The sequence below is a fragment of the Eubalaena glacialis genome, chromosome 1 (assembly GCF_028564815.1).
Source record: "Eubalaena glacialis isolate mEubGla1 chromosome 1, mEubGla1.1.hap2.+ XY, whole genome shotgun sequence".
In the NCBI taxonomy this organism is placed as follows: domain Eukaryota; kingdom Metazoa; phylum Chordata; class Mammalia; order Artiodactyla; family Balaenidae; genus Eubalaena; species Eubalaena glacialis.
Genome location: NC_083716.1, coordinates 225171452 through 225243540, shown reverse-complemented (window position 1 = coordinate 225243540; position 72089 = coordinate 225171452). Strand labels below are relative to the sequence as shown.

General features: G+C 40.7%; 2 protein-coding genes and 1 pseudogene across 2 annotated transcripts; all 3 read right to left on the bottom strand.

Annotated features, from left to right (window-relative positions):
- Window positions 1-38713: 38713 nt before the first annotated feature.
- Window positions 38714-67052, bottom strand: MOGAT1 (monoacylglycerol O-acyltransferase 1). Its single transcript, XM_061205356.1, has 6 exons — window positions 66851-67052; window positions 50159-50337; window positions 49600-49804; window positions 46910-47084; window positions 46154-46353; window positions 38714-38967 (listed from the first exon to the last, which is right to left on the bottom strand). Exons 1-6 carry the CDS (start codon window positions 66942-66944, stop codon window positions 38813-38815), a joined length of 1008 nt encoding a protein of 335 aa, XP_061061339.1. The 5' UTR covers window positions 66945-67052; the 3' UTR covers window positions 38714-38812.
- On the bottom strand, window positions 53723-54306 carry LOC133100866 (oligosaccharyltransferase complex subunit OSTC-like; annotated as a pseudogene).
- Window positions 67053-68565: 1513 nt separating the features above from the next.
- LOC133100848 (glycerol kinase-like) lies at window positions 68566-70221 on the bottom strand. Its single transcript, XM_061205343.1, has one exon. The coding sequence runs from the start codon at window positions 70219-70221 to the stop codon at window positions 68566-68568; it is 1656 nt and encodes a 551-aa protein (XP_061061326.1).
- Between the last annotated feature and the right edge of the window lie 1868 nt (window positions 70222-72089).

The following is a 72089-nucleotide window of genomic DNA, read 5'->3' as shown; positions in this document are numbered from 1 at the left end:
GAACAATCCCCGGGTGATTCTAATGTACACAGCAAGCATCTTGAGAGCCCTGAACTGGGTTATCTGTGAAGTTCTGTCCCACTCCTACCACCTGCGGGTTTAGGGCCGACCCTGTCACTATGTTAAGTGATCTCAGCCAGCCCAGCCTTTCTGGGCCTCGGTGTCTCCAGCTGCTGGATGTGGGGAATTGACCTGGATTTATCTATCCTCTTTCGTATTATCATTATGCTATGACATGGTTAGATTGTTTGCTTATTTAACCACAGGGCTGAAATCCCATCTCGGGCCAGTCATCTTTTTCCCAGTCGGAGGAGGTAATGTGATATTCCCTGCAGGGTTTCTTTCTGTCTCTTAGCCTCTCCAAAGCAAATGGACTTTTCCATCCCTTTCAACTGTAGCGCGAAAAGAGGACTACAGCCATTATAGGCATTTCCTTTATAAGCAGAGGCAAACAATAAATAGCTCTCAGCTTGCTATCCAGGTAAACTCAAGACAAATTTAGAAACATCAAACTTGGACCCATCATTTGACAAAACAGAGTGAGAATGTTTGTTCTGTTCCTGGATGATTTCATTTTCCCCATCCTTTTTTAAATTCTGTAAGATCTAATCCAAAAAGATAGGTAGTGTTTGCAAAGGCCAAAGCTCACTAAAGGGCTTAACTCCTTTAATGACCGAGGCCGCTGAATTCCAGCTCAAGCAGATTAGCCAAGTTAAGTCTTTGGCATTAGGGTCTCCTCTAACACCCAGGCGTGCTGAGAAGCTGTCAGCCCTCCTTCTCACAAATCCTCCCTAAACTCCCAATAATAGCAACTTAATCTATGAAGAAGGCAACAAAGGAAGAGATCTAAGTACAGCCTGTGCTGCTGAGTTGTCCTCTAGAAATAGAATGTGATCCACATGGGTAATTTTAAACTCTCTAGTAGCCATATTAAACCAGTAAAAAGAAAGAGATGGCATTAACTTGAATTAATATTTTATTTTACCCCATAATATTATTTCACCACATGATCGGTATACAAACTTTATTAACAAGATGTTTTACATTATCTTTTTCTTAGCAAATCTTCAAACTCCCATGTGTATTTTATAGCACATCACAGTTCAAACCAGATATATTTCAAATGTCAGTAGGCCAAATGGGGTTAGTCACCGGGGCCTCAGAGGACCTTGTTTGTTTTTGCAGTGCTGGCTGCACGAGGGGAAATAGAGCAGGTTGGTGTAGCGGAGAGGGGTGGGACCCAATAACATTCCTTTAAACAAATATGAAGCAGTGTGATCCTACCTAGGAAAACATGTTGACAAAGTTCTTTCTTTGTTAAAGCGGTGGTGCGGTGAGCTGGAATGGAAAATAGGCTCCGGCATCAAATAGATGTAGGTCAAATAGATTTAGGTTCAAATCTTGCTTGTTTAAGTCACATGATTTTAGGCCAGCTGCACACCTTTCCTCACCTGTAAAATGGCGAAAACTTCTCTTCATCTTACTCCTATGAGAACTAAATGGGGAAACATTCAAAACATTCATCGGAGCACTGATCACGGGCTTGTCACTGAGGAAATACAGGCATCCTTTCTGATGTGTGTGTCCCTGCACATGGCAGGTAACCAGCAAAGGTTTGTTGAGTTCGTTATAAAATTGTGGCATAAACAAAAGCAGCAGTTGCAGACCTGACTCTTATTAATAGACGTTCAAGAGCCTTAAACCATATGTGTTGAAATAAATCCAAAGGCTGTAAACTTCTGTGTGTTTTCCTCTAACTTCTCTGACTTTTACACAGGAACTGCTATTTGGAGCAAGTTGCCACATCAATTGTTAACACGGCTCCAAGATTTAATGAAAACTTTAATTCTTCTTGAACTAAATTTTACTTTAACATTCTTCGAGATGAGTTGTCTTTATTAAAATAGAAGACTGTCATTTTCTTTTCTCTCAGACTTCCATTGTTTGATGAAAATCAACCTTCCTTCATTCTCTGCTTTGGAAAAGTCCCCTCCCTGATAAGGACGAGCCCCAGTGTATATGAACCCAAGCAGAACCCTGCAGGGCCTTCCCTGGTACAAAAATCCTTCTGTGTCCCCCATTTGTTGTTTGTAGAGAAAAGGCTTTAGTCTCCTAGGCCTTCGAGTTCCAAAGAGCAGATTCAAGCAGTTAATGATTAGAACAATAGAGTCACAGGACTCCTAGTTCCTCCTGGAGGGATATAGATAACAATCTGATGCATATCTTTGAGCTGTTCTGCAGAAACTAAGACCCCCCACCTGGTGTAGGGTGACAACCACGTACTGACCACAAGCCTGTAGACCCCAGACTGGTTGGAAGCATAAGGCTGGTTGAGATTCCTGAAACTTCGCCCTATTACCTCACCTCCAGCCACTCAGAGGAAGGTCCATAAACTGATCAGGCATCCTACAACCCTCTCCCCTAATGCTGTCTTTGAAAACCCTTGCCTAAAAGCCAGTAGGGAATGCAAGTCTTTTGAGCATGAGCTGCCCTTGCTTGGCACCCTGTAAATAAACCCTTACTTTGCTGCAAACACCCACTGTCAGAGTTTGGCTTTCTGTACCATGGGCACATGAGCCCTTGCCTGGTAACACAGGGTCCTGTGAATCTTTCTGCCTGCCTTCGCAAGAAGAGTATGGACTGAGAATGGAAAGACGTGAAGAAAAAGATCAAAGACAGAGCTGGCAGTGTCCGTAAATCACCAGATCACTACTTTCAAAATCTATATGATGTTAGACATTTTTTAACTTTCAAAAAGACAAAAAATAACTAACTTAAAAACAGTTTGGGGTTGATAGTGGAGGAGGCCACACATGAATGGAGGGCAGGGGACATGGGAACTCTCTGTACTTGCTACTCAATTTTGCTGTGAACCTAAAACTGCTCTAAAAATAGTCTATTTAAAAGGGGAAAAAAAGTTTTGGTTCAGGTAAAGAAGGCAAATTATAAACACAGAATAATACAATGGCCACTATGTTAGTGTGTGCAATTTAGTTCTTTTTCTTTTTTCTTTTTTTTTTTTTAGCTATAATGAGACCTAGTAAGAAAGGGGTTTCCAAGAAATCCAGCTGCTTAAACTAAATGGACATAGAAGCAAAGCTCAAATTAAGAATTGCAATTAGCAAGTCAATAACATTGGTATGTCAGACTTAGAGCGGACAGAACCAAAAACAGGCACAAGTTCTTGTGTGTGTGTGTATGTGTGTTTGTGTGGGTCTTTGTCTATGCAAACCAATCTGCGTATGATTTCAAATGGATTCTAATATTCTGTATCTAATAAGACTGAAAAGACACCAGAGTTAAACTTGTACTAGTGTCCTAGTTTAGGTTCCGTCAAAGCAGACCCTGAGACAACTCAGGTCAAGTTTTGGGGGGAGGTGACCTCAGTAAGTGCTAGTGAAGGAGCAGGAAAGTGAGAAGGGGTAGAGACAAAGCCCAATAAATAAATGGTACATAAATGAGCAGTCTTCCCCTCCAGGCATCTGGGGCTCAGCCTCCTTAGGGACCCTCTGAGGAGCCACGTAGAAGCTTCTCAGGATGGCCCCACCGAGAGGGGAAGCTGAGCTCTTTATCCACAGACTCTGTTCCCTCATTGGCAGAGTGTTGCCTGAGGTTATTAAGTTCCTAAGTCTTCCAGGCTTCCTTGATCTACACAAATAGAACAGACACCAAAAATCTTTTGAATTAGAAAAAAATTCCGGACAGAAAAGCAGAGGGTGCCTGCTCCTTTTTTTATTTTAATTTTTTATTTTTATTGAGGTAACACTGATTTATAACATTATATAAGTTTCAAGTGTACAACTAATTCAGAAAGATATGTGCACCCCTATGTTCATCACAGTGTGACTTACAATTGCCAAGATATGAAAACAACCTAACTGCCCATCAACAGAGGAATGGACAAAGAAGATGTAGTGTATATGCACAATGGAATATCACTCAGCCATAAAAAATGTTCCCACTCCTTGAGCTGGGAACTCCGAGAGGGGGGCAGAGGAGACTGGAAGGGGACGGGCCGGGAGGGAGAAGAAAGTTGGTCTCTAGCAGCTCTGTTTAGAAAAAAACTTATCAATAGATGCATTTTGTTAATTCATAATGTTGTCCTGACATTTTCGTTGTAGTTTGGTTCCTTCCTCCCTCCCTCCCTCCCTCCTTTTCTTCCTTCCTTCCTTTTCTTCTTTTCTTTCTTTTTTGAAGTTAAAAAAAAACTGCTTAAGCTTTGTCAGTCCCTCACACTTCCCCTGGAAGGGAGCCCGTGCATCCAAACTGGCTCACCACCACCTGGTGGCAGGTCCTGGGATTGCAGGCAAAGAGCTTTGGTCAATGACATCCTGGGTATAATCAAGTTCAATCTGATTTATTTCCTTGGAGAAAAAGGCCACTGAAATGTAAAATGAAAATAAAGATGTTACGGGATGATACTCTGTGTAGTTCCGGGGATTCTTCTATCCTTTTAATAGCCTCGGTTTTCTAATATGTATAGTGATACCACACGGGAAGGTAAAAGAATTGAATAATTGCCACATGTTTAAAAAAAAAAATCGCATATCAATGAAGATTAATTTTGATGACACTGAAGTGATGCTGCTGAAGTGAAATGAAATATTTCATGAATTCAGAGCAAGTGCCACAGCAGCACATATGATATTAACCAGTGAGAATATTGAAAAAGATTTTTCCTTTATTATGGGATTTCTTGAAGCTTTTACACTATGGATGTTACTGGGAATTTCCACAAAGAGGTTTTAGTTTGCAGCTTTCCAACAATGAACAGTGGCATCAGTCTACAACTCCTTAAACCAGTGTTCACTATTTGGAAGTACCTGCCCTACAGAATGCCCAAAATACATTTGAAGCAAATACTGTCTTTGCTTTATATAAAGATTAAAAAGATTTAAAGTTTAACATATGCATTCAATCTTATTTCTGCTTTTATTTTTAAGAAAGTAATAATTTTTAAAGTAAATAAAGAATATATTTACTCAAATTTTACCATTGCTCTACATGTTTTTTTTTCATTCTTAATGATTTTTAGAAAGCATACAAATAAGAAAAATAGACTGAAACTAATAAACTAGTAGTTGATAAACAGTTTTGATACAGCTTCTTCACTCAAGTTTAATGAGCACTTTTTATCTCACCAAATCTTAGTATCTAATTATTTCTACATAATCTAAGCACCTCATTTTGGATTTGAAAAGAGAAGGATAACTGAATTTCTATTTCTTAAAAACAGTGGAATATAGACTTAGCCATGTGCTCCCTTCTTTAATATCCGAGACTTTGGGGGGAAAGATTTGGGACCTGGATAGTTGGTGACATAGATTGCATCCCCATTTACATATGTGAAAAGAGACACAAATGAATTTGTCCTTCTCACCTTCATCCATCGATTTTTTTAATTAGCAAAACAAGTTTTTTAAAAAAATAAATAAATTAGACCTCTGAACTTCACACTTAAAAATAGTTAAAATGGAAACTTTTGTTATGTATATTTTACCCAATAAAGAGTTTAAATGAGGGTGATAATAAGGACAGAAATTTTTAAACATTTAATAAGTCACTAGAAGCTATAAACTATCCAAATGTATCAAATTCCCTTTACTATTGTAATAGTAACATCTTAAAGGGGTTCCCTTTTCCCTCTTTCCTCAGAGAAGGATGTTCTAATAATTTCTTAGGCCAAATCAGGACTGTCAAATTACTAGATTCCTGGTAGACAAATACTTTGTAAACATGCTGACTAATTAGTATTTCAGTCTATCTATCATGCCTTGAGTATTCACTTTTAAAATGCCAAGCGGTTCTTAATCATTCTGTCAATTACGGATCAAGGGGAATGAAGCTTGGTTTGATGTCTGTGTCTAAAAGCAGGTCCACTGACAGAGCAATAACTTATTTTAATGTCCAGAATCCATGGCCATGAGTTTGACTAATTTATCAGATTGGCTGGAGAAAATGAAAGTCCTGTTTCAGGAAATATCCAGCCTGGCCTAATTTCCCTGTGGAGATGGGAGCCGGGAGCTGGGAGCTGTGAGAATCTGCTTGGTACCATGCACTAGTGTTGCGCTAGGGACATTCAAGGGCCCAGAGATTACCTAGAGGTACAGAAAGAGAACTCAAGGAGCCCAATTCAAATACACTGAATGGCCTACATCTAACATCACTAAGATATCCTTAATGATCCAGAAAGAAAGTACCAGAGTTGAAGATCAAACTAAACCCTGGAGACCTTTTGTTTCAGTCATTCAGGTAGCTACTTAACTGTCTGAATAATAGTTATTCTTATTAACCATCGTTTAAACAAAAAAAAAAAGGAAACTTTCCACCAATCCTCAGCATACACATTCAGATTTGCATGGTCCTAAGCTAAATGGAGCTTAAACAGCCCCTTGTGGTTTCCCTCTGAGCCCTGGTCCTGCTTTTGAGCAATGACTAATTGCAAAGAGGAGTTTGCCATCCACGTCAGGAGCCATCAGACTTTTACTCCATATGTGTTTGATGTACTTTCTTTTCAACACGTATCTCCCCCTTTCAATTTCTATTCAGAAAGACCTACTGATTTTGCATTTGAGTGATGCAGCTCTTCTTGTCAAGCAAACCAATAAATTCAACTTTGTTTCAGACTGCTGTATGGCTATCTTTGTTTCTTTCTTTCTACACCATAAAATATGAGGATACCTAATAGGAAATCAAAGACCAATTATTGTAAACATCTTAGGGGCACTTATACCAGGGACTGAGAATCCATATACCTTCAGGGGCCAGGTCAGAATACAGACAAGAGAAGGGGCTGGAGCAATACCAAGAAGATGTAAACTGGTAAGAATGTAGCCCTTCTAAAGCAGAAGCTGATTCTCAGCTCCAGGAATTGTGGATTCCTGGCAATGTGACAATGCTAGTTTACTGTTGAACCATCCTCTAATTCTTTTAGAAAAGTTATAAATTTACATTTTAATGTGAACATTCTAATGTTTAAAAGAGTTAAATAAAACATAACCACAGGCCAAGTAAGGACTGTGGACTGCCAGTCTGTGACTTCAGGATTAGAATATTTTAGACATTGTGTTGAGCAGTGGTGCTAATAAAAGAGCCTGCAGTCTAGAAAGGAAACAGATATGTGGGTATTGAGGTATTAGGTAAAATGCTATAATCAAAAGCTTCAAGGTTGACAAGGGGCACAGAGAAACTAGGAACCCTCCTAAGATCTAACTCGGTCTCAGATTGCCTTTGCAATATGTATCAGACTGTATATTAGGAATTTGAATGTGTGCAGGCCATGTCTCAGGTCTACAATGTTAGTACAGGAATCCAGGGTCCCAGTAAAGTAAGCCTGTTTCCTATTATGAGAACATTCATCTTAGTAGCTGGCTGTTGACCTCCCCCCTCTCCCCTCACCGAGCCCAAGAAAGTAGCCTTGACTAAAGATACACACAGCGTTTCTCTACCAGTGGTGATTTTGCTACCCAGAGAACGTTTGGCAATGTCTGGAGACATTTTTGGTCGCCACGACTGGTGGAAGGGGGAAGATGCTGCCGGCATCTAGTGGTTAGAGGCCAGGCATGCTGCTAACCATCCTCCAGTGCACAGGGCAGCCCCATCAACAAAGAATTCTCTGGCCTAAAATGTCAAAAGGGCCGAGGGTGAGAAACCTTGGCCTCGAGTTTATAATCATACATCCTGCAGCAAATATTCGAAATTTCATTTCTATCTGCTTTGATATACTGTGGATGAAAATATGTTACCTGCCGTATCAGTAAACAAAGGATATTGCAGCTATCAAGACATCAGCTACTGCAGCTGCCCCCAATGGTGCACCCTGAGGGGATTCAGGATGGAGAAAAGCAGGATACTGACCCTAGATAGTTAAGGTGCATATCAAAAGAATGATTTCAATGAGCCCAGACTCTTGCATTTTCCCGTAGAAAAACACTAAAGTCATTAACTTGAGATATCTGTTTTTCTTTAATTAACAGTAATTTTTTGATGTTCCCACCTCCAGGTTTTTTTAGCAAAAACTCCTCTATATCCTGGTTCCTCCCTTTACATCTTCAAAGCAGTCCCTCAGAGCTATCAGAGAGGCTGCCTCCCGGGCTCAAGTCTTCAGCAAGTCCGCCAAATAAAACATAATTCTCAACTTTTAGGTTATGTTTTTTTTTGTTTTTTTTTTTTTCAGTCAACAATACCATGGCTGAGAATTTTTTTTCTCTCTCTCCTTCCTCCGACATTGCCCAGCCTAGCTGGGTCTTCTCTCTCTCTATTATGCAGAGAAATTCTGCTTGCCTCTTGTTTCTACTCCCAAACTGGCACATATAAAACCAATTCATAGCTCAGCTAAACAAATAGCCTCCTGTTAACAGGATTCAGGCTCCACAAAAGGCCGTTTACTATTATTATTGTGATTTCTACTTAATCATATCCTTGGGATCCCACCTTCCTAACCCAAGTTGCTTATCAAAATATTTCTTTCCAATAAATAAAGTGCTTTCCCAAGAGGAATCTGATGAATTAAGTTTTCTTTAAATTTTTACTTGTTGTTTCAACTGATTGTTGTGAACTTTGAAGTGATATTTAACACAAAATCTAGCTCATTCTTGTGGACCTTTGTCATACATTGTATGAAATTCTGATTGTATTAAGGTGTAGGGATTTTTAATACATAAAATATATTGTAAGAATTGAAACAACCCATGCGACTACACATCAGATTAAAGCTAACAAGCGTGCCGTTTATTCCTGTGTCCCAAAACAGTGCGGAGTGTTGTGAAGCTGGCCTAGTTTTTCTCACTGCTCTTTGTCAATTTTTGACTAAATGGAGGTTGTGTTAAAGGAGACGTGGGGAGAAAAGAGAAACCGTATGTGTATGTGTGCTAGTTTGAGGAAAGGAGGTGAGACCAGTTACCTCCATGGCTCACAAGACTGAGAACGTCAGGAAACCTCCTCCTGAACATACAGTTTATGTAACATTAAAACAAAATATTCAAAAGTTAGAATTCAGGCAAAGAGTCCAGAAATTGACTTGATCTAGATTCAGAGAACTGGCCTGAGGGGCTACAATCCCCATCTGACTGCTCATTCCAGCTCTGTCATTGCTGGTTCTAACATCTCTCCTTTTCCTGCTGTCGCTCCCACTCAGTGACTATGTGATATTAAAGTAAAGGTAAGGTTCTTCCTTCCTCACCTATGAGAACAGAAACCAGCATAATTCTTGTGCCTGTGTTAAACAGTGCTGAAATGGGGCATATTGTCCTTACATTAAACAAGAAGCAAAAGTGTCTTATCTGCTTGCTCCAGGAAATAAATACTTGCTCCTGGGAGAGAAGACTATGAGTCAACCAAAAGAGCTTACTTATCAAGACTAACAACTTGCTCATCAAGATTGGCTTCAGGACCCTTGCTCCACTGTGCCCACTAATGCAAAGCTATTGTGTGGTAACCCCTGCCCAGTGCCAACCAGTAACTCAGCTTCCAAGACCTGCCTTAATGTCACACAACCAGGCCTAAAACCCTATAAGCATCCTCCCCTGACTTCCCCCTTCTGACACACTAATACAACCTTTAAAGACATGGTCTTCCTTCCTGTAACAGGTGTAGTAAACTCGGCTTTGCTTGGCCAACAGGTTTTCTGGTGGTTTGAAGAGCCAACAGTTGACAAGTACTTCTTAAGAAAAATGGGGATGAACAAGGAAATAAATGACTCTCTCCTAAAATGGAAATAAGTAGTTGTTTAAAGTCTAGAGGTGGGAATGTAAAATGCAGCCACTATGGAAAACCGTTCATGGTTCCTTAAAAAGGAATTCTAAACTTAGAATTACCATATGATCCAGCAATTCCACTCCTACATACAGACCTAAAGAAATTGAAAGGGACTGACGTTTTAGAACACCTATGTTCATAGCAGCATTAGTCACAATAGCCAAAAGGTGGAAGCAACCCAAGTGTCCATTGATGGAGGAATGGATAAACAAAATGTGCTATGTACACATTTATGAATAGAAGGATCCAGAGTAGAGAGTTAATACTTACTTTACTGTGTGGTTGGTTGCTCCCAGAGAAAGCCCTTTTACATGTGTGGTCTCAGTTGCTACAGAGGTCTGGGAATTAGAACTTATTGTAATAGGGAAGAACAAATTACTTGAACCTTTGTATTTTATTGTTTTTGCGACAAGTTAATCACTAAAGGGATGTTGCCTATAAGCTTATATTATACATAATGGCCTATCTCTGAGAACCCTGCCTCCTACGTAATAAGCATTGAGCTAAAATATCTTTGTTTAGGTCACAGGAAACATCCTGACCAGGCCCACCTGTGAATGACTGCAGGAAGGAAGAAATGAACACATCCCCTCTGGAGGCTGACCAGAACCAGGAAATGTTTGACTTTACTCCCTCCCCTTTTAGTATAAAAAAAACCTGAATTCTAACTCGGGGAAGATGATTCTTTGGGACACTAGTCCACTGTCTTCCGTCTGCCGGGTTTCCGAATAAAGTCGCTATTCCTTGCCCCAACACCTTCTCTCTCAATTTACTGGCCTGTTGTGTGGTGACCAGTACGAGCTTGGACTCTGTAACATTATTATCTTCATTTTGCAGATAGAGAGGGAGAAGCTTGGAGGGGTTCCCTTTACGTGCTTCGTGGGTGAGCAATGAAGACACCAAGTCCGGGCTTCCCTGGTGGCGCAGTGGTTGAGAATCTGCTTGCCAATGCAGGGGACACGAGTTCAAGTCCTGGTCTGGGAAGATCCCACATGCCGCCGAGCAACTAGGCCCGTGAGCCACAACTACTGAGCCTGCACGTCTGGAGCCTGTGCTCCGCAACAAGAGAGGCCGCGATAGTGAGAGGCCCGCGCACCGCGATGAAGAGTGGCCCCCGCTTGCCGCAACTAGAGAAAGCCCTCGCACAGAAACGAAGACCCAACACAGCCACAAATAAAAATAAATAAATAAATAAATAAATAAAAGAAGACACCAAGTCCATGCACTTTCTGCCACGTCCCCTGGTGTATGTCTAAGAGCAGGAGAGAAAAAAAGTCTGAGGATGAGGAAAGAGCCAAGGAAGCACCATGCTTGGTTGGAAGCCAGCAGAGTGCCACCAACCAGTGCTTTCAAAGTCTAAATGGCAAAGGAATCTTGACTTTCTCCTGTATTATAATTCTTGGCCCCTATAAGTACTCTGCCATCAGCTCAGCTTCCCTATGAGGAAGCTGATACACAAATCTCGAGTTAATCCTTTAGCTTCTCTGAGCCCAAAGATTTCCATCCACGCAAAAGGTAGGCATTCCTTAACGATCTACTGTTCATGGATGCTACAAGGATTAAAAAGAACATCAGTGATCCCTGGAGGAAAGACCTGCAAGTGTTGTTACAATTTGACAGAGAAATCTTGGGCTGGGTCGCTATGAATTAAACACACTAAGCAAACCAGTGTGGAAAGAGGGTGCTAAACTGGAATCCACAACTGTTCTCATGTTCACAGCTTTGTTTCACATTTCTTTAACATGTGCAACCTTGGCATGTGTTATTATAACCTCCTAGCCTCTGAGTCCAAAGAGATGGTAAAGACAGGAAAAACTCAGCCAAAAAAGGAAATAGACTTTCCCCTAAACTGTCTGTTCCTTGATGATCTGAGCTATTTTTTTCCCATGCCAGCCTGCACAGCGACTCATGCTGCAAATGCAGCTGCAAATTCCATGCTGTCTGGTTATTTTAAATTCAGCCAATAGCAAACTCATCTCCCAAGTGCTTTATTGCTGGCAGTTGGAGGAGCAATTGCAACAGATAGTTTATCCAGTGGGCCCATTTTGAGAGGCGGCCTTCCAGGATTAAAGGAAGTGATGTGATGAGAATGCGGAGGAACTGTTATCCAAAAAAATAAATAAAGGAAATGATTCCAGTCCCTTCTGCATCGCAGTGGGGGAGAGTTGTGTGAAAAGATGTGGGCTGTGTTTTCCACTAGAGAATCTATCCTTTGTGCCTTACTGATTGAGGAAAGAAATACTTTCCTGGGCATGGTCTGGAAGACTATTACATTAAGAAATGAATAAAAATGAAAACATGCCATATAACAAAGTAACAGATAATCCTGGAAATAAACCATTTATGAGGCTTTAGAACTTAGCAAAATGGGAGCTGGGAAACATATCTGGGGGAAAATGTATCAGTAACAAAATAATTTTTAAAAAGAGAGGGGGGGTACTTTGACACCTGGAGGAGCCATAGTAGTAAAGGAAAGGCCCAGTGTCTATATTTTGAGGGCCTGGACAGTGGAGATGCGATGCCTGCCCCTCTTACACAAATTCTTTTTGTATAAAAGTAAGACGTTCCTTACGCTAAGTAATAGGTGGTTAGGGTGTTATTTCTACTTTCAGCGAATTCATAGAGAAAAGTCAATTGAGGTGATCAGAAAGTGACAGAAATGTCAGATAGATGTTAAATCTGGGAGTAAATATCACACTCTTTCTTAGAACAGTCCTTGAAGAAGTGCTCCAGCAAAATGAAGGGATAAACAAAGAAAGCATAGAATCCAAAAAATAGCGGGTCTATCTAAGAAAAGTGGTGAAAGGTGGCTTTAGAAGGAGAGCTGTGCCGCTGGCTGATTAGTCCTGATGGGAACAGAAGGATGGAGGGAAGGAGACGCTTCAGGGGAAAAGGGGAGGGACACCCCAAACAGAATACCTAATTGGCGAAAAAGTATGGGGAAAAACTGTGATTGTGATTAAGGCAAACAGTGCAGGAATAGAAGAAAGAAAGAATAAAATAGAGACCATTAGAAACTCCAGGAAAGATGAAAAGGTGGATGAAAGAAAAGGCAATCAGAGCAATAAGCTGATTCTGCAGTGAACAATTTTTACATAGACATCACCATTTGAAACATACTGACTGATTTTCAGCTTTTAGAAACAACCTATAGACAATATATGGAGAACTAAGTTACGGTTACAGAAGAAAATATAAATGGTATTGACCTTGGCAGTGTAAAAGGAAAATGACAGAAGACGGAAGGAGAGAGGACAACTAAAGGAAAGGTTAGGGGTGTCAATATCTTCTTTTGATAATTAGGGGATCACAAGATCTGGCTGTAGTCTAGAAGAAATAATGGTGCTTAAATATTATTCAAACCATAAGTGTAACTTGTTGAGACCATAGTGATATCATTTTATATGTTGAGAGAATGAAGGAATGGAGAATAAAAGGACCAGAGCCCAACAGATAGTGACTAAAACTGAGTCAAAACAGCAGAATCCTATTATTTAGCAGTTTTAGACGTATCTACCAGAAGAAATGACTAAGAGAGGAAAAAGTGATTGCCTCTGGGAAGCAGGCTAAGGAGGTGCAGGGGATAGATCAAAAGGCTATTATTTTTCACCATAAATATTTCACTTCTACTAGATTTGAAAAATAAAACTGTATGCCCAGATGACTTAGATTTAAAAATCATATTTTAAAAATCTGTCGTATGAGTGAGGCCAAAAAGAATGCTTCCTTATTGTCACATCCCTTGTTTTCATAAAATTCACTTCAAAATATAATAAAGCTTTCTATGAGTATGCTACCAGTTGTGTAAAAGTTGTAGTGTGTGTGTGTGTGTGTGTGTGTGTGTGTGTGTTGTGATGGTTAATTTTGTGTGTAAACTTAACTGGTATATATAGATATAGATATACCAGTATATCTATATATACTTATAATGCATAAAATATCTCTGGAAAAGCACAAAACATTGCTTGCAAGGAGAGGAACTGGGTAGATTTGTAGCTGAAAGTGGAGATAAAGTTCTCACTCCATATCCTTTAATATTTAAAAATTTTAAATGTTAGAAATACACCACCTGCACATGATATAAAATAAAATAAATATGTAAATTCAATAAGATTTGCTATGTTTGGTTTTTAGCTAATATTTTTAATTAGGATCCCATAAAGAATGTATTGCTAAAACATACATTTCTGGAAATTAAAAAAAAACTAAAAACTGGAGCCAAAGTTTTTTTCTTTTTTCTTTTTTAACATTTTATTTTGAGATAATTTTAGACTTACGGAAAAGTTACCAAAAAAATGACAGAATTCCCATATATCATTCACCCAGCTTCCCCTTACATTAACATTGTACATAAATATAGTATAATTACCAACAGCAGGAAATCAACATTGGTACAATATCACTAACTAAACTAAACAGAACTTGTAGCCAAAGTATTAACCTTGATGCCCATACAAGCATTTAGAAATTTCTTGCTGACTGCAAGAAAAATAATGTTGGTACTGGATTGATATGTTGCTCCAAGAGGAATTCACCTGCAATATGGGAGTCCTATAGGCAGCATGATACACTGGGACAGTGTTGATGGGGGAGGGGCAGGGAATTAAGGAAACCTGAGTGTCTCTAGAACTGTCACTAACAAGTTTGGTGACCTTGGTCAAGTCACTCAACTGCTCTAGGTTTTCATTTTCCAGTAAAATAAGAGGATGAGGCTAGATGCACATTTATTAATATTTTTGGCATTAAAGATATCTTTGAAAATCTGATGAAATAAATCTAGAGATCCATACTTTCAGAAAAATTCACATTGTGCCTAAATATTTTTGTGTAGTTGAAAGGGACAAAAATATGAAATTATAGGAGATCACAGACTTTCCTCTTCATTTCACATCCTAAAGAAGATACTGTATCAGTTCTACTTTCTTCAGGGCCTTTGTTATACAGTTCAGGGTGATGCGTAGAAAGGAGAATCAGAGGTAACAAGAGAAGCTAGATTGATTTACCTAAGGGTCAGGGCACTAATGTAGAAGGTGAGTAAGAATAGATCTAGGGTAGATAAAGTGTACTTAATCAAAATTAAAAACCTTCGGGCTTCCAATGGCATCATCAAGAAAGTGAAAAACAACACACAGAATGGGAGAAAATATTTGCAAATCATATATCCAGTAAGGGACTTATATCCAGAATGTATGAAGAACTCTTACAATTCAACAATAAAATGATAATCCAATTTTTATTTTTTTTTAATTTATGGCTGCGTTAGGTCTTTGTTGCTGCGCATGGGCCTTTCTCTAGTTGCGTCGAGCGGGGGCTACCCCTGGCTGCGGTGCGCAGGCCTCTCATTGCAGTGGCCTCTCCCGCTGCAGAGCACAGGCTCTAGGCGCCAGGCCTCAGCAGTTGTGGCTCACGGGCTTAGTTGCTCCATGGCACGTGGGATCTTCCTAGATCAGGGCTCGAACCCGTGTCCCCTGCATTGGCAGGCGGACTCTCAACCACTGCGCCACCAGGGAAGCCCTGATAATCCAATTTTAAAATGGGCAAAAGACTTGAATAGACATATCCCCAATGAAGGTATACAAATTGCCAATAATATCATGAAAAGATGTTCAATATCATTAGTCTCATTAGTCATTAAGGAGATGCAAGTCAAAACCACAATGAGATGCTACTTCGCACTCACTAGGATGGCTATAGTGAAAAAAAAAAAAAGGACAATACCAACTGTTGGTGAGGTTGTGGAAAAATTGGAAGCCGCATACCTTTCTGGTAAAAGTGTGTAAAACAATTTGGAAATTCCTCAAGAAGTTAAATATAGGGACTTCCCTGGTGGCACAGTGGTTAAGAATCCACCTGCCAATACAGGGCACACAGGTTCGAGCCCTGGTCCAGGAAGATCCCACATGCTGCAAAGCAACTAAGCCCGTGTGCCACAATTACTGAGCCTGCGCTCTAGAGCCTGCGAGCCACAACTATTGAGCCCGTGTGCCGCAACTACTGAAGCCCATGTGCCTAGAGCCCATGCTCTGCAACAAGAGAAGCCACTGCAATGAGAAGCTTGCAACGAAGAGTAGCCCCTGCTCACTGCAACTAGAGAAAGCCTGCGTGCAGCAAGGAAGACCCAACGCAACCAAAAATAAATTAATTAATTTAAAAAAAAAGTTAAACATAAAGTTATCATATGACCAGCAATTCTACTCTTAGGTTTATATCCAAGAGAACAGAAAACTCATGTTCACAGAAAAACTTGTGCATGAATAATCATAGCAACATTATTCATAATAGCCAAAAAGTAGAAAAAACCCAAATGTCCATTAATAGATAAACAAAAAGTGGTATATCCACACAGTCAGATATATTCAGCCATAAAAAGGAATGAGGTATTGATGCATACTACAACATGGATGAACCTTGAAAACATTATGCTAAGTGAAAGAAGCCAGACCAAAAAAAGGCCACATATTGTATAATTCCACTTGTGTAAAACGTCCAGAATAGGCAAATCCACAGGCAGTAGATTAGTGGTTGCCAGGGGACGGGGGAAGGAATAACGGTAAGTGACTGCTAGTGGGTGCCAGTTTATTTACGGGGTGATGAAAATATTCTGACATTAGTGGTAATGGTTTCATAACCTTGTGAAGACACTAAAGCTCACTGATTTGTAAAATAAAAGATCTGGGGGCAGAGGGGGAGAGAACAATGAGAAAGGGAGCCAGCATGGGTGGGAATTTGGGGAAGAAAAAGAGAAGAAAGTTTAAAGCACCTGCCTTATATGAGATATGGGAGAGATGGATGGGTAAAGAGGATTTTTAGGAAGTTTGATATGTATTTGGGATATATCTCCACCTCCCAGAAACTTTACAAATTACATATTTTAAAAACAATTTTGGAATTGGATTTGTGGGTTAGGGGGATGGGATATTGAATTTAGACTGGTTCCAAAGAATCCATTTATTTGGGGCTTACACATTCATTCAGTCAACAAATGTTTATTGAGCAACTACTGAGTGCCAGGCCCTGTTCTGTGGACACTAGGGTGCAGTGGTGAATAAGACAGGAGGAGGTACTGCCCTCCTGGAGCTTATAGTCTAGTGGTGTGTGTGTGTGTGTGTGTGTGTGTGTGTGTGTGTGTAGCAGAATAGGAGGCTCAGGCACAGACAATGAGAAAAAGTAAAAACATGATCAATTTCAAGCGGTGATAAGTGTTTTTACTAAAAACGTAAAGAAAAGGAATAAAGAGTGGCAGGATTCTGAGGGTTACATTTTAGGGGTTCATGGAGTCCTTAAGCCCATGCGTTTAGAGCCTCCAGATTCAGAATCCCTGGACAAGTTAATTTCTATATATCCCTTTTATCTAAAAAAAAAAATCTGTAATATATGGAAGAGGTATGAGAGTAAACGTGACAAGAACTCAAATTAAATACAACGTTAGTAATCTGGAACCTGCCAATTTGGAATTTGTGCTAATGTAAAGAAGAGCTTGGCTGAGATTTAGTTTATATTATCGATAAAGAGTTTGTAGAGACTTCCCTGGTGGCACAGTGGTTAAGAATCCGCCTGCCAATGCAGAGGACACGGGTTTGATCCCTGGTCCAGGAAGATCCCACATACCATGCCGTGGAGCAACTAAGCCCGTGCACCACAACTACTGAAGCCCGTGCGCTGTACAGCCCGCGAGCCACAACTACTGAAGCCTGTGCCCTCTAGAGCCCGCGAGCTACAACTACTGAGCCTGCGTCCCACAACTACTGAAACTCATGTGTCTAGAGCCTGTGCTCCGCAACAAGAGAAGCCACCGCAATGAGAAGCACGCCACCACAACGAAGAGTAGCCCCCCGCTCGCTCGCCACAACTAGAGAAAACCCGCGCACAGCAAGGAAGACCTAATGCAGCCAAAAATAAATAAATAGTTTGTAAAATAACGATGTTAAAGGGAAACCACTTAACTAACTCCTTCAATTAACTGCAGCATTTCCTCAGGGTCCACTGTGCCGGAGGCATTGAGATAGACAGGGAGGCCCACACTTGGTGGATGCTAAAACTGGAAGGAACTTTGGAGATGATCTAAGAATGACTTCAATCCCTTCATTGTACAGAGGAGGAAACTGATATTCAGAGGCTCAAGTGATTAGCCAAATTTCCACGGTTTACTAGTCACAGAGCTGGGATCACAGTTCAGGCGCCCTAATTCCAGGTCCAGTCAGAACATTCGTTTAAAAATAATTGATATGTTAATGCAAGATTGTCTATTTACTAAATCAAGGACCTAAAGTTCCCTCTGAAACAATACATTGCTTCTTTGTTCTGTTTCTACCCGTTAACAATAACGAAACAGCATTTTGTTTGGTGATTTTTTTCATTTATTCAGGTTCTCTATGAAACAAAACATTGTTTCTTAATTGTGTTCTTAGTTAACAATAATGACTGATTTTTGCATTCATTCAGCACAATGCCAGGCACCACTAGGAACAGGAACATTGTTCAGATGTAGCCCCTGACCTCAAAAAGCTAAACATCCAGAGGAGAAAATAAGACACGTTCACAAATAATTAGGATGTTGGATAGATCTTGATAAGTCCATCAGATGCTACCATGTATCAGAAGGTTCCAGAGGAGCAAAGTCATGTCTGCTTGGGAGAAAGGAAATCAGGAAAATACATTCTGACTTTACAAAGCTTCAGAGAAATAACTTCTGGAGTTCATGGAAATTGCTGAAGTCTTTGGGCAACAAAAAACACAGAAACTACAAGGGGAAATCAGTAATTTCCTTAAAAGTACCCAAAACAAACCTGTCTGTCTTTAACCACAGGACACATTTTCTTAACTGACTGCTGAACCTTTTAGAATATTTAAACAATACTCTGGGAAAATATCTATAACTGCACCCAAGTTTACCTCAATTGTGACTACACTTAGAATAAATGTACTTTAAAAATTCAGTTCTTTCTAAACTTTAGCCTTCGTATTTTAAGTTGGCCACCATAACTGTGTAAGAACCTTTTCAAATGACAGCGTTACGTGTGATTAATGAGACTTGATAGTTGAAATGGAATAAATGTCTTTTAAAAAACCCTCAGGTTTGTTCAAGTATAATTTAGATACAGTAAAATTCGCACTTTTTAGGTGTACAGCTCCGTGAGTTTCCACAAATGGGATGTTTTACTGTGATTCCTACAGTTAGCTATTAGCACAGCGAAGACCTACAGAACTGAATGGAGAGAAACAGGCTAGGAATCAACGATAATATAAAGCAAACATCTCCGCATGTACTGTGTGCTCAGACGGGGGGTATGCCCTTTACATGAACAATCTCAGCTCCTCTCCCATCCCTATAGAAAATGTTCTTTTATAATCTCTACGGGTGAGAAAAATGAAGCTCAGAGAAGTTAAGTTTTTTGACCAAGGTCACATACCCAGGAGGTGGCAGGCTCCCAAGCAGGGAGAATTTCCTGCCTCTGTCACTAAGTAGTTTTGAGATTTGGGGAAATTCGTTTGGCCTTCTGGGGCTTTGTTTTCCTCATTCTCATGAAGAGAAGGTCTTACTAGCTTTCTGGTCCCCCAGACCTCTTTGATTCCTTATCAGAGCCCCACCATCTTGGTTCACAAGTGGAAATAAAACATCTGACCAGCAGTAGCCTCGGGGCTGACAGTCTCAGACAAACAGCCCCAGAAGTTAGAGAAACAAGTAAGAAATGCCACGCACACTTAGACGGAGCCCAGGCTGCACCCACGCAAACTCTTCCCGGTTTTCTCACCGTCGGCAGCTGGCACGGGGCGAGGACAATGCCGTCTAGTGGAGTTCAGGAGGCCAGAGAAACAAATGGTGAGGAAGTACGTTCGGCCTCAGTCCCGCAGAACAATGCGGCCACTGTCTTCTGTCCCAGCTTCTCTGGTCGCATCACGTCCTCACCGACCACGATTACAGGGATTGGAGCTGGCCGAGCCACCCTCATTCTCTCAGCTTTCAGTTCTGCGGTTGGCAAACCATCCTCCAGTACATCGCCCCGCTAGCTGCCTCCTGCCATGTCCCTTTCTCGCTGTGAACGTTCGTTATTGCACGGTCGCCTCTGAGGGAAGCGGTAACATGAGGATGGAGAGCTGGGAATAGTAAGTGTGCGTCTTCTCTCCACAGCTGTAGAGGGAGTCTGGAGACCTACTTCTGAATTCTGACTCTGCCACCCAAATGGCTGTGGATGGGGGCACTCCATTATTTTTTTTTTATATAAATTTATTTAATTTATTTATTTTTGGCTGCGTTGGGTCTTCGTTGCTGTGCGCGGGCTTTCTCTAGTTGCGGCGAGCAGGGGCTACTCTTCACTGCGGTGCACGGACTTCTCACTGCAGTGGCTTCCCTTGCCATGGAGCACAGGCTCTAGGTGCACGGGCTTCAGTAGTTGTGGCTCGCAGGCTCAGTAATTGTGGCTCGTGGAATCTAGAGCGCGGGCTCAGCAGTTGTGGCGCACGGGCTTAGTTGTTCCGCGGCATGTGGGATCTTCCCGGACCAGGGCTTGAACCCGTGTCCCCTGCATTGGCAGGCGGATTCTTAACCACTGCGCCACCAGGGAACCCCTCCATTATCTATTATCTATTTTTATTTTATTTTTTTTAAATGGGACTGAAGGCAGGAAGTAAACTGTATTTCCTGTATAACAGTTTGTTTCTCTTTGGGGTGCTGATGTCGAAGGACCTGGGGAGGAGTACTGCTTCCTCCTGATCATTCAACACCCTGTACTTCACTGTCCTTCAGACTTTAGAGCAGCCTTTTTTTTTTTTTTTTTTGGCCATGCCATGTGGCTTGAAGGGCCTTAGCTCTCCGACCAGGGATCAAACCTGGGCCCCCTGCAATGCAAGCACTGAGTCCTAACCACTGGACTGCCAGGTAGTTCCCTAAAGCAGGCTTTATCCATGTAAAACAAAACAGTATCACACCATGTACCAACCTAATAGGCTGAACGCTTTTCTCATTTTTGCCTGTTTCTGGCTTGCTTTTCAGGGAACTTCAGGTCGCTGAGTCTTCTTTGAGGCCTTTAAGGACATAGCAGGTGCTCAGCAAATGCTTGCTGATTGTCTATCATGGGAATCAACAGATAAAGATGAAAATGACCCAACCCTAGAGTGGGGATTTTAAAAACCTTATTTTATAGGATAAAATTCTTTTCTTAGTGGTAGAATGTCTGATTATTTTTTAATCCTCAAATATCTAACTTATCCAGGCACTCAGTTTCTACACTTGGAAGAGATTAATAATAACTTCAGAAGGCTCCTGTAAAGACCAAGAGAGATAATGCACGTAAAGGCCATGAGTGAGTCCCAACGCATGGCTTCCTGGCACATTTTACTTGATGGTACTCAGAGTAAAGGATGATATCTGTACAGTGCATTGAGGGTAAATGGACAAGGCAACCAGAGGGAGCTGTCACTGCCCCAGGGGCTCCAGCAGCCTAAAGATTCTTGCTACTCCAGTCCCCTTGAAGCAACCCCCAGGGATGAGGGAATCATTAGTTCATCACACCTACAACATCTGTGTCCCAAGGTCTACTTCTTGAAAAGCTGTTTTGAACTTTCATACAAATGGACAAATGTAATGAATGATCCTATTGATGTGAGTGGATCATTTTGCCTTCCTTCACTCAGTTGCCACAGGGGAAACTGCCTAATCGCCAAGATCATAATATTATTTATGAAAGTAATACAATGACATATTTGGACCAATGGTGAAAATAGAAATGCTTTTGGTCCATCCCCCCCACCCCCAAAAAAAAAAAACAGGCAAGACAGATTCACTCTGGCTTGGGGAGACTTGAGTTACACAGTTACTGGTATTGGTTTGGGATTTGTTGATGCCCGGGCTTTGGACTGGTGTCTTCGGAAATTCCCTTGGTCGTGCCCTTGTGGTTGGAAGATGTCCACAGAGAACTGGAAAATGACATCATCACCCTGTTCAAAGCCAGCCTGCAGAATCTCTTTCCCAATGCCCTAACTCCTCATCAGGAAGGACAAAACTTCCCAGAGGTCCCTAAGCAGACTCCCTTATATGTCACTGACCAGAACAGGGCCACATGGGCACTCTTAGCTGAGACTAAGACTGAGAAAGCAAGTATCTGACCTGTTTACTGGGATGCCAGTCAGGTAGAGGGGGTTTTGAGAGGCCAATTAGTAGTGTCTGGCTTGTTGCTATGCAAAGCACTTCTGGTTGTAACTCAAAGGGAAAAGCAAGTCTTCATTTCCCAATATTATCTGAACAGACTTCCCATTATTAAAATATACAAACAAAAAGGTTTAGTAACAGAGCATCTGTAATTTCTACAACATCTGTCAACCCTGTTGCTATTTGGCAGCTTGGTCCATAATGATTTGCTCAGATTTCTTAAAACAGGAATTCCCACTTTTCCTCCTGAAAGTTTCAGGATTCTTTCAAATGCCTTCATATCTTAAGCCCATGAGCTCCCTTGTAAACTGCTTCTTCCTCCTGGTCCATCGTGCTGCTCTTCTCACTAATTACTTCACACAGAGACTTCAGGTACATTTATAGCTCAGCATCTTATTGGGAAGCAGTCTTCAAGAAATGAGATATTAACATTTTTGCTATTTTAAAGTATATATAAAATATTTTAGGGCTTCCCTAGTGGCGCAGTGGTGGAGAATCTGCCTGCCAATGCAGGGGACACGGGTTCGAGCCCTGGTCTGGGAAGATCCCACATGCCGCCGAGCAACTAGGCCCGTGAGCCACAATTACTGAGCCTGCGCGTCTGGAGCCTGTGCTCCGCAACAAGAGAGGCCGCGATAGTGAGAGGCCCGCGCACCGCGATGAAGAGTGGCCCCCACTTGCCGCAACTGGAGAAAGCCCTTGCACAGAAACGAAGACCCAACACAGCCATAAATAAATAATTTTAAAAAAATATTTTAGAATAATATTAAAACTAATAAAAATGTTAAAACACATTTTAATGTTACATGCACGGTTTTGTAAATCAAATAAGTATTGGCTTATAATAAAAAGCTGCAGTCTCCTGTCTCACCTTCACCACCCTCAGTTCCCACTTCCAGTCAATAATTTTCTACTCATTTAGCTTTCTTTATGTGTTTATATCTGTATTCTAAATTACTTGCTTAAATTGCTATTTCTTGACTTTTAATTTAGACTCCATCTGTTGGCTCTATTCTACACAATAGGAGAATTTGACTTCCTCATACATACATTCCCACACCTATTTTTCTCCTCCTCCCATCATCCCTGTATGGTTATGTCACTATCTTTTTTCTTAATCCTCTTTTTTACATAGCATTCTGTTCTTGTTTTATTGTTGCAAATTTTTCTCTTATCTCTCTAAAGATACAAATTATCCTAAGTTTTCTTCCACTGTCTCCATCTCTCCCATGTTCCTCATCTGTTATATTTGCTCCTGTTGAAGCCTCTCTTGAAATGTTGGTTGATTCTTGGATGTCCATTACTGCCACTAAAAAGCTGACCAGCAGCTCTGTGTAAATAGAGTTTATTCATTGGTCGGCATCATTATATTGTGGCAGTATATTGTGGCAGATGGGGACCCACAAGGACTGGAATCTATATGTCTTCTCTCTTGGGTTGGTTGCCTTCCCCAAAGAGGAATTCTCCAGTCTCCCTTTGGGGGTAATAGAAAACCGGCTGCCCGGGATCATGGGAACCTAGTGTGAGAAGGAGGCTGTGGGAATTACCATTCAGTATGAAGATTGTCACTCAATCTGCTTTAAAGGCACCTCACCACCCCATTCCCCTCCACTGAGCTTGGCGCCCCAGAGCTCAGAGTTTCTCTAGAATTTCCAAGAGCAAAGCTCTTGTGCTATATTCAGGTAGGCGATGGACAAGCTGCAGGAAATAGGGCAGGGAATCTGGGAGTCTGCTTCTTCAAGAGAACTTCGACTACTCTCTGTTTTTGGTCCCCTCCACAGCCAACATTTTTTGTTGTTTTTTGTTTGTTTGTTTGGTTTTTGGCTGTGCCATGTGGCTTGCAGGATCTTAGTTCCCCAACCAGGGATTGAACCTGGGCCACGGCAGTGAAAGTGCCGAGTCCTAACCACTGGCCCTCCAGGGAATTCCCCTCACCCAAATTTTGATAGGTGGTGCCTTCCATGGTGTGGCCTTTCTGAGAATCTGCAATGGGAATCAGCTTGCTCCTCACTGGACATTCCCCCTCAACTCCCTCTGGCATTAAGTTTCTGTTTTTTCTGTTCTGCCCAGTCAGTTACCACTTGTTCACCTGTTTTCCATTATGCAAAATAGGGTTGACATCACTTTCTCCTCTTATTCCTCCCCTGTTCTCCTTGACTTTTTGACTTTTCACTATTTTTATCTCTTTATTCTCATGTCAGTAGGGTTTCATGAAAGAGTAAAGATTAATGCAAGCATTCAATTTACCATGTTTAACTGAAAGTAATAAATGTTTCATTTTTAGGTATCAAATCTTAGCTGGGCATATGCCCATTTAGCTATTTATGTATATATATGAGTGTGTGTGTTTAGAGACAAGAAAAAAATATATATTTATATCTTAGATGAGAGAAGGACTATACTCTCCAGCTTCCCTTGCAGCCTGTGCCAATACAATGAAAGCGGAAGTGAGGTGTGTACTTCTGAGCCTTGGTCTTAGCATGCAACTCTGTGCTTCTCTGCTCTCTGTTTTTCCTCTGGGCTAGAATGTGGATGTGGCAGCAGCCAGCTTCACCTATGCAGACAAGGACAACTCCCTAGGGGATGGTGGTCAAACAAATGGAAGTAACTTGGGTCTTTGAATGAATAGACCCAGCATCCTGGACCATTCACCTCCAGACTATTTTGTGAGAAAGAAATTAATTTCTTATTTAGGCCTCTGTAGTTTGAGATCTCCTTGCTATGGCAATTTATCCTGTACTCTAATGCAATCCCATTGACTGGTTCACAAAGCAAATCTACGGATAAGCTGCATATCTATTGCCTGGGGTGTTTAAAAATATACAGAATCTTGGACCTCACCCTCAGATTCTGATGCAGTCAGTCTGGGGTAAGGTGCAGAAATCTTTTTGTTTTTTAACTACCTATACTTTTCTGATACATTGCCAAGATTATGAACCACTGACCTTGCCCCCTTTCACTATAAAACATTTTCTTTACATTCCCATGGTTTTCCCATTCCTCCTTCATTTTCTTTGAGTCTCCTTAATGTCTTCCTGATTCGTTTGTTACAAGTAAAATGCTAATGTTATTGTAGTGGATAGTTGTTTGTCTTTCCAGAATCCATTCACTCTGATTTTCCTTTGGGGATGCACTTATTCTCAATTCTCTGACCATGTGGTTCAGGCAAACCAGCCAGCTCCATAACACCCCCAGCTCTAGGGAGGGATACTTAACCACAAAGCCCAAGCCAGGCCAGTCGGCATATTCCAACCTCTTGACCATAGTGATGTGTTCAGGGGTGAACGCATGATCCAAGTCAGTTCAGTGAGACCCAATCCTAGGGAAAAGAGCAGGTCTTTTTCCTCTGGGAATGCTAAGCTGGTAGGATGTACGCCTGCAGCTGTAGGTGCCCATCTTACCACCATTGAGGGAATCTGAGCATGAAGTCAACACAGTGGAGAGAAGAGAGGAGAGATGATGCAAGACTAGTTCTGATGATATCACTTGAGCATCTGGAATCATGCCTGAAGCCCTAGACTCCCCAGCTACATAACTCAATACATTTCTTTTTATAAGAAGGAAGTATCAGATTACATATATATGTATATATTATATATCTATATATTATTCATAGTATATGTATATTAGGATTATTTCATATTAAAATTATACGTATATATTTAAATATTTATATAGAAATACACAAACGCAACATAATTATAAAATTAACCATGAAGTTCAAAAGAAAATAGAAAATGAACATGTAACATTTTAGAGATACTTTCAAAGAGAATAATCATTAGATCAGTGTATCTAACACATCACTCTCCTGTTTTAACTAGTATCTAGGGTAATTTTGTCTCTGAATTTTCATGAAGTTGATGCAAACAGACCTTTGAGGGATTATGCAAATGCCTTTGTTATAGTGTCAATAATTTTCTGGTTACAGTTCTAGACTGTTCTAGAGTTTTCTCATGTAGAGTCTGATCCAGTTTTGCAGTCACTACAGGGCAACTTAAAACAAAATATGTAAAATATATAAGGTTTCCTGATCCAGGAAATCAGCAGTACAGATTTTCTGAGTTAAATGAATCTGGTAAACTTCACTTTGTTCATGAAAGGAACATGACTGGGAAGCAGGTGTTTTCTTGTTGATCTCAGGAAAATTAATGTCTGCTTGATAGATTGAACATGTCAGCACTTTTCAATAATCTGTGTTCAAGGTATAGGGCCTATTTGCTGCAGCACGTGGCGGGCCTTCCAAAGCCATTCACACCCTTCTCTCACACAGAGGACTGGGGTTCTGTGTTTGTATAGCCCAGGAGCCAAGGATGATTTCCACACTAAATGGTGGAAGAAAGATCAAAAGAAGAATAATACTTCATGAATATTACATGAAATTCAAAATTCATTGTTCACAACTAAAGTTGTATTGGAACACAGTCACATTAATTCATGTACACATTATCTATGGCTGCTTTTGCATCACATGGCAGAGGTGAGTAGTTGTGACCAAATGGCCTGCAAAGCCTAACATATTTATTGTCTCAGTCTTCAAGTTTGCTGACCCCTGCTACAGAGAATGGAAAGTCAATACTCACTTTCCCAGAGATATTTGTAAGGGGAGGGGAAAACCATGTGACCCAGTTCTGACCAATAAAATGTCAAGGAAAGTTTGCAAGAGGGATGGTAGAAAAGATAGTGTAGATCCTAATAAAGTAAAAGAAGAGAGTTGACTCCTCTCTCCTTCTTCCTGCCTTAAACACAGATATAACGTCTGGAGCTGTGGTGACATTTTTGTGATCACGATGAAACAAGCACAAGGTTGACTGCATTTTTATCTGATATATTACTTTTTTGTTCAAAGATCTAATGCTTTCTTCGGTCTCTGGCATTGGAATTGATTTGAAGCAGTCTATAGTTTTTCTAAACCTAGTCTAAACAATGGTCACTGGGGAAAGAATAACTTAGACAGATGCTTCCCATGGGAAACTTTCCATTTCTTTAGGAATTTGATTGTGGTCACGTAATCCCAGCCTCCAACTGAGGGGAGTTCAACTTTAGCCCGAGTTAAATCTGCCAAGGTACTTGGGGTGGGAAGGATATAAAACGTTTAAGAAGCTGCGTTCCAAAATTAAATGTGCTCATTTAACTGTGGCAAAGATGTAAAAGCATCAAACACTGCTAGTTCCTACTACTCAGTGAATCTTCTATAAAAGAGAGATAATTTTATTATTGTAAGTAAACACTCAGCTGGAATTTGGTATTCTTATATTCAATTCTCCTTTTTATTAAGTTTCATAAGTGACCATTTAGATCATGAAATCTCTAGCAGAGCTATTCCATCTATAGTCCTTCTGGGAGCAAGGTGTAAATAAATAACATTTATTTGAGGGACTTCCTTGTCAATCCAGTGGTTAAGACTTCACCTTCCAATGCAGGAGGTGCAGGTTCAATCCCTGGTCAAGGAGCTGAGATCCCACATGCCTCGTGGCCAAAAAAACAAAACATAAAACAGAAGCAATATTGTAACAAATTCAATAAAGTCTTTGAAAGTGGTCCACATCAAAAAAAAAAATCTTAAAAAAAGATTTATTTGAATGATAGATATATTTATATTAAATGAAATAAATATATTGTTAAAATAAATATAAATTTATAAATAATAGATTTATATATTTGACATGTACAAGGCAGAACAAAACAAAATAAAAACTTGGAGTAAATGCTATACAAAGATTAGGGCATTTTCTAATATTTCAGACCTCTAAGTATACCTGGAGTTTCAAAAGTCCCAGGGTCTAGGCACCCATTCGTTAAAAATATTTTAGAAATCCATTATAGGAGAAAATAATTTCTCCTTGTAGAGAGAGAAACTGAAGCTCAGAAAAGATGGTCACCGTCACAGAATAACTCTCTCCACAGGACCCGGACTCTTGGGGCATATTCACTGCCATTAATTTTGAGGCCACTTGGACAAAAGAGGGCATTAAGGGGAACTCATGACAAAATCTCACTCAAATGTATGGTGACCTTCCAGAGCCTTAAGCCCATCATTCACACTGAATTCCCAGTAGCTGGGAAATTTCAGAGTATTATAGGCTATATAGCTAAGCTGAAATTATTCATTTTCCAAAGATTGTTTTAAAAGCTGCTCTCTAATACAGTAAAAAAAAAAAAAAAAAAAAAAAAAAGCCTCCCTGCCATGCCTCCTACAGGTCGAGGTAGCCACTCGCTCTGCCTTCCTGCCTAGGGTGGCTGACCATCCCACTTTGCTTGAGATTGAGGGGTTCCTAGGATGGGAGCTTTCACTGCTAAAACCAGGAAAGTGCTAGGAAAACTGTGACAAGCTGGCCACCCTATCCTGACTCCTCTGCCTGAGATTCTCCTTTGTGCTCACCTAGGTCTTCCTCAGCTTTGCAAGCCCAAGTAGATTCCGTTCCCTCCATGACTCCTCCCAGATCCCCCAGCCATAACTCATCTCTCTACACGGCCAAAGCTCTGGGCTGCTGCTGATCTTGTGACAGCTGCTTCCCTCTCTCTCCTTTCTAATTATGGCCCCGTAGAGGGCAGAACACATGTCTTGTGCCTTGGCTCTTTTCACTGAGTCAGTGCTGGATCAAAATTGCCAAATTGACTGGGAAGATGTTCAGAACCGGACCCCAAGCATCTTCCTCCACGCTGTGCCCAGACTTCTTGCATTTACTCGTAGAAATACACCTTGCAGCTCGGGCCTTGGCCCCTCCAAGAAAATCTTTGAATTGCCAGGAGATGCAGGAAATTCCGATTGAATCTAGTAACTACAAACAAACCTGAAAATAATTCTTCAGCGGATTCTTGCCAAATAATTCTGGCAGGGAACAACCCGGATGGAACTCAGTGAATTAGCAGAAAACACAGTATATACCCCAGAGAGAGGGTCAGATTGAAGTTACTGCATGCCTCTGTTTCACAAAAACTAGAGCCCTGAGCAAAGAGAAATCACAGACAGGATGGAAGAGAAATTTCTCCTTTGAAATAATGGCCCTGGGGCAGTTTCTAAGCCTATCAAGATGTGGAAAGGAAAATAATACCTGCAATAAAGTCAGGCCAAAATGATGTGGTAACAGCTTCAGAGCAATTCAAAAGTTCAGTACCAATAGTTCCTTATGAAAAGGGGTTTCTCTGGCCACAAATGACCACTCAGGCACACTGCTTTGCATAAGCTCTGTCATCTAAACATCTAAACTCAGCAAATTACCCTTAGCCAAACTATCCTGATGGTTTGTTTCATCGAACTCTCAACAGTGAACCATGCAAATACATAGTTCTAATGGTCACATTGCCTAGGCAGATTTAAACACCATTTTACTCTTCTGTTTTCACTTGACTATTTGATCTTTGGGCTAGTTGCTAATATCATCTGTCAACCTGGCACAGTATTGGGGAAAAAAAAACTTTCAGCTAAGATTTTCAACTGTCCAGACGTCTAGGTAAGAGATAGTGGATTCATAACAGTAATCAGGTAAATAGCAAAGATCCTTATCATAGTGGTCTGGTAGAGCTAAGAAAATGTGAACTGCTAACGTAGGAATCACTCCTTCACATTACCAGGAAAGGGCCAAGAAGATAGATCTTCCATCACTGGGGCACCATTTCTGAGACGCCATTTCACTCAGGCAGCACCAGATGTGTTCCTGTCACCTGTTACTGACATAAAAGTCCTCCAGGACAAGGACACACCATGGAATGGAATGTGAACAGTCCTTTAACGTAAAATGTAGAATCATGAGACCTCCTCCTCCTCGTGCAGCCCCATTGCTTTCTTATTAACTCTTCCCTACTTTCATGGTCCTTGACCTGACCTCCGGCAAAAAGTAAGTTTCTTGGTTGCTTCTTGCAATTTAACTTACCCCTTCACTTCCTCTTATTTTTCTTTTTCCTGGATTATGGACAAAGTAGAAGCCAGTGTTTTGAAAAAAACCTGAATAACAGAAGAAGATAGAAAAGGGGAGGAGTGTGGGTGGGATGTCTGATCAAGGTCTTCCCTGGTTGGGAAGGTCACCCCTCCCTCTGGAGCTGCAGTGCTTTTCAGGTGCAAATATGCTTGTGTCCTGGTTTGAAACAATACACTATGTTGGAACTTCTGGAAACACTGTAGCATCACTATGCCATATCTCCTATGTTTACTGGTAATAATAACCGCACTAAGTTCAATCAACTATATATTATTCAAAATACCATAAATCAAATCCACCTTTAAAAGTAGAGCTAGTTCCCAAATGAATCACATTTACTTTTCTTCTGAGTGATTTAAAATTTCCTTTGTCTGGATATTATTTCAATAACAGTAATGAATATATATATATAGCTATACATCAATGCCTGCATCTATAGGTATATAATATATAAGCTCTTCTGCAAATCCCACTAAAATTATTTAATATGACTTACATTCCATATGCATGGATTCAATGTTATTTTAAAGTTAAGCGAATTTGAAATTACAAATTATGTGATCCTGCTTTTATAGAGTCAACCAGTCTAAGATAGATCACAGCATTCCTTTATTTCAGCATCACATGTAAAATGCCAGTATCAGGTCAAACTAAAGATCAAACTTCCTTTCCATCTTGAATTTTTAAAGATATTGTTGGTGAGCTGGAGAAGACAGGGAAGGAGACGTCAAACAGGAGACATTTCTTCTTAAATGTGGAACATGTGGCAATTGTATGGAGAAAAATTTTAAAAGGTACTTAGGAACACACATATACATACACACATGTGATAAGTGAAGTAAGTCAGAAAGAGAAAAACAAGTACAGTATGCTAACACATATATATGGAATCTAAGGAAAAAAAAAAAAAAGGTCATGAAGAACCTAGTGGCAAGATGGGAATAAAGACACAGACCTCCTAGAGAATGGACTTGAGGATATGGGGAGGGGGAAGGGTAAGATGTGACAAAGAGAGAGAGTGGCATGGACATATATACACTACCAAAAGTAAAATAGATAGCTAGTGGGAAGCAACCGCATAGCACAGGGAGATCAACTCTGTGTTTTGTGACCACCTAGAGGGGTGGGATAGGGAGGGCGGGAGGGAGGGAGATGCAAGAGGGAAGAGATATGGGAACATATGTGTATGTATAACTGATTCACTTTGTTATAAAGCAGAAAGCAACACACCATTGTAAAGCAATTATACTCCAATAAAGATGTTAAAAAAAAAAAAAAAGAAAATGAATTTTAAAATACAGTTTGGAAGGGGGGGAAGGGATAAATTAGGAGTTTGGGATTAACATACACATACTACTACACATAAAATAGATAACCAACAAGGACCTACTGTATAGCACAGGGAACTATACTCAGTAGTTTGTAATAACCTATAAGGGGAAAGAATCTGAAAAAGAATATATATATGACTGAATCACTTTGCTGTACACCTGAAACTAACATACTATAAATCAACTATACTTCAATTTAAAAAAATAATAAAATACGATACAGTTTGAAAAAATGATCTTTCCCCCGCTAATGCTCTATGTAGTAACAGTTTCCCCCCAAAATCAAGACTTTTAATTAAACAAGTATTCTTCATATCACATTTTAAACTTTGACAACAAATATTAGTCCACTGATGAAACTTCCTCACTCTGTCCTTCTAATGGAAACACAACATTTTTCCATCTCACAATGGGTCCCCAGAGTTGTTGTCAGCGCTGAGAATGGCTGCCACACCCACTGGGTTTGGGGAGTGGTTTGGAAATGTAGACGGTTTTAGAATAGAATCACGTCTAGGTGGACCTATAAGGAATCTTCACAATCATGTCCCACCTTCTCATTTGATAGGTAAAGAATACAAGGTCACTTACCCAGAGTCACGCAGCCAGTTACTGAAAGAGACGGCACACACCCCAGGGCTCCTGAGCCCTACACCCAAAGCACTGGCCCTGGCCAGAGGACCTCGCAAAATGTCTGAGCTCCACCACCTGCCATCAGGGTTGCTTCCACTAGAGCTCTTAGCTGCTCTGAGCCCCAGTTTCCTATGGGATAAAAATAGTACCAATCCATAGGGCTATTTTAAGAGCTAAATGCCATAACGTAAAGTACTTAGCCCTGAATCTGGCACATTGTAGGTGGTCAATAAATACTGATTGTTATCTTTACATGATAATATGTACTTAGTCTTCAGCTACAGTATTAATAAAATACTGGGAAAAATGAAAGTCAAACAGTATTTTACACCATAATAAAACAGCGTGTTCTTTATCCAATAAAATACTTTAAAAGAGTACTGAAAACACCTATTTTGAAAAGGAACAGCAGAAACACCAACAGGTCTCAAAAATCAAGGTATAAACTTTATCATTCAAAGTGCTGGCATCAAAGGGAGGCCATTTCATTTTTGACACATTAAACAAAAGAATTTTTAAACTTCTTCCTTTATTTTGGCAAGTGTCTGATTGACTTGAGTTTATAACATGTCTTTATTGAGACATGATTCACATGCCATAAAATTCACCCATTTAAAGTGTAGAGTTTAGGGGTTTTTAGAATATTCACAGAGTTGTGCAACCATCACCACAATCTAATTTTAGAACACTTTCATCATCCAAAAAGAAACCCAGTACCCACTAGCAGTGATTCACTTGACTGAGAACCTGTAAATTTTTTGACCAGTTTTTTAATATTTCTGGATCTGAGAGGTTTCACACTTATTCCAACCACATGAGACCACAGCAATTTCCTGACTTGTTTCCTCTCACTGTCCTCTGCTCTTGCTTCACCCTGCACACCTGCACTTTTTCGTTAGCCCTGCCCCTGCTTTCTGTTTTGTCTTTTATCCCATCAAGTGAATTTAAAGGACTGACTCTTCGGTAGGAGAATTTGCAATGCTCACCTTTTCACTGCAATTCCCTTGCTTGTATTCATCCCCAAGTCCAAGTTCATTCAGCCTTGTCAAGGTGTGAGAAAAGGAAAAGCATTCCATCCAAGTGAAACACCACACCCACACAATTATAACTTGGGCAGAAAACACATTTATTGGTCAAAACTTTACAAACCGAGAGCTTTTAAAAAGCACACAGCCACACACCCAATAAAGAAAATATAAAAATTCACCATCTCCTATAAAGAGTTTAACAAGTAATAAACTGTTATGCCCTAGTTTTGAATGATATAAAGGAGGAAGCCTCATAGATAAATTTCTCTGATTTTTACTTAGAGATTTAAATTATTTCTTAAAAACACCATGATGAAAGGTCACTGTGAAGAAATTTCAGTAGCAATCTGTGTTTTATAAATAACAAGAAAGTGAGACAATCGTTTGAACTCACTGCATGTCTTGGAGGAACACAATCAAATAAGGATGGTACAGGAAAAGGAAAAGTCATCACATAAATCTGCATCTCCAACTAGATGTCATCACAATGACAGAAAAAAGGCCAGGGAGAGACCACAGAGATAGAGCCAGAAGGAACCTCGGAGATCATTCACTCCTAACTCTATTAACATAGGAAGCCACTGAGCCCAGGTCACACAGCCAATTAGTGGAAGGCCAGAGGCTAAAGGATGATTTGAACACAGAAGCCTGGGGAGCAGAAAAGAATGGGATAGTTACTTTCTCTGGTTGTCTCAACATGACTGCATCTCCATAAAAGAGGGATTGAAATCCAACCAGCAAGACCTTAAGCTCCAAGTTGGTTTGGAAATGGAATAGGAGAGAATCACGCCAATTCCCGATTCCTTTGGGAATACAAGGAAGGTCAGATTTATCTTTATTCTCAAGAGAGCCTAAGATAATTCTTAACCAGAATCTAAGAGCTATTTAAAAAAAAAAAAAAAGCAGCTGTGACAAGCCAGCTGGAGGAGGCTGAAGCCCAAATGGACTGGGGCTTGGAGATGACTGTGAGGTGACAGCTCTGCTTGCACCCCTGTCTGAGTAGTGGGGTTGCTTTGGCTGCATTAACGATCACAACACAGCTGAGAGGGAAGATGTTTGCAGGCTCTGTCACCCATCCTGGGCCTGAGGCAGCTTGCCCCATCCTGCCGCTCCAACACGTAAGGCTCCAGTGGCTAAGCCTGCTGTTGGAAACTTGGGCTTTGCCCAGGACACATCACCAAAATAGCTCTTGCAAAAAGGAAAAGTCAACAATGCGGTGTACTGATCTCAAGAAAGAAAAATGTTCTTAATACCAGTAAGACAGAGCTTGCTGCAGAGTTGTTAAATTCCTTGCCTTAAGTGTATTTTTAATCGTACTCTACTTCTTTGACGCTTTTGCTTTATAGGAGGATTCCTGGGTTTATTAATCAACAGTCATAGAATAGCAGTACCTCCTGTTCAATCTAGAACATGGGGTCAGTTCCAATGCGTATTAAACCTCACTGGGGTTCAACTGCTTCATCTGCAGAAGGAATAACTGACAGACTATGACGTCCCTTCTAGCTCTAAAACTGGGCTTCCACGGCACCATCCATCAAACTTCCAGGTCAATGCCTCAAGCATTCACGGAGAGATGGCAGAAGTCTGCTCTCTTTGGGCCAGGATCGAAACACACGCAAGGCACAGATTCTGCCACCGAGGAACTCATCACCCCATGGGTTATCTATGGATTGAGATAAAATTTCTTCTTCTCATACAAGATATTAAGGCACTAAGCTGATGGTGTTTGGGAAGGATTAATTAAAATAACTAAAATATTGGGTTGGCCAAAAAGTTCGTTCGGGGTTTCGTAACACTGAAATCTGGAACAAACTTTTTGGTCAACCCAATACAAGGCATTAGAGAAATCCCTTTGTTTTAAGTTTAAAGAACTGCTTCTGTGTTCACCATCCTAGAGAAACAGGAGCAACTACTTGGTTATTTCGACACTGCCTTGTTTTTCTCCTTTAAAAAGATATACAAATTCTACTAGAAGGAACTTTCCCAGCCCCACAAATAGACATTTTATCACCTAGCTTAGAAAAAATACATATATATATGAGAACTAGCAAACTTGGGCTACTGGAAAAAACCAACCAACCGACAGATCCCATCAACATTTTCTCCTGTTTCAGAGGAAAAGAAGACAAAGATAATGCACCACAAACATGTTTTCAGATTTATCACAAATTTGGCAATCTGCACCAGTGAGGTAGTTTGGAAGAGACGCAAAGTTACAGAAGTAAGGGCACTGAATCTAGATTCCACCTCCTGTGCTTCCCTTGACAGAAATGTACCTTCTACTGGAAGTAGGGATTTTACTTTTAACCCTACACAAATAATAAAGGCTCACTCATCACCCCTGATTTATACAGACTTTGACTGTTTTCACAGTCATGGTGAAGGGTTTGCATAAATCACGCAGCATCCCTTGCCCTGGTTCCCCTTGAGACAGAGCAAAACTGGCTGGCTTTCATAAGCACCAAAGCTGCAAACTTCAATGTGAACGTCATAGACCTAGCTGGGTGGGGACAATTTCAATACTTCTAGCTGCAAGACAAAGGAAATGACTCAGCCTGCACCTGGTGTGCAAAGGAAACAGGAGAAAGAAATGTCCAAATCAAATAGCATAAATGCACATTTTCTTAAGGCAATATGCCCAGTTTCTCTTCCGGTGTTCTGGGGTTATTTTTGTTGTTGTTGTTGTTCTTGTTATTTTGTTTTGCTGTTTAAATTTTACATGCAATTATATATTAGATGAGAAGCTTTAAAGTTGAGGAGATCTCCATCCAACCATACTAGTGAATACAATATATGGCTCACGTTTGTGTTGTAGCAAAAATTCCTATCAAAATATTCATTTGCGGGCTTCCCTGGTGGCGCAGTGGTTAAGAATCCGCCTGCCAATGCAGGGAACACGGGTTCGAGCCCTGGCCCGGGAAGATCCCACATGCCGCGGAGCAACTAAGCCCGGGAGCCAAGACTACTGAGCCTGCGCTCTAGCGCCCGCGAGCCACAACTACTGAGCCCACGCACCTAGAGCTCGTGCGCCGCAACAAGAGAAGCCACTGCAATGAGAAGCCCGCGCACCGCAACAAAGAGTAGCCCCCGCTCACCGCAACTAGAGAAAGCCTGCGCAGCAGCAAGGACACAACACAGCCAAAAATAAATAAATAAATAAATTTATTTTTAAAATATATATATATTCATTTGCAGTCTGTAGGACTGTATGGAACTTACAACTATGCTTTGAGTTTATGAAAGGACTTCTGGCTTTGCTGGATTAAGACTCTGGAGATCAACTCCCTAATACGTACCTAAAAATAAGATTTTATGTATGCCAAAATTAAAGTTGCTGATGTCTAGATTTTTTAAATGGCATAATTCTAAATAAATTCATCAGAGCAGAACTTTTCCTATTTTTCAGGGCCTCTGCTTTCCACACATGGGCTTTAACTGCTTACTAGACAATCCAGTGGAGGTTGGTGGTCATCTTGGCCCCCTCACTACTGAGTGTGAGATTAAAATTCATACCCTGTGAGTTCGCAAAAGACTGTGTCATGAGATTTTCATAAACTTCTCCAAAGGAATGAAGTTCATGGATTTTATAATACTTAAAGGCCTTTAGTTGTTGTGGTTACTTGGGCCTCACAGCTCTGCTCAGAAAGACTTACCCCTGACCAGCTAGGGCATAGTTTTATGTAAATGGTGCTCCTTTTCCATTTGTTTGGTATTGAGTAATACCAAAAAGGATTTATCGTCAAATTATCCACATCTATTAAAATAAGATGTGTCCTGGGAATTCCCTGGAGGTCCAGCGGTTAGGACTTGGCGCTTTCACTGCCAGAGGCCAGGTTCAATCCCTGGTCGGGGAGCTAAGATCCCACAAGCCACAGGGAGAGGCCAGAAAAAAAAAAGAGAGAGAGAGAATAAAATAGGATGTGCCCTATTCCTTGCTTTGACAAAAAAACTGATCTAATTTTAAGGCCTTGGGTCAGTGGCCTCCTGGACTGCTCAACCATATGAAGCCAAAGGGATGCTGGCCTAAAAGTCTTCTATAGAACAATTGAGAAGGTTCCCTTTTTTGTGTGTGAAATGCTTTTCTACTCACGGCATTACCCAGCATGATTGTGTTTTGCTGTTGCTACACCCAATCCAGGCTCTAGCCCAGGGCCTGATGTTTTAAAAATTTGGGGTTTTAACACGTATTAACAATAAGTTAGAACAACTCAATAAAGTTGCCCCCAAATACTGAGCATGGAGGACATATAGAAAGACATGTGGCAGTGGAGATCACCTGGAAACTAGATATTCTTCTTACTTATTGGATAATTACTTAATGCTTAGTGACTAATTCTCAGAAACCTCCTCAACTTGCTCCTTACAAACCAGCCAGTAATACTGTCAATTACTGGCACGGGACAATCAGACATAAATTATCTCCTTCGGAAAGTACGTCTTTTCTTAGAATAGGTTTCATGCTATGGTACGACTTTAAAAAATTCTTTACCTATGGCAAGGTTTGTGTGTTCACCTAGAGATACACCCATTCAACAAGTACTTATTTCATGCACCCATTCAACAAGTACTTATTTCATGCACCCATTCAACAAGCACTTATTTCATGCACCCATTCAACAAGTACTTATTTCATGCACCCACTCAACAAGTACTTATTTCGTGCCTACTATGTATCATGAGCTGACCCAGGCGCTAAGGAGACATCCACGAACAGGAAGGACAATGACCCCGCTCTCTCGGACCTGACATTCTGGTTTAGGGAGAATCATATAACCCGAGTCAACGGTGAACTGGTCCCATCTCACCAGAGAGGGCGCTGTCTCTCAGAGCTCATCTTACTCGAAGAGGCCATATTGGAAGACAATTAAAACCCCTCCTTTTACTGTGAAAACCTTTTGGAATTTCAATGTCTTAAAACCCGTCCAAAGCATGTCTTCCAAAAGACCTCCTTACCTGTAGCAAATGAACATATTTCTAAGCAAATGGCAACAATGAATATTTCTAAGCATAATTAGAAAAGAGAAGACATGCTCTCATCCACATGGGTTTCCACATGGTAGATTCATCCTGTTTCCAAAATGGCATTAAAATTCTGCAATATTGTATAAAAAGGCGTTGGTTGATATGACCTAAAGGATCAAATTATCTAAGTCTTAAAAGTAACATTATTCACTAATAAATGGTCTGTTCAAGCAGAAAAAAAAATGATGTCCTCCAGTTCTACGTGGCAAATTATTTTACACACTGTCTTGTAAATGTTCCAGCTGTGCTGAACAACAGCTGTCACATTCAGTGAAAACGCCACATTAAGTTATTGTAATATTTAGTAAAGGGGTCTAATTATTTTTTTTGAAGCTGTCATTTTTTTTAAGCACATGAATAATTTTTGGGTTTTTTTTGGCTGCGTTGGGTCTTCATTGCTGCCCACAGGCTTTCTCTAGTTGTGGCGAGCAGGGGCTACTCTTTGCTGTGGTGCGTGGGCTTCTCATTGCAGTGGCTTCTCTTGTTGCGGAGCATGGGCTCTAGGCGCGCAGGCTTTAGTAGTTGTGGCTCGCGGGCTCAATAGTTGTGGCTCGTGGGCTCTAGAGCACAGGCTCAGTAGTTGTGGCGCACGGGTTTAGTTGCTCTGCGGCATGGGGGATCTTCCCAGACCAGGGCTGGTACTCGAGTCCCCTGCATTGACAGGTGGATCCCTAACCAATGCGCCACCAGGGAAGTCCCGCACGTGAATAATTCTAAACCTTTTCTTAACTTGTAAAATAATTTTTACCTTCCTAAATGAGGAAGACGATTAAAAGGCTGATAATCATCTCCAACCTTACCCTATAGTCACCCACTGGATTTTTAGTTACCATAGATAAACATCAACTTCTGTCACCATACATAATACTTCTCAGTTGCAAATTTGATTCCTTCATCAAAGAAAAAATTTAATTTATTTAAAATATTTGTTTTTTCAATGGGATATTCTCTCGCCCTCTTGCATGCCTTCTAAGAGGACAGTTATCTAAAAATGAGAGTTTCATTTTCTGGAATACCGTACTTCCCTTTGTGCTCCTCAAATAATTTCCTTAGCTCCTCCATATAGGTCTGATGCAACTCCTCAACCTGCTCTGGGGTTGGGTGCAGGGTCTGATGAACAGGGATTGGACGGCCAACTGCAGAAACAGAGAATACATCATACGTAAGAAATCAAAACCACTCCACCACAAACTACCACCTCTAATGGACAGCCCTAGAAAGATCTCCCAATCAGAATCTGTCAGGCCTGCCAGCTCCCATCCCTTTTTCATTTTACTGGCTGCCTGCCGTGGTCACACCATCTCTTTTGGTAGCAAATAAAGAGCCTTCCTTCTCAGCAGACGCTGGATTGTCAGGACGCTTGTGGTTTTGACTTTGAGTCAAATGAACTACTGTGCTGGCTGCAGCTGGGAGATAAGAGGACATCGCTGTGTGTGCACGTCAGCAGCTTGCTCCTCTGGTACAGCTGACAGCCAGACCACAGTGCTCTATTATCACTGTCTGGGAAATCTTAACTCAGGAGGCAACAGTCCCCTATTCTGGCTCTGTTTAATGTCATCCTAAAAAAATGGAAAGAATATATATCTTCACTGCTAAGTATCTGTGCTAGAAAACATAATCACAAGGATTCCACTGTTCGTAGTGGTGGAAAACAAAACCAGCCAAAAGTCTTAATAGAAAAAAACATTAAATAAACCACAGACCATTCTTTCAGTGGAATCCTAGGCAGCAATTTTTTTAAAAACTAAATAATATTTTTGTAACTGTGTATGGTGACTTATTGTGGTGATCATTTTATAATATATACAAATATCAAATCAACACTTGAAGCTGTTATATGCAATTATATCTCAATTTAAAAAATGAAATATATATGTGTGTACACACACAGAGATGTCTAAAATGTTGTAGGTGGGGAAAAGTTGTAAAATAACATAGTATGATCCTATTTATTAAAAATTTCTATATCTAGGTGCATTATAAGCTTTTAGTGCACTAAGAAAATCTACAAGGTACCCTGACAGCCCTTACCTGGAGGGAGGGAGGTAGAGCTGGGGGAATTTACATTTTATCTGTATTGTATGAATTTTCTACAATGAGAAGGCATTGGTGTTATCTGTATAATTAAAAATGAACTAATTAATTTTTTTAAAACCTAGCAATTTCTACATGTATTTTAAGGCATTTATATAATAAATAACTTTTATCTCACTTGTGTCAGATTTCGAGAAACTAGATATACGTGGCTCCGCCTCCTGCTGTCCTCAGTCTTCTCTGCTACTCATTGCGCCCTCTGCTGGCCTGATGCTGCTACTGATGCCAAGAGTTGAAAATGTACAGGATGTTCAAGGAACTGCAAACTGCTTACTACCTTTGATTAGCTTGGGCATGAGGTCAAATGGGGCTGTAGGTAACAGAATGGCACTCGCAGGGCTTCCTTTGCCCACCCGGAGTCTCCCCATGCTACATCCAAGGTTCGATCCATGTTAGTAACAAAAGATGATTAGTTAAGAAGAAACCAGAGAAAGAAGGAAGTGATAAATAACAGTAGAAGGAAGTGTGACAATAGTATGGGAGGTAAGGGAGCACAGAGAATGGAATGTATACACACAAACACACACACATATATTATAATATATACTAAGAAGATATCTATCTATATTTATATACAATGTTACACATAATCTATATATCCTATGTATAGATATATAATCTCCTTATCACAACATTAGTATTCTCAAATTGCTAAGTTTTTAACCATATATAGCCTCAAGAAGCTCCTATACAGTTTTCCTTGAAAACTTGGATGTCAAACATACATAGTAGACATCAGTCCTTTGTAATTTAACATAACTATCTGTCAGTGTGGTTGAATTTTTTTTTTTTTTTTTTTTTTGCCACATAGCTTGCAGGATCTCAGTTCCCCGACCAGGGATTGAACCCAGGCCCAAGGCAGTGAAAGCGCTGAGTCCTAACCACAGAATGGCCAGGGAACTCCCATGTCAGTTGTGGTTGAAATACAGACTAGGAGAGGCTGAGATGATGGGGTGGAATTGGGGGCTGGTGTTGCACAAGAAGCACCAGGCTAGACCAGATCCAGTGCTAGCTCACCAGCAGGTACACCGAGCTAGTAAGTAACTTCTTCTCTGGCCTTAATTTTCACATGTATGGAATAAAAGAGTAGGCGACCTTGAAGCTTCCATCCAGCTCTGATCTTTGCTGTTGTCTGCGGAAAGAAACTGAGAAATTTACGTGCTCATTGAGAAATCTACCTGCAAATCTACTAGCAAATTTGTGGTGTTATAGAAATAGTTTCTGTTTTCTTAGTGAAATTATCCCAAGGAGAGAGGTTAAGTGCAACTATTCTGGGTGGAAGGGGGGATTTATAAAGAGATACAGTGGTCTAAGAAGATGAAGAGTGTTGTTCCCAGCTTACTTCAATTAGGGCTTGTGAATCCTGAATTGAGTCTTATTTCCTGAGATATCCTACAGTTAATTCCAATCCTGTTCTTTTCCTATTAATGGTTTTATTATATTTCAGATAGTTCTTCCAGAGAGCTCAAACACGCTCATATATATTGAATTTATTGTCATTAGATTTTTCCCTTTAAACTGTGAGACAAACACAGTCATACTTGTCTTTCTCTTATTTACCCACAGAGAAACTGAGATGCTGAAAGTTTCTAAACTATACATATACATACACAAAAACAAACAAACAAAAACCAAAGGAAATGAAGATTTAAACCCAGCACTTCTGCCCCTCATTACTAAACTAACCCAAAATTGGATTAGAGAGTAAGAACCTTTCTCAATTACTTTTTAGGGATACAGACAGAGGTAACAAAACAAAAACTTGCAAATCTGAGAAGGGTCCCCAGAGCCCTAGAAGACCAGAGTTCCCTCTCTCCACAAAAAGGAGATTTTTACTATCAAGGAGAAGAAAGCTGTTTTCCACATAAGACTGGGTTAGTTGCAGACTGCTGCCTGACTCCCTTTTTATATAACACAAAGGAAAAACCAGCTGCATCAGGCTGCTCTGGAGGTAGAACTCCTTGCCCTGGAAAAATCGGCTAACATCTACTTATGGCAGAGTCAGGAATCTTAGCTCTTGTTTATGTTTCGGTGCTTTTTATAGCTGGCATGCTCCTTTGTTCCCTTTTCAATTCCATCCAACAATTCAGGATTAGTTATGTCTTTATTGCCTTACACAGCAGTCTTGCTCTAATTTCTGTGATGCTGTGTTGTATTTACCTAGATGAAGAATAAGCAGCTTCACAAGCTATTGTATTTGCAGCTGGAGAAGAGCTTGGAGATGGGAGTTATTTTCTTCTCATTGAGGCAAAGAGTAGATCTTTCACAATAAGGAGTCTTTGTTCTATTTCTCTGTAATTGTGAAAATTCTGCATAGTTTTCTCTCTCTAATGGTCTGACATAGGAATTACTCTTTCTTTAGATGCTACGTAGCCATACACAAGAGAGAGACCAGGCAGAGAGCTGGGCAGAGTGGGACTGGGAAGAGTCAAAACCTGGGTTCAAGTAAACCTCTGGCTTACGATGCAGTCTCAGAAGACGCCCAATGTAAGTATGTGTGTATATAAGTGTGTATACGTATGCACACACACACACTCATGAACATTAACTGAGCACTTAATACATTGTACTGGGTACCATACTAATTCGTTTATTATTACCTCCTTTAATCCCTACTTTACAATTAAAATTTAAATTAGGTTCCCCTTCCTTCCTTTCTATTTCAGAATATCCATTAGCCTGCTTTTTTTCCCATTAGGATAGAATAATGACTTGAAACAAAATGGACTACTTTTGTCCTCAAGTGGTTCCAAACCAGTTTTATTTAAATAAGGTACATTCCCTTCCTTAACTTTTTTATCAAAAAAAAAAAAAATTCAAACCTATAGAAAAAAATAATACAATAAGCACTTGCATGCTCTTCCTCTAGACTCACCAGTTTTAAACATTTTGTGCACACACACACACAATATGTATATGGATATACACATGTATTATTATTTTTACTTTTGTAGAACCATTTGAGAGTAAGTTGTAGACATCATTGATTCGATCATGTTATCAGCCTTAAAACTGCTCATGCTATAAAGACAAAAGTTGACAACCTATTCCAGCTTAAAGTAGGCTAAAGAAAGTGAAAATTAAATGCAATGTATGATCCTGCTATGGGAAAAGAAACTGCCCCCCACCAAAACCCATAGCTAAAAAGAATGTTATTGTGGCAACTGATGAAATTTGAGTATGGCATGTACACTAGTTAATAGCATTTAATCGATGTTCTATTTCCTGAATTTACTGACATTATAAAAGAGAATAATCTCGTTCTTAAGAGATAGACATAAAAGTAATTAGGAACAAATGGTCATGTTGTTTGCACTTAAACAGTTCAGCAATAACAATAGTAAAAGGTGTATTTGTGATACCATTAGAGAGAGAGAAAAACCGTAGCAAAGAATGTTAACCGGTGAGTCTAGGAGAAAGGCACACAGGAGTTCGTTTTACTACTCATGAGACTTTTCTGAACATTTGAAATTTTTCAACATGACATTTTAAAACTTAAATCCAACACATACTAGGACACATGAAATTTCCTCTTTTAAATAGCAAGTTTCCCTTGTATTTTACTTTCTTACCCAAACAACTTTCTGTCATACCACCTGTACTGGCTCTATGACTTGAACTTAATAGTAAATTGATCTTAAAAAATTTTAATATGTACTTGTTCTATTTCTGAAAACTTAACAATTATAATCAGACAGGCCTAACTAAAGACTAGACTTTAAGAACAGTGTGTAAAGAGTCACAGTTCCTTGCAAGAATGTTGCTTTTTTTTGTTTGTTTCTGCATCACAGACCTCCAGGAGGGCAGGGATTTTGCCTTATTTGTTCTCTGCTATATTCTCAGTGCCCACAGGGTAGGAGCTCAAGACACATTTGTGAATCAACAAATTAGTCTTTAGTTAGTTCCTTGCAACAGTCTTGCAAGGAACTGCGACTCTTTACACACTGTTCTTAAGTCTAAACTCATTTCCTTTTTCTCTCCCAGTTGTCATGATGGATGTGACATTGAAATCAGTTTCTCTCCATTATTATGTAATAAAATATAATCTATGTGAACATTTTATTGTACTTGGATAAACTGATAATAACCCGGATAAAATATATAAATGACATACTATTTGTGACACATAAAGAAAATATATGGTAGCTTCTTTATAAATTATGTCCATTGAGAATGACCCTCAGGAAAGAGGAAAGAAGGTTTTGATGGAGGATGGAGAGAAACCTGATGGTTTAGCAAAGTCTGGTGTAAGGAATATGCAGAGACTGATGATGGCACCTTAGAATTAGCCAGAGCACATTTTTAAAGGGATTTTAACTAATAGGACATTAACAGACAAAACCGTTACAGTCCTAGTGAATCTTAGTGAATCTTGCTCACACTACAATGAATGCTCTAGGGACTTCCCTGGTGGCGCAGTGGTTAAGAATCTGCCTGCCAAGGCAGGGGACACGGGTTTGATCCCTGGTCCGGGAAGATCCCACGTGCCGCGGAGCAACTAAGCCCATGCACCACAACTACTGAAGCCCATGCACCACAACTACTGAAGCCCATGCGCCTAGAGCCCGTGCTCTGCAACAAGAGAAGCCACCGCAATGAGAAGCCCGCGCACCGCAATGAAGAGTAGCTCCCGCTCGCCGCAACTAGAGAAAGCCCACGCGCAGCAACAGAGACCCAACGCACCCAAAAATAAATAAATAAAATAAATAAATCTATTTTTAAAAAAATGAATGCTCTGATTGAAGTTGCTGATGAAGTGGGGTCTGAGCGATATGGGGAAAAACTATTTACAGGATGGAGAATCAGAGCATCTCTGGACACCTGGGAGTGAGAGGATTATAGATGCAGTAACGATTTAGGGTGAATTCAGCTAATATTTAATGAGTTCTTGTGATGCAAGGTAGAGTTAACAAACTCTTAATTAAGTAGAAGGGGGAGCAGAAGGGCCCCAAAATAACTTGCCACTCTGGACGCTGCCTGAATTCTGCTTGGGGTGTGTCAGGGAGTCAGCAGAGAAACAGCTCTGGGTTTGAAGTGCACTGATTTAAAATAGAAATGAGCATAGCAACTTAGATCATGGTTTCAATACCATGTTGTGTTTTATTCTCTGGCGCACATGAATGATACATAGCTTTTGCTTTTGTTTATGGAACTGTAAATAACTTATCCCTAACTTGTGTTTCTCCAAGTAAATAAAAGTCTATAAATACACATTGTCTGAGGGTCCGGTTCACACAAACCAGGCTGCCCTCAGTCATCTGACTCCCACCTGACCACCCTAAGAGCACGCAGCTGAGTCTTTATGAAACATGCATATTCTTAGCTTGGTTTTTAAAAGGCTTCCCATAATAGCAGGATTCTGAGGATGCTAGAGACTAGAATTGGTGTTTCTGATGTAATCGTTCGGGGGGTAAGTGGAAGGATGTACTGAAGCAATTTTCTTTTGTTCTGAGTCTTTAAGAGATGCACGCTTGACAGGCATTAAGTAAAAACCAGAGCTATAAACACGGAAGGACCTAGAGATGATCATACTAAGTGAGGTAAGCCAGACAGAGACAGACAAATACCATATGATATCGCTTATATGTGGAATCTAAAAAAAAAAAAGATACAAATGAACTTATTTACAAAACAGAAATAGACCCACAGACTTATGGTTACCAAAGGGCAAAGGACAGGGGGAGGGATAAATTAGGAGCTTGGGGTTAATGTGGTCATCATCCTCCTCCCCCATTTTAATCCCCCCACACGTGCCATTTTTAAAGATAAAATCAGTCTATACTAGAATACATGTATCTAGTTGGGGAAAAAATGCTTTTGCCGTATGAACTGATGCCTATGTGAACTGAACATGATGAAGACATCTATTACACAGAAATGTCCACATATTAATAGACTCTGATGTAACGTGTTCAAAGAACTGCTATGTTGTAATCTGCTAGTACAGAGAAATAGATTCATCATAGAGTATTAGAAATTCTATTTCTAAAATTGAATTCTATTTGTAGTTCAATAGCAATATTTTTAAAATAACTGATTCCCATTCAAATGGAAAACAGTCATTTCATAAATAAAAGGCAGACCGTAAATGAAGCTCAAATAACACCTATAGGATTATTATTTTAGGAAGTTCTTACTCAAAGCTATTTCAGTAACAATAAACATAGCTCAAAGTAAGGTAATCCTTTTTACTCAGTTTAACAAGCCTCGAGTCTTTGATGTACATACCAACAGTGTGGATGGGTTTCCTATAGGGCATTAGGCCAAAATTGTATTGAAAAATTCCTCTGGCGTGGAACAGTGGCAAAGCAAATCCCATGATCTTCTGTAGTTTCTCCTGCACAGTTCGAAGCCATGAGCCTTCAGGGTTGCTAACTTGTTTAAATAGTTCATTTTCACCAAAAGAAAACACTGGCACCAAATAAGCACTGCAAATAACAAGGAGGAAGAATAAGCACTTTCAATGAAAAGGATTTAAATATTTCATTTAGCCCAGCTGACTTTTACAACAGATTCCTAACAATTCTTTAATGTTCCCAAGCCTCCCTATAGCGCTAAGTTCATATTCCATACATTGAAACTGACTTATACCTGAGGTCCTTTGGGGAGGTACCTCAGCAGTCTTAGTGATTTGTGGAATTTTATGCTATAGAAAATTAAGGTTCCAGGAAGCTTCTTTGTCATCTGCGGTTTTGGCCATGGTTCATTTGTTCATTTGGCTGGGAATTTATACTGTGCATATAAAATTTTGTGTTTTTTTGTTTTCCTCTTATAGACAAGTTGAATGGCTGGATGCCATGACATTGAGTTACCTTAGTGGGAAGGTTGTATTTCATTCCCCATAAACATCCACATCTGCTTTCATTAGGAAGCCGATTAGGAGCTCCGTCTTTAAGGGCCAGAAAAATTACTTTACTTCTTTGTGTTCATTTAATAATGTGTTAACTTCCCTGACCCAGTTGCCTGAAATGAAAAGCCACTTACCCATGGGTCAAAGCAATTTTCACAAATCCCTTCCGCTGGCGGATGAACAGAGTGAACTTTCCAGGATGGGCATCCAGTGATTCCTCTGCACCCCCAAGTACAATGACTGAGATGTTTCCACCTCCTTCCTTGCTTAGCACGTGAGACACACTTCTCCTGGAAACTGAGACTGGCCCTTAGTGAATAAAACAAAAGGCGTTAACTAATTGCCCTTTTACACTCTTATCATAATAGTCTATGGCACCAGCAAATATTTCACAGAATTTCCTAGACTGCTTACATTTGGAGCAGTTTGCAGGTTTATAATTTTTTCATAGCCAAATCTTTGGTAATAGGTTCCATTAATAAGATCTAACATTCTGGCAGGTGACAGGGTTAGGTATTTAAAATGTCACTTGCTTATTACTAGGTCTATCACTTGTTCAGGTAGGTTGTGTACTGCTCCTTTCTACAGATTCCACTCATATTGCATTATAAGTAAAAGGTGCCCCCTGGAGCTGTTCAGTGCACAAATCTGCATAGCTGTATGTGGTAGTCTTCATCATTATCCTGGCAGATCCTTGCTCAGAACCAAACAGTATAACCTCCAAGAAGTTGCCCTGGATCTTTTGAACACACAATGGTCTGTTTTCAGGTATTCTTTATGGATTCTTATTTCTCAGACATGGATTTATAATGTAAATGGTTTCAAAAATTCAGACACCTGACAAATAACCTACAACAATTGCTAAATCTGTGCGTGATCCCCAAATGCCTAGTTTGACTTCGGTAAATTGTTTATTTAAGACATAAGTTACATAATTGTTCAGTCTTTATATCAGCCTTTCCCATGTAAAAGTAACTTTAAAGACTCCTTTTCAGATTTTAAATGGACTACGTACTCTTGGAGGAAAATACTATGAACTCTTGGAGGAAAAGAATAACAATGAAAACACAAACAACTTGTGACCCATATTTCAGAGACAACCACTTTTTAATGTCTTATTGTTTCCTTCCATTCTTGATTTTATCCGTTTTCTTTTTTTTAGTCATAAAAGAATGTGGGGGGCTTCCCTGGTGGCGCAGTGGTTGAGAATCCGCCTGCCAATGCAGGCGACACGGGTTCGAGCCCTGGTCTGGGAAGATCCCACATGCCACGGAGCAACTGGGCCCGTGAGCCACAACTACTGAGCCTGCGCGTCCGGAGCCTGTGCTCCGCAACAAGAGAGGCCGCGACAGTGAGAGGCCCACGCACCGCGATGAAGAGTGGCCCCCGCTCGCCGCAACTAGAGAAAGCCCTCGCACAGAAACGAAGACCCAACACAGCCAAAAAGAAAGAAAGAAGCTTTCATTTAAAAAAAAAAAAAAAAAGAATAAGAATGTGGGGCTTCCCTGGTGGCGCAGTGGTTAAGAATCCGCCTGCCAATGCAGGGGACAGAGGTTCGAGCCCTGGTCCAGGAAAATCCCACATGCCATGGAGCAACTAAGCCTGTGCGCCACAACTACTGAGCCTGTGCTTTAGAGTCCACGTGCCACAACTACTGAGCCTGCATGCCACAACTACTGGAGCCCGTGCTCCGTACAAGAGAAGCCACCGCAATGAGAAGCCCGCGCACCGCAACGAAGAGTAGCCCCCGCTCGCCGCAGCTAGAGAAAGCCCGTGCACAGCAACAAAGACCCAATGCAGCCAAAAATAAATAAATATTTTATTAAATAAATAAAGGTCAGAGCCTTGAGAATGGGCTATCCTGTATGTTAAAAAAAAAAAAAAAAAAGAATGTGTTAGTTTTATCAAGACACGGCCCTTCATCTCTTGAAGGAAATTACATGCTCATTTTACTGTGGGTTCCTATTACTGGGGGAATATAAAATTAGGACAGGATTCTGAATGATCAGCGACTCTCTGAAGAGAAGAGGCAGAGGAGGGTAGGGTAGAGGGTAGAGAACCTGAGCCCAAATAGGTGTGAGCTTTCACTGAGTTCAAAGCCACGGCCATTCTGCTCTGCGTGCCCTGAGTCAGAGCTGGAGGCATTGCTTCCACTGGAAAGAGGGCCTCGTGGATTTCCAGACACCTGGCAGTCCTCACTTGCCTCTGGACACTTCTCAGTTTCCTCCTGAGGCTTCCCTTCTTCAGGCCATGCTTAAATGCTGCATTTCTCAGGGCTGTTAGGGACTAAATGTTTACATTCCTCCAAAATTCATATGTTGAAACCTAACCCCCAATAGGATGGTATTAGGAGGTGGGGCCTTTGGGAGGTAATTAGGTCATGAGAGTGGAGCCCCCAGGAACGGGGTTAATGTTCTTATAGGAAGAGGAACAGAGCTAACATGTTCTCTCTTTCCACCATGTGAAGATACAATGAGAAGATGGCCATCTGCAAACCAGCAAGTGGGCCATCACCAGACACCGGATCTTCCCAGCCTTCAGACTGTGAGAAATAAATTTATATTGTTCAAGCTACCCAGTCTATGGTATTCTCTTATAGCAGCTGAACTAAGACAGGCTCCTTTTTCGTCCCTGTTGTCTTTAACCTTATCTCTACACGTGGCACACGGATTCAAACCCCACTTATGTGTGCTGAGTTCTCCCAAATCCATCTCCTTAGAGTTTTACTCTAAGAAACTGTAAACCCAGCTGGTTTGGGAGGGGACATTCTATGTGGTCCTGCCCACCCAGAACCCTAGAGAAACAGTGATCTGCCTTCACTTACCACTACTCATCAGATATTCTCGGAAGAGCGGACACCGGAACCAAAATGGAAGCACGTGAAGATACGCAGTAAGGCCAGGAAACAGCTCCTTGAAGTTTGAATAATTTGTACAAAAGTTTCCAAAGGCTCCAGCAACAAGCACTCCATGGGGGTGAAACCCAAATATGTAGTTGTGACTTGGATTCAAATCCCAAGTTTTGATGAGCTACAGTGCATTTATATTGACATAAAAAAATAAAATGTTCCCTGATTAGTTTCCAATAAGAAACAGAAGGACTCAGAATTAGTTCTATGTTCAAGAGAAAATGAAGAACATGACTCATTTTCGTTTCCTGGGGTAGAGCTGTTTCCAAATTTTTAAACCGTTTCCTGAACCCAGAGCCCCTCATACACAGCCTTCTAAATTTTGTCAATTTAGGTTAGACCCCATTTAGTAACTTGGGCTGAATTGTAGGCTCTCTCCCTCTAAAAAGGGAAAAGCTTGAAAAATATGTGATAAAAACACATATGAATTCTTTTCCCAGCTTAAAACCATACTATATAAAACAATTCTACTCACATGAATTGGAAAATAGTCCTTAAAGTACCTCCAAATGGTCCAGCTTCTGACCCAGTCGGATCTCCTGCCTCCTTGCTCTGGGGTTTGCCAGTCAAAGTAAAGCCATGTCAAATAAGGGATGTAGAGGAACCAGTAGTTGTATATGATCAGGAACACAATGACTCCAAGGCACACCTGTGCTGTAAGAAAGGGGAAGACCTCAGGAATCAGGGTCAGTTAGCATCTGCTCACTGTACTGTACAATCATTGGCCCAAGGTAGGGGGAATCTAACATATACAAAGTGTGTTCAACTGAACCTTGGTTCAAGTGAGGTAATGTAACAAGACAGCAATGGTACAGTATGACCTAACACTTCTTGGATATTTAGTATATACCAAGTACTGTATTGTGGATTCCACCAAAATATTTTTAAATTTAATCCTCATATAGTCACAGCATCAATGAAGCAGCCCTAGCACTCCTAACATTCTTTTTATAAGAGGGAAAATAGCAGCTTAGGGAGGTTAAGTGAATTGCCCAAGCTACACGGAGGTGTAAGTGGCTGACCTGTCTAAATTCAAGGTCCATTCTCAAAGCCCATGGCCCTACACCATCTCCCCGACGTGATACATGGAGGAACCGTCGCTGACAGGAGGAATGCAGAGGAATTCCTACTACAAGTGTTCACCTTGATTGAGCAGCCATTATGCATGTGCCCATGAAGAGGGCACATTCCAATGACAAACTTCATTTCCCAGAAGTCTATTGCCAGAGATAGAAATGGCACAGGAGTGACTCTACGCCTTAGCTCACCTACCACTTCTCTTGACATTTCATAATGACAGAGCAATCCTAATTGTTTGTGCACCTAATGATATAGCTTCAAATAGATGAAGCAGGAATTGATCAAACTTGACCTGGGCAGTAGGGACAAGAATATTTGCCTTAAAGTAATACCTTAAGCTAAGCTAGACATTTTCTTTTTATGTCTGTGGTATGTGTTATACTAAAAAATATTTATGAAAAGAAAAATGTATCAATGGGGAGGAGCACAAAGACTTAAAGCCTGGCACAGAGTAAGTGCTCAACAAATGCCAGCTATTACTATTGGTTTAGGGAGTGCCATTACCTCTTTCTTCTTTATTATGTGCTACAGTCTCGAATCTAGTACTAACTTTGGTCCCCCAAGCTCCTATCCATTCTCAACTTTATTAAAATGAGCTTTGTCCCCAAACAATCCATCATGGTATCTGAGTAAGAGCACCTTGATCTATTATTGTTTTATAGTTATAGATGTAGGTATAGATTTGGGTTTGCTTTTTTTTTGGCAAAAACAGAACACATGTTTATATTTCTAGAAATATATAAATCAATAAATTTCCCAGTATAGATTTAACCCAAATACTGAATTGAACCCATCAGAGGACTGACTTGCTCTCTCCAGGGTGGGTTAAAGGTTAAAAGTGTGTGAAAGGTTAAGGAAGCATGTGCCCTCCACCGTTCAGTGGGGTGTTTTCTTGCATTCTGGAAGTTTCCACGAGTCTAGAAGTGAGGCCAAAAGAGTGCCCTCTGCCCTCATTCCTACCAAGATCACTCTATTTTGATTTACCTGCTTCCCTCTACCCAGGTCTGTGCGCTGACAATGTACCCCTGTTAATTAATTTTATTAAAATGTGCAAAACATTTACAAGAAACATAAATAGGTCTCATTATTCTCTACCCCAAGCTGGATCAGGTGAGGTATGATGGAGCAGGGGAGGGAGGGCATAGGTACTGAGTAGTAACTGTCTCACATAGGCAACCTTATTTACTCCTCCTTGCAACCCTCACGGTACAGAGTTCTGTCCCCATTTTGCAGTTGTGGAAACTGAGGCTCAGGGAGTTTGAGTGTCCAAAGGACTTGAACCTGGATCTGCCTAATCCTTAAACCCAGGCACTTTTTTTTTTTTTTTTTAGAAAACCAAACTATCCTCAGCTAATGGTCATAACATCATAAACATGTGTTTATTACAAGTACATAAGCAGGTTCATAAGCATAAAGAATCAGGCACATGAAAGGTTTTATTTTCTTTACTATAAAGGTGGAGAAACTAAGACCAAAAGCAAATTAACTTAATTTCAATCACAGAGTGAGTCAAGAGTAGGTCCAGAAACAAAGTCCCCCAGCTACTAATTCAATGGTCCACTCACCCAACCACATTCCTCTAGGTGAATACACACTGCATATCTCTAACATTCATTATGTGTTTTGCATGTACAGTGGTTAAGACATGGATGGGAAATTGGACTCCTTATGTTGGAATGTGCCACCAACCAGCTTCCTGACCTGGGGTGAGGTCTTTTACTTCTTGAGCCTCGATTCTACCTGTGAAATGGGCTAATAACAGCACCACTCTCCAAGGACTGTTGGGGGAATAAACAGAGAGATGTTACACTGCCTGGCACAGAGCAAGCGCTTGACAAATGGGAGCCATTTTTATAATAACTGTGTTTACTAGGATACATTTGGAGAATGCAAAAAGTAGAAGCAGACAAGATAACACTCATATTCCTGTCACCCAACAAAAACTACTGTTAAATTTTCCCGTCTTTTTTTTTTTCCATCAAACAGGTTATGTTTTTTTAACACAGTTGATCACACATATTTTTTATTCTGTATTTGATCACTTACGATTATCTCATCTTAGCTGCTTGGTATTATAAATTTGGCATTAAAACCTCTCCACAAGTGTTATTTTTAATGACTGAGCAACATTCCATTGGTTGTCAGTACTAATTCAAATTCTTTTGTTTTTGAATATCTGGGCTTCTAACAACTTTTCTCTAATAACATAATCTTGCATAAAGATTCTATTTCATATCATAAACAACACCAAAATAGTTTTTTAATCCCTTGATCCTAAATTGGATTGAAAGCAGAAAACACTATAAAAACTAGGTGACTAGATCACCTCTATTTTCTATTTTTATCCCACTAGGCAATCCAAGGTAACACGATTCTCCTAAACTGGAGGTCAAACAGAAGAGAAAGTTAAAAAAATTTACTCCAAAACATTGTGCAGCTCTCAAAACTAATGTTGATACTTTAAAAAAAATTGTTTAGATTCACAAACCAAGTTGCACTGAAGGCCTAAATTTCAGCTGCCTTTTTTTTTTATTAGAAAAATTATTTATTTCTTCTCCTCTCATACATCTTATTGTTCAGGAAACAGTCTTACATACATATCTGAAATGATGTACTGTCACACACTCTGTTTAAAGGCAAAGCACCACAGGTAAAGCTGATCAGCTGTCCAGAGTTCTCAACTTATGGGATCTCACTTCCTGATTTTACATTAATTTCTGAAGGTCAGAAATGTCATCTCCAAAAAATGTTAAGGGGTTTGTAAAAAATAATTATTTTATTCAATATTATAGTTGTAGAAATGAAGTATATTTTCTTTAAGAAATAAAAAAAAGAAGAAAATGCCACTTAACATCATTGGTATGTCAGTATAGGCCAGCAGGAAAAAATACTGATAAGCTTGTCTCTCTGATACCAAGAAGACACTCTAGTCCAAGCTATAATACACTTCCTATGTTTTCACTAGATGTTTCTTTTCTGCTGCTTTTCATCCTTTTCCATATTTCATATCAGAGGACTGGTATAGCCTTTAAAACTTCATTAACAGGAGCAAATTCAGTATCCACCGATTTCTTCTCAAAAGGCATTCTAACCCATCAGATAGCCCGGCAGTTTCATTCTCATGAATACTCTAGCCATGAAAAAACTCAATAGGACACAGACGAATCCAATGAATAGAAGGAGAAATCTATTGAGTTTGGGAATGTTTGGTGCATTGGATCGGTCCAGGATTATGAAACCTAAACCTCCCATTGTAAACAAGAAGCTGGATGGGAGTCCTTCCATAATATATTGTCCATTTACTCTGTAGGCCAAGAAAGCTACTGGCCTCTGATGCCCATGTTCTTCAGTCATGGAGCCGACACCTGGAGGTTCGACAGTAACATCATAAACAATTCCTCCGGCGATGAGGAAGTAAGACACCACCACCAGAGCGTACATCGTCATGGCCTACGGCATGTGCACCCAGGGTGGCTTCTTCAGCTTCAGGTTGGGACATTCCAGCACTAAGAATGGGACTCGGTACAAACTCTCCATGTTGGTGGCGGCAGGGGCAGCTGTCGGCCGCCAGCCCCACGCACCACCCAGGAACAGCTCTTTTTTTTTTTCTTTGGCTGCATCACAGTGTGTGGGAATCTTAGTCCCCCGACTGGGGATGGAACCGTGCCCCCTGCAGTGGAAGCGCAGAGTCCTAACCACTGGACCACCAGGGAATTCCCCTAAATTTCAGCTTCCTTGACTTGGGTACATTCTGGATAAGAAACCACAAGTCAGCCCCCAATCACTTATACTCTATTTTCACTTAACTGCCATAGATTTCTACTTTCCCTACATCATTGAGGAAGCTGCCTCCCGCTATTTTTTTTTTTTTTGAGGTGAAATTCACATAACATAAATTAGCCATTTTAAAGAAAACAATCCAGTTGCATTTAGTACATTAAAATTGTTGTGCAACTCCCACTTTTATCTAGGTCCTAAACACTTGGATCATTCTGAAATAAAACTCTGTACCCATTAAACAGTTACTCCCTATTTCCCTTTCCCCTGTCCCTGGCAAGCACCAATCTGCATTCTTTTTTGATGGATTTACTTATTCTAGATATTTCATATAAATGCAATGATCCAATATGTAACCTTCTGTAGGCTTTCATTTACCATCAAGTTTTTGAGATTCAGCCATGTTGTAACATATATCAGTACTTCATGCCTTTTTATGGCTGAATAATATTCACATGTATGGATAGATCACAACTTGTTTATCCATTTGTTTATCTGTTGATGCACATGTGGGTTGTCTCCACCTTTTGGCTACTGTGAATAGTGCAGCAATGCCCCACTCCTTTAACAGTACTGAAAGTCAGAAAGGCTCAGCCAATGTGTATGCATCGTCACTAAGCTTACCATCATCAGTAAAGGGACAAAATGACATTTGCCTCTTCTTATGATCAAATGGGAAATATACCCCATCACCTTTGTGACCTTGTTGCCAAAAATGTCTAACCTGACTCTAATCATGAGAACATAATTAGGCAAGTCCAGACTAGGGGACATCCTACAAGATAATTAGCTGGGGCTGTTTTAAAAATATCAGTGTTATCAAAGATGAAAAAACAAATAAAAGTATAGGAAAAGGTCTAGTTTTAAAGGAAAATTTGAAGACAATTAGGGAAATTTGAATATGAGCCATGTATTAAATAAGATTATTGTTTCAATGATACATTTCTTGGGTGTGATAATGGAATTGCAATTATGCACAAACTCCTTGTTTTCAGGAAACACATTCTACAGTATTGAGGAATGAAGTGCAATGATTTTTACAACTTAATTTCTTACTTTCAAATGGTTCAAAAGCAACAGTAACAACAAACTGGGTGTGTGTCTATAGAAACAGAAAACAAACACTGAAAAATCCTAAGAGTTGGTGAATCTAGGTAAAAAGAATGTATACTGAACTATTCTTTAAATACTTCTAAATCTCCAAAATTAAAAGACAGGGGAGGGGACTTCCCTGGTGGCGCAGTGGTTAAGAATCCGCCTGCCAGTGCAGGGGACACGGGTATGATCCCTGGTCCAGGAAGATCCCACATGCTGCGGAGCAACTAAGCCCGTGCACCGCAGCTACTAAGCCCACGTGCCACAACTACTGAAGCCCACGCGCCTAGAGCCCGTGCTCCGCAACAAGAGAAGCCACCGCAATGAGAAGCCCGTGCACTGCAACAAAGAGTAGCCCCCCGCTCACTGCAACTAGAGAAAGCCCGTGCGCAGGAACGAAGACCCAATGCAGCCAAAAAAAAATTAAATAAATATATTTTTAAAAATAAAATAAAATAAAGAAAAAAAAGATGGGGAAATGTATGAATTATACATGTAATTGATAATAATGCATAATAAGTTAAGCACTGCTATTTGACTGGGAACAAGTTGGGACCTCACAGAGAGCCCTACATTTGCAGCAAAGTCTTCATCTCCAATCTCATACATACAGAGGGAATGATCGATCCAATGACCCACTTTTAGCTTCAAAGCTGCCTTCAGGTATCCCTAGCTTTATAGAAGGAAGTGTTCCAGCAAAATCAGGGATATAAATTTCCTTTTTTCATGAACTAAAGACTTTTGGCAAGGAGTGGTGGCCAGGTCTACAGCTTTTGGGTGGTGGAAGGTCCTTCAGTGCTTACGTGGACTTTTCCTACCTCTGCTGCCTCCAACCGTTCTGGCTTCAAGGGATTCAACCTGGATACTTAAAATACAAGACAGTACAAATGAAAATGTATTGTAGTGTTTGACCCATGGCAAATGCTCCATGGATGTTAGCAGAATTTGAAAAGTAAATGAATCCTAACAACACACTTTGCCTTTGGCATTTCTTCAATCAAAGACCTGATGTATATAAGTTGAAAAATTCCTTTAAGTTCTAGGTTTTAGTTTTCCTTCTTTATCAGTTTTTTTAAAATTTAATAAAGTATTATTTATAATATGGAAAAATAATTGGTTAGTGAAACTTAAATAAAATAACACACAGAAAGCCATTAGAACGATGATGGTGCAGGAATTCCCTGGCAGTCCAGTGGTTGGGACTCCACGCTTTCACTGCCGAGGGCTCAAGTTCAATCCCGCAAGCCACGCAGTGTGGCCAAATAAATAAATAAAAGGAGAATACTTAAAAAAAAAACAAAAACAAAAACAATGATAGTATGATGGTGGAAGCAGCTCTTCTGCCCCTTTCCTGTTTGCCCATTTCTGTTTCCCTCTAACCTTACAAGAACCTAGTTATAGGAATGAGATCACTAAGCAATTGAAACTAACTCCTGACTTATGCTCTCCTGGATGCATACCATGCTTTGCCCAACCTGCTGATTCTTTTCCTAGATAAAAAGAAGTAAAAATGAAGAATTAAGCAGTTAAAAAATGACTAGCTCTCTACTCCCAACAGTCCCCCTAAGCAATCCTGCAGACAGATCACACGGGCAAGATAACATCTGAAGAGAGTCAGCCAGTCTGCACTCAATGGAGAATGATGCAGAACCCAACCTCCTGCCTTGATGATTCACTGAGATTCATCCTCCCGCCCCCATTTTTCCTTTTAAAGACTATCATGGCTGAGCAGAATCTTCAGAGCTGGTCTCTGGACACGAGTCCACCTTCCTCCCAGATTGCCGGCTTTTCTGATAAAAACACCTTTCCTTTCTACTGACACTTGCCTCTTGAATTATTGGCTAACGAGCAGCGAGCAGCCGAAGCTCGGTTTGGTAACAATGGCATATAGGAAACTCTCAATCAATGTTAGCTATCAGCCACCGCTGACCGCTTGAGACCTTTAAAAACACCAGTTTCATATGGCTCAACCCAATGTATTATTTGATTTATTTCCTAGCGCATATATTATTTTAATAAATTTTTTTTAAATAGGTAAACAAGAGGAAAGGAATATGCCAAAACATTTACAATAGTTATCTCTGGATGGGAATATGGACTTTTTTCTAGTCTCTTCTAAAAGCTCTTCTACAGTTTCCAGTTTTTCTAATAACTAGCATGAACTACCTTATAATCAAAACTTATTTTAAAAAGATAAATAAAATGGTTCCACTGAAGGGAAAAAAAGAAACTAAACACTGCAGAACAAATCTACTTATGTAAGAATATTCTCATCTTTAACATGATTCTATTAAATCTGATGAGCAAACTCCATCAGAAAAACACTGTGAAAGCTAGTGGAAGTTTACTTACTTGCGTTAAGTAGTGACCAGTGACCAATGAAGAAATAATTTAAAATATTTAACTTGTATGTGTATCCTTTCCACTTGTATCCAAGAAGTTTTCATTTTTCCCCCTAGGAAAACTGTTTCTATACTTATTTTAGCCATTTAACATAGTATGGAGAAAGAAAGCAACTGAGAGGCAAGCAAAATCCTTTAGCACGTCACATTCTTTTCCTTTTTATTCCTGAGGCATTGTATTTCAAAACATCAATCAGTGTCATCTGCTGAGTATAAGAATGTAAGTATAACATTCCTCTAATTTTTAAAATTCCTGCTTTAAGAAAACTTGCCTCCCAGAGTTTCTTAGGATGAAGATGGGGCTAAAAGACAAATCTCAGAACACTTTGCAGAATTTTTCAGCCTAGTATTCCTCATACGTGGGTCTGCTCCATACCGCCTTTAAAAAGTACTGCCGTCCAAGGATCTGCATTTTTCTTGTTTAAAAGTGAATTCATTATTGGACCTATTTCTTTGCCTAATGAAGTCAAATAAATTGTAACAAGGATCCAGTTGAAACCAGTCCCATTTTCATACTATTTCAGAAAGCTTTACAAGCTGAAGGACAAAAGAAGCACAAATACTTTGTATACCTACAAACTGAAAACCACAGAAATAATCCATGATAAAAGAGGCACAGTAGTGTTTATGCAAGTCCAGGAATCTAGTATGAATCACTAGAGTGAATGTTAAAATGTGCTCCCTCAAAATTTTCCAGATTAAGGGAGACTAAAAAGATGTAACTACATACAACATGTGGATTCCTTTGCTATAAAGGACATCAGCAGGACAATCGCTGAAATAGGAATAAGGCCTCTGGATTAGGTCATAGTACAGCAACACTGTTATTTTTCTGATTTGGATAATTGTACTGTGGTTATGTAAGAGATATATATTAGGAAATATGTGCGGAAGTACTTAAGGATAAAGGGAGACCATGTCTGCAACTTACTCTTAAAGAGTTCAGATGATGGTGATGATGATATACATGTGTGAGAGAGAAAGATAAAGGAAACATGGTAAAATGTTAACATTTGAGGAATTTGATGAAGAAATATAGAAAATTACAAAAAAATCTTATAATTATTATTTTTGAAGTTACTTCAAAATAAAAAGTGAAAACAATTTTAAGGGCCCTCCCTGAGACCTACAGAATCAAAATCTCTGGGGAATTTGCATTTTAACAAGTCCCCAGGTGATTCTTAGATATACTCTAAAGTTGAAAACTTCTGATATAAATAAAATCAACAGTGGAAGACTCAGCATTTTTCGACACCAATTTTCTCCAAATTAAACTATAAACTAATCTCAATCAAAAAGCAATTCCAACGAAAACCCCAGCAGGCTTTTTATATAAACTGACAAACCAATTCTAAAATGCACATGAAAATGTAAAGAACCTATAATAGGGCTTCCCTGGTGGCGCAGTGGTTGAGAATCTGCCTGCCAATGCAGGGGACACAGGTTCGAGCCCTGGTCTGGGAGGATCCCACATGCCGCGGAGCAACTGGGCCCGTGAGCCACAACTTCTGAGCCTGCGCGTCTGGAGCCTGTGCTCCGCAACAAGAGAGGCCGCGATAGTGAGAGGCCCGCGCACCGCGATGAAGAGGGGCCCCCGCTTGCCGCAACTAAAGAAAGCCCTCACACAGAAACGAAGACCCAGCACAGCCATAAATAAATAAATAAATAAATAAATAAATTTATTTAAAAAAAATAATAAATAACCTATAATAGTCAAAACAACTCTGAAGAAAAGAACAAAGCTTGAGGGCTAACACTATCTGATTTCATGAATTATTATAAAGTCACAGTAATCAAAACAACATGGTAATGGCATCAAGATAGATAAACAGATTAATGGTACAGAATAATCCAGAAATAAACCCACACATATATGGACAACTGATTTTTGACAAAAGCACAAGGCCAATGCAGTAAAGAAAAAACAGCTTTTTTTTTTCTTTTGAACAACAGAGCTGCAACAATTAGATTAAACATATGCCAAAAAAATGAACTTGGACCTTGTACTATATACAAAAATGAACCCAAAATGGATCATAGATCTATATGTAAAACCTAAAACTATAAAACTTGAAGAAACCGTAGAAAATCTTTGTGAACTTGGATTAAGCAAAGATTTCTTAGATATAACACCAAAAACACAATCCATAGAGAAAATATGGATAAGTTAGACTTCACCAAAATTTAAAATTTCTGCTCTTCAGATACACAAAAGATAACCCATAGACTGGAAGAAAAAAATCTATGCAAAGTGTATGCCTGATACAGGATGTGTATCCAGAAGAACACAAACTCTCAAAACTCAATAATAGGAAAGCAAGCGACCCAATCAAAAATGGGCAAAAGATTTAAACAGGTACTTCAACCAAGAAACCATACAGGGACTTCCCTGGTGGCACAGTGGTTAGGAATCCGCCTGCCAATGCAGGGGACACAGGTCCTGGTCTGGCAAGATCCCACATGCCGCGGAGCAACTAAGCTCGTGAGCCACAACTCCTGAGCCCGCGTGCCACAACTACTGAAGCCTGCGTGCCTAGAGCCCATGCTCCACAACAAGAGAGGCCACCGCAATGAGAAGCCTGCACACCACAACGAAGAGTAGCCCCCACTCGCCGCAACTAGAGAAATGCCGTGTGCAGCAACGAAGACACAACACAGCCAAAAATAAATAAATAAAACAAGTAAATTTATATAAAAAAAAGAAATAAGACTAAATTAAAAGATTATTTAAAAAAAAGAAAACATACAAATGGCAAACAAGCACATGAAAAGATGTTCAACATCATTAGACATTAGGGAAATGTGAACAAAAGCTACAATGAGAGACACCACTACACACCTGTTAAAGTTGCAAAGATTAAAAGGACTGCCTATATCAAATGATGGCAAGGATATGGAGCAAGTGGAACTCTCATATGGTGCTGGTGGGAATGTAAACTGGTACAACAACTTGGGAAGAAAGTTTGGCAATTTCTTAAAAAGTTAAACCTGCTCCTACCATAACATGATCAACCATTCCATTCCTAGATTTACCCAAGAATAAAGAAGGTATAGGGCTTCCCTGGTGGCGCAGTGGTTGTGGGTCTGCCTGCCAATGCAGGGGACATGGGTTCGATCCCTGGTCCGGGAAGATGCCCACATGCCGCGGAGCAACTGGGCCCGTGCGCCACAACTACTGAGCCTGCACTCTAGAGCCTGCGAGCCATAACTACTGAGCCCGCGAGCCACAACTACTGAGGCCCACATGCCTAGAGCCTGTGCTCCGCGGCAGGAGAGGCCACTGCAATGAGAAGCCCGCGCTGGCCGCAGCTGGAGGAGGCCCGCATGCAGCAACAGGGACAAAACACAGCCAAAAATAAAAATAAATAAAATAAATAAATTAAAAAAAAAAAAAGAAAGTATACACTCGTTAAGACTTGTAGGTAGAAGTTCACGGCAGTATTATTGATAATAGCTACAACCCAAATATTCATCAATAGATGAATGAACAAACAAATTGCAATATATTCACTCACTAGAATACCACTTTGAAACAAAAAAGCTATGAACTAATTAATACACCTACAAAAAGAATGAATCTCAAAATAATTATATTCAGTGAAAGAAGCCAGACCAAAAAAAAAGAGTACATATGCTGTGTCTCCATTTATATAAAACACTAGAAATGCAAGCTAGTATTATGAATGACAGCAACCACATTAAGTGGATGCTTGTAGATGGGGGAAGGAGGGATTACAAAAGGGATATGAGAAACCTTTGGGAATGATGGCTATATTCACTACCTTAATTGTGGCAATATTTTTTTCGGGTGTGCATGTGACAACTTAAACTGTACACATTAAATATGTGCAGTGGGAATTCCCTGACAGTCCAGTGGTTAGGACTCTGAGCTTTCACTGCCAAAGGCCCTTGTTCAATCCCTGGTTGGGGGACTAAGATCCCACAAGCCGCACGGCACAGCCAAAAAATAAAATAAAATAAATATGTGCAGTTAACTGTTTGACAGTGTCACAATAAGGCTGCTTAAATAAATAAGTAAATAAATAGACCCATTCAGTAAAAGATCACAGTCTCACCACATGGTCTTAGGTAAGATACATACCTCTTGAGCTTCAGTTTTCTCACCTAAAAAAATAAATCTAATAATCCCTGCCACAAGGAGTTGTAGATAGGAGATGGTCAATAAATGTTGGCTCTCTCTTTTTCAGTTTTCCACTTTTCAGTTAGCAGGTTGGTAGCACACAAGCTAGTAAGTAATGTTTCAGTTTCTTGAATATTAAGATTGGAAGATAGGTGATCCAGCAATTCCACTTCCCAGCATTTACTGAAGGAAATGAAATCACTATCTGGAAAAGATATCTGCACCCCGCCATGTTCACGGCAGCGTTATTTACAATAGTCAAGACGTGGAAACAACTAGTGTCCATCAACAGATGAATGGATACAGAAAATGTGATATATACTACATATATGAAATAGAATATTATTCAGCCATGGAAAGGAAATCCTGCCATTTGTGACAACATGGATAGACCTTGAGGGCTTTATGCTAAGTTAAATCAGTGAGGCAGAGAAGGACAAATACATAATCTTACATGTGTGGACAAACAAACAAAACAAAAGAACAAGCTCATAGATACAGAGAACAGATTGGTGGTTGCCAAAGGTGGAGGTATGCGGGGGGGGGGGGGGCGGGGGGGGAAGGCAAAATGAGTAAAATTGATCAAAATGTTAAAAACTTTCAGTTATAAGATAAATAAGTCCTGGGCATGCAATGTGCAGCATGGTGACTATAGTTAATACTGTATTGCATATTTGAAAGTTGCTGAGAGTAAATCTTAAAGATCTCATCATAAGGGAAAAAAAATGTGTAACTATGTGTGGTAATGGATTTTAACTAAACTTACTGTGGAAATCATTTTGCAATAGACATATATCAAATCATTATGTTGCACACCTAAAAATAATACATTGTTATAAGATTGGAAGACAGGCACTTAACATTTATCTCAAGGAAACAGTATTTGATTTCATGACTAAATGAAACATTCTGCTTTTTTTTTTTTTTTAAATATATCCCAAGTGCTAATAGCTTAAACTCATTTCCTGATGGTGGAAAGAAAAATGCATTCCAAGATTTTGATTTAGAGACTTTAAAATACATAGTTAATAAAACTTCTCTTATCACCATTGGAAGGAGATACTACATCAACTCCTTACTTTAAAATAATTAAAATGGAAAGAAATAGGTAAGCGTTTGTCCTGCCTTTACTGTAAGAATTGAATTGTAGGGTAATCAATGGCCCTAGATGATGAGGAAAAATTATTCCTGGCATAAATTCTAGTTAATACGTGAAGAACGAATGATAGAATATGAAAATTACCATTTTGTAGTCCCAAATAAAACAGTTAATTTGGTCAAGGATCATTAATGGAGACTAGGTGAAAGGTCAAAGGTCAATAGGGAACTTCTATTTGCAGCATGTCAATTACCACCCCTCACATTACTTCCTACCTGGACCCACTGACCACTCTTAGACACTAATAATGGGACAGCTAGACGTTATGTGCATTCTGACATAATGCAACATGAGCACACAGCAGCACCTCGGAAAAGGACTTGCAAAAAGGTTTCACCTAAATCTAATCAAACCTTTAGCTCCAACTTCCATTTTAGAAGAAATACAGGGAATTGAGGAACAAGTTAACCCTACAAAATAGCAATCAGAGAACTCCTGAAGGTGACACATCTTGCAGGACAGATAACCTGGCTTCTTCAATGCTTCATTGACAAGAAAACAAATGGGGGAAAAACTGTTCTAAATTAAAAACTAAATGCAACCCAGGGGGCTTTTTTGGATCCTGATTCAAGTAAGTCACACATAAAAGTGTATTTGGGGCTCAATTTTAGGAAATATGAATATTGACTTGGTTTAGATGATTTTAAGCAATTACTGTTAATTATGCTACATAGGACAATGTTACTATAATTATGTAAAACAATTTTATAATAGGCATACTAAAGTACTTGGGATTAAAATACAATGTGATTTGCTTTAAAATATTTTTGCAAAATAGGTAAAACTAATATAGCAAATTGTTAAAATAATTATAAATCCAAGTAATGGGTATATGGGAGTTTATACCCTTCTCTACTTTTCTGTATGTTTGGAATTTTTCATAATAAAATTTCCAAAATATATGATAATACAAAATAATATGCTCCTAGTAACACAAATGTCAAATGCATGCAATAAGAGCATTTAAATGAATTGTCTGTCAAGCCACTGTAGTTTGATTCAAATTAGGGCTGGTGGGCCATGTCTAAGTCATTAGTCCATTCACATGTGACACATAAGGCTCTACCACCCACCTTGTGACCTTGAGCAGTTACTACACCTCCAAGCTCTATCGTTGGAAAATGAGTACAGGGGTTAGCCCCTACCTCTAGGGTCGCTGTGCGGATTTACATACAAGAGTTGATACAAATAGGGACATGTGGGGTGGACCACTTCCCTTTTGGGTGACAGAGTGAAGACATTCAACCAGTACTTACTGTGTGCCTTCCATGGGCCAGGCACATGCTGGGTACTCCCTCACTGAGCTTGTGAACTAGGATGTATCATGGAGGAAGATATTTTCCTCTACCCTCCTATGTTCCTCTGGCTGATCTAAGAATTAAATTGACGTGAGACAGATTAATGGGAGAAAATCAAACAAAATTTTAATAATATGTATGCCTGGGGGAGACCCAGGAAAACTGAGTAACTTGCCAAAATGGCCAAAACCCTCCCCTTAAATACCATCCTCAGCTAAAGACAAAAAAGGATATTGAAGGTGGGTTGAGTCAGTTATGGGAGGTTATCAGGAAAAGCACAGTAAGGAAGGGTAAGGTTTTATGCAAATTTAAGTCCCTGCCTTCTTCATTGGTAGGTTTCTAGAGATTTGGTCATCATCCTCTTCCTGGTACAGCAAGGGAGACACCCTTACAAATAGAGATTTCCCTTATAAATGTAAATGTTTCTTACAAAAGGGTAACTCCCACTAGGTTTTCAGAGTTTTTCCCATGTCTGCTGCTTCTTAGAAAATAACCAGCTTAAAATAATTAATATACCAAAGAGACGTATTTTGGGATGGCAAATTCTGCTCTCCTACAGATGGCAATAGAGACCTTTCTCAAGTAACCACAGACATACACAAATACAAGCAATGATAAGGGCCATGGAAGGAAAGGACAGTGGGCTATCAGAGATGTGCTGGCTGATGAGCAAGAAAGTCAGTCTCCAGGTTCAAGGCATTAAATTGGACAGCGCAGTGGTTAAAGCAGGAACTCTGGGTAGAATATTTGGGTTTGCACGCAGCTCCTGCACCTCCTACTAACTGTGTGACCTTGAACAGTTCACATCACCTCTTAGTTCCCTCATCTGTACAATGAGCGCAGGAAGACACAGTCCTTACCTCATAGGGCTGTTGTGAAGATTACATGGTTAATAGTGTACGGTGCTTAGAACTGTAGAGGTAGATGGCAAGTGCCAAGCTGTAGCTGGCAGAACAGTACCTGACACACACAAAGCCCTAGATAAGTGTAGCTGTTACCTCAATGGTACTTTGGCCTAGAGCAAAACAAAGTGCAATGCTGTCTCAACAGTTTGGCCTAGGAGGACTTAATGAGTTAATTATTTGAATTTCCTTTTTTAGTAAACTCTAGCTGTACTTGGAGAGTTTATTAAAAAAAAAAAAAAAATCCCGATGTGCAGGTTCCATTCTGAAACAAATGAATTCAAAAGTCTAGGGATAGAGCCCAGGCATCTTATTTTTTAGAAATTCCTCCAGTGATCTTAATGTGCAGCCAGGGTTGAGAACCACTGATCCAGGCATTCAAAATGTAAAATGGTTTCAAAATTGTAAACCTCTACAGTGGAATGAATTTATTATTACTGTGGCCTGGACAGTGTACAACCCATGATCTTATAGCACACAAATGACTTTAGCCTTCTGAAGAGTTTAAGTTCCCAGTAATTCCTGTCCTCTTATACCCCCTCCTTTCCCCTGACCCTCCCCATGCCCCACCCCCACCCCACCCCCACCCCCACCCCACCCCACCCCCACCCCCGGCCTTAAGAGCAGAACAAACATCCAGAGAAAAAGCTCGCAGATAAGCCCCCTGCCCCATCTAGTGACTGGCCCCTGTGCATTTCTACATGAGCGTAACTTGGGAACTGGCCAGAACACACTCTCCTGGGTCGAATTATTTACAGACAGAGGCCATCCAACCCAACCTAACGTGTGGTGCAGTCTTCTTTGCAGCAAGGTACCTTTCTGCATCCTGAAAATCTTAAACACGGAAAAGCTAACACAGATATTTGTTATGAGGGTGGGGATAAGGAAGGAATCAGGTTTCAAATCCTTGGGCATTGTTTTCCCATTTATGAATCGATAATTCAAGAAACGAGTTTATCTACTTTTGAGGGGCTTAAGTGCAATGTCCTATAGCTCGATTGGGTCGTGGTTACACTTGGATGTATACATTTGTCAAAACTCATCGAGTTAAAATCTGTGCCTTTTACTGTGGGTAAAGTACACCTCGAGTTTGAAAAACAGCACAGGGGAAAATAAAGTCGGCAATCAGTGGCTTGCTACAAAGTTCACGTGGAAAGATGAATCAAAGAGCGGAGTCCTAAATTAGCTACAAATGCCCTCTGTGACCTGCCTGCTCTGGCTTACAAGGGAAGTAGTGATGTCCGGGAGGGGGGAGACGGAGCCCCAGGCACCGCGGTGTTTCGCCCGGATCTTGCGCGGCCGGGAGTCCTTACCGAGCAGAAGGAAGGACAGGACCCACTGCAGCACCGCCGCCGTCTGCAGCCGCCGCGCCAGCGGGATGTTGAGCGGCGCAAACTCGACCTTCATGGCCCGGCCGGAGCGAGGACTGCGCCGAGCGCTGCCGCCTGGGACCTCGCTGCTCCGCGGCGCCTGCCGGGTGTGCGCTGCCTGCCGGCCCAGCGCCCGGCACCCCGGCGCAGAGGAGGCGGCGACCGCCCCAGAGTGGGCGCGGACTGGACTTAGTCTTGGGTGGGAGGGCGCGCCGGGGCTGAGGCTGGAGGCTGCCAATCACGCGCCCGGGCTCGGGAGCAGCTGCGGCGCCCGGGGCGCATTGGCTGGCGCGCCCGGGCGCAGATGAGAGCGCGCCGCGTTAGGCACAAGGGTGGATGAGAGGGGTCACCTGGCAGCCTGCCAGAGCTCGGCGACGCGGGCTCCTGCAACCTCGCCCAAGACCTGGGACCTCCACCGGGCTCTGACCATTGTTCAGCTGGCCGATTACTGTGCGCTAGGCTTCAGCATCCGCCTTTAAACCCACCTCTTCCTCCGAGGGTGTCTGCAGCTGCGAAAGGGTTAGGATCTCCCACCAGCTGGAGGAAGGCGCAGGAGTTAGCTTCTCTGGAGCTTGGTACCCATCTGTTTGTTGGTCTGTGTTCCCCACACCACCCCCAAACTCTGGGGCCTCCTCACCTTTGTGCCTCAGATTCCTATACGAATCCTGGAAAACTTTCGCTTATTCATTCAAAGGACATTTATTGAATACCTCCCACGTGCCGGGAACCATTCTGGGCGCTGGGAATACACTCAGTAACCAAGTCATTCATCGATTCTGCTCTCAGAGGGTACAAATTATGGGGGGGGTGGGGGAGAAACATAAGGAAAATAGCCACACAATTGGGTGTGTAATTGCAAAGTGAAACGCTACTATGAATGAATGAGAAGGTTCTAGGACTTAGACTGGAAGGTCAGTCTAGGAAGAAGTGACCTTGACTTTAATTATAACGGTGAATCTAATTCAAGCAAAGGGAAGCACATGTGCAAAGGTCCTGTGGCTGAAACTCAAAGAAGACCAATATAGTGGGAGCTCAGGGAACAAGGAGGAGAATGGAGTGAAATGAGTCAAAAATGGTAGCCAAGGACCAGATCCTTGCAGGCTGTGTTTAGGGTTCAAGTCTTTACCCTAAGATTTGCCAGTGAAGGGTTTCAATTATGATGTGTTAAATAAATGGATGGATTCTAAATTGTGCCTCATGCTGTGAGCGCCCACTACATTTTCTTTGTAGATCTTCCTGTATAGTTGACCAACACCAAGTGGCAGGTAGCTGTCAAGTCATTGCTAGAAGGAATCTGGAAGAGGGCAAAACAACAGAGTTGACTACCCATCCCCCCACTATGCCCCTTTCTCCTTCAATGTTTTAATAGAAAGTTGGATAAAAATAACAACCACTGGGTAGTTCAGGGGAGTTGTTTGTGACTTTTTGTATGCAAAACTTGCTGTGGTTTTTTTTGTTCCTAATTGAGAAATCACTTTTTTGTGTGTGCCGCATTTTCTTTATTTCAAGCCACAGGTCTACTTGGAGGGTCATGCAGCAAGTGGATTATAAATAAAATCAGAGTCTATGAATAGTGTCAGCACATTAAGAGACAGAATCACTGAATTCTCTTGTTAGGTAAAGAGCTCGCATCTTTGGAATCCATGAGTTGGTATTATTTATGGCACACCTGAGAGGTACCTTGCTCCGATTAACATTACCATGCTACTCACTATAAAAAAGCCCAAGGGTAAACTACTGAAGATGCTAGGGTCACCACTTTCCGAAGACTGAGTGCTAACCCAACCCATGGACTTCATCACAGCTTTCTTCCATGTAGAATAACGAATTTCACTTTCCTTGGCGTTGATCTGAGGTTCAAACCGCTCCATCGTGACAGCTGACAAATCCTCAGGCTCGAGACTCCAAACGCCAACCCCTTCTGCAGCCCCTGCTGCCATGGCAGCTCCCAGGGCAGTTGTTTCAGGCATCAAGGGCTTCACTACTGGGATATACAGAATGTCTGCTTGTAGCTGCATAAGAATTTTGTTGTTGGTCATTCCTCCGTCTACCTGCAAATGGCTGAGTGGAATTCCACAGTCCCGGTTCATGGCATCCAAAATCTCTCGGGTTTGGAAACAAAGAGCTTCTAATGAAGCAAAAGCAATATGGCATTTATTGGTGAATTGGGTGAGCCCACAGATGATCCCTCTTGCACTGGGGTCCCAATAAGGTGCATATAGCCCTGAAAAGGCTGGGACAAAATAGCAGCCATAAGAGGAACCTACTTCTTTAGCAAGTTTTTCAATTTCCTCTGAGGTCTTTATAATTCCAAGATTGTCTCTGAGCCAGCGAACAACAGCACCGGCTATAGCTACCGAACCTTCTAATGCATAATGTACTGGTTTGTCTCTGCCGAGTTTGTAAGCCACTGTGGTCAGAAGGCCATGTTCAGAAAATATACACTTATGGCCTGTATTACATAGTAAGAAACAGCCTGTTCCATACGTGTTTTTGGCTTGTCCATCCTGGAAGCACAGTTGTCCCACCAATGCAGCAGATTGGTCCCCCAAACACCCAGATATTGGCACACCTTCCAAGGCCCCAGCTTTCATTAGGCCATAGATCTCAGAAGAACTCCGGACATTTGGAAGAATTTTCATTGGAACTTCAAAAAATTCACAGAGCTCTTTATCCCATTCCAAAGAATGAATGTTGAAAAGCATCGTCCTGCTTGCATTTGTTACATCCGTACAATGGACGCCTCCACTGGCTCCTCCTGTCAAGCTCCAAATAAGCCATGAATCAATGGTCCCAAAAAGAGCTCTTTCTTCTTCAACTGCCTTTTGAACTTTTCTCACGTTGGCAAGGAGCCAACGAAGTTTCACTGCACTGAAGTAAGTGCTAAGTGGAAGGCCTGTCTTGGTCTTGACAAAGTTATTATTTACTGGAATGCTTTTACTAAGACTCTCAACGGTAGATTGGGTTCTTAGATCAAGCCACACCACAGCATTGTAGAGAGGTTCTCCAGTTAACTTGTCCCACACCACAGTGGTCTCCCTCTGGTTACTGATACCAATAGCTTTTATGTTGGAAGTATTGAGCTGTCCAAGTTTCTCACACGTTTTCTCTATACACTCATAGACGGACTGCAGGATTTCCTTAGGGTCTTGTTCCACCCATCCTTCTTTCGGAAACTCTTGTTTTATTTCCACTTGATGATGACTAACTAGTTCGGCTGTTTTTGGATTGAAAACCAAAAAGCGCGTCGAGCTTGTGCCCTGGTCCACTGCTCCCACCAACTGCCCCAAAACTGCTTTCTTCGTGGCTGCCATGAAACTCGCTTAGGTCGGCGGGAGGGCGATAGCGTCCCGTTTCCCGGGTGACGGCGGCGGGCGGGGGAGGGGCGGACGGCGAGCCGGGAGGGCCAGCCGGCGCGCGGTCGTAGAACGCAGTATCGGCAAGGAGCTTCTCGCCCCGCCCCTCCCTCTTCTCTTCTAGATTCTTCTAGATTTCTTCCCTGCACCTTACCCCACTGGTAGTGGGGAATGCGTTGAGTACACAGCGTGTCAGACATTGTGCAGAGCCCTTCACCAGCCTGAGCTTATCCTGGAGCAACCCTGCGAAATAACTGTTAGCTCATTTGGCAGTTAATGAAGGCCAGGCTCAAAGTCACACAGCTGGCAGAGTGAAGATTCAAATACGGTTTTGTCGTCTAAAACCTGGAAAGGAGTCATCCCTTCATCAGTTGACCCACACGTGAAACAAATATGTAGGGAATGCCTGCTTTGCACGGGGCATTGCCCTGAGTGCTGATAGCACAAAGGTGAATTAAGACAGGGTCTCTGAGCCTTTGAGAATTCACACGCATTCATTCATTGATTATTTATGGAAAGGCTGGTATGTGCTAAGCACTAGGTGGGGAGTGGGGATGGGCTGAATAAGATGGGATGAATAAGAAAGGTCTCTGTCCTCTTGGGGTTCACGGTCTAGTGAGAGAAACAGAAAATAAACCAAATGTGTCTAGTGCCCTGAAAGAAACATGCAAGTTCCAGTGATAGAGAATGAGCACCTAATTGGAATCGTCTGATTCATGCTCTTGTCATTTTCCCCGCGCCCTCAGCAGGTAGAAAAGAACTGTCATACCCCATCACAGCTCCTTTAAGCAAAGCAGGGACCCATGAGGGTCCATCACCATTTTAATTAGCAACTAAATCATTCACTCATTTGTTTAACAGTCAACACATGTTTATTTGTGTACCAGGTTATTGGAGTTAAATGATTATTGGAGTTAAATGGTGAGAAAGTTTTAATTCAACAAGCTATTCAAAACAACTTTTCTGTAGGAGTTTTGTTGATCTCTAGAACTAAAACTAATAGGAAAACACGAACCTTACACATTTTCTTTCCAAACTACACATTTTGTGGAATAGGGAGCTTAGAGCAGAGAAGATGAGGGATTTGTCCAAGGTACCCCAGCCAGTTACTGGCAAGGAGTAGACCTAGATCTCTTTACAACTGTACTAAAACAGATGAGCAGAGCAATGTCGTGTAGGATCATGGTTTCAAACTTTGACTTTAGCAGGGGGATATTTTTTTAATCTTCAAATAACTCCAATTTATAAAAGAAATCAAAGTGAAACTGGTCTTGTTGGAAATGAATGGGGATCCTGACTCCCACCTTCTCAGTATCTTCCTCCTTCCCAAGGTGTATCTTTAGCAAAATGAAACTGACATCAAACAGTTACAGAACCTCTGAGGGATCGGCAAAACCCAGGTTGAAAACCACTTTTTTTTTTTTTTTTTTTGGTGGTGGTGGGTAGGCTAATATTTGGAGAAATACAAAGTTTAAACAGGGCTGCAGTTAAAAAACTATATGTGATATATCCACTTTACTCAGTGCTTACCATCTACCAGGTACCGGGCTACATGCTTTCCGTGCTGTGTTTGATTTAAGCCTCTCGGCAACTCTCCAGGGTAGGTACTATTATTCCTTTTACCAGTAAAGATAGTGAGGCTAGAGGTCAAACTAACTGTTCACCTAGTAGGTAGTAAAACTAAGTTTCTGTTTTTTGAAAATAGGCTTGTCTGTTTCTAGAGCCTGAGCAAGTAACTGCCGTACTAAGCTCTTCCTCAAATGATACCACGAGGGAGGAAGGGGATGTTGAAACAGAGGAACCGGTCACTGAACCTCTGGTAGAAG

Bases quoted from the DNA above. Each gene is read 5' to 3' on its own strand.
- MOGAT1 (XM_061205356.1), bottom strand. From the start codon at position 66,944: ATGAAGGTCGAGTTTGCGCCGCTCAACATCCCGCTGGCGCGGCGGCTG. The intron at 47,085-49,599 runs GTAAGTGAAGGC...TTATTCACTAAG, and splicing joins AGAATATCTGATGAGTAGTG to GGCCAGTCTCAGTTTCCAGG. The intron at 46,354-46,909 runs GTAAGTGGCTTT...TGTTATTTGCAG, and splicing joins AAAATTGCTTTGACCCATGG to TGCTTATTTGGTGCCAGTGT.
- LOC133100848 (XM_061205343.1), bottom strand. From the start codon at position 70,221: ATGGCAGCCACGAAGAAAGCAGTTTTGGGGCAGTTGGTGGGAGCAGTG.